This window comes from Megascapheus bottae, chromosome 12, assembly GCF_031878675.1.
Source record: "Megascapheus bottae isolate mThoBot1 chromosome 12, mThoBot2.hap1, whole genome shotgun sequence".
NCBI lineage: Eukaryota > Metazoa > Chordata > Mammalia > Rodentia > Geomyidae > Megascapheus > Megascapheus bottae.
The window spans coordinates 50,277,666-50,349,754 of NC_143520.1; positions in this window are offsets into that span (position 1 = coordinate 50,277,666).

Below are 72,089 nucleotides of genomic sequence, written 5' to 3' on the forward strand. Positions count from 1 at the left end.
GGTCTTTCAAAGAAGCACATCGGATTGAAACCAAAGCCTATTTGGATTAGAATGACCTATCACAGCTAAACCCCACCTAACTGGTTCCCCTGGCTTCCTGAAATGTTGGCAAAGAAAGGGAGAAACTGCAGATAACAGGGATGGGTGTGGGGTGGAGTATAACTGGAGATGATTTTAAAGTGTTTCTAAATGATATCATCTCTTTGAAGTTTATAGTTGCAAAAAGATGTTATTTGAGACAATTGAGTAACTGTGATTATGGGGAAGTTCTACATCTTCCAATGCAAATACAAGTCAATCCATATAGGCAATTTTAAGTTTTGTATTTAGCCATATTGTAAAAAAAAGTAAACAAAAAAGGTTAATGTGTGTGTGTGTGTGTGTGTGTGTGTGTGTGTGTGTGTGTGTGTGTTTGCATGCTGGCACTGACTGAAGCTTGAACTCAGGGCCTCTTGCTCTTATTCACAGTTTTGCTCAAGGCTGGTACTCTGCCATTTGAGCCATATCCCACTCCTAGTTTTTTGTTTTGTTTTCTGCTCAATTAGATAGAAAAGTCTAACAAACTTTTCTGCCTAGGCTGGCTTTGAACCAGGATTCTTTGATCTCATCTTCCTGAGTAGCTGAGACTTCAGGCATGAGCCAAAGTGAATCATACAATTGTATGATACAAATCATACAAATGTATGATAACAATTGTAGATACAAATGTCACTTGAATGTATAATCAATATAAGATATACTGAAGCCCTTTACATGCTTCATCCATGGGTTTCTATGGATCAAGTATGATATTGTTGTCTCCAGGGTAAACTATATCAGGAAAACCCTGATCTTCAGGGCCACCTCTATCCTAGCTGGGCCAGTGATTTTCTTGGTGCCTGGGCAGTTTATTTTCCCTCTCTGGGTGTCAGTTTCTTCATCTATAAAAGGAGTCTTGTACACAATAACCTGAAACTTCAGAACAAGTATGAACTGAACATCAGTAACACTTACTCTGTGGGAGAAGATGACGTTTAAAGGGCTGCATACCTTGAAACAGATCAGACCTCAAGCCACCTTTTCCAGCCCCTGCAGAATGCTCTTTACCTCCCCTGGAATCTCAACTTTGTGGGCCAGAGAACATTTCACTGTTCTGGGGGCACAGAGTTCCAGGATGCAAAATAGCATCTTTCCTCTAGCATCTTTCCTGGTCAGAGCATCCGGGCTCTTCTTTCCTCTGTAGTTCACTGAAAGGCACCTAAATGAGAGGAACAAAATGGGGTGAGGACATTCTCAAATGCCTGCTGCCTTCTTTTGCCAGCAGATAGAATAATGCAATGTCAGAACAACTCTGCCTAAGCACACTTTCCTCTGGTAAACAGGGGACAGGGCTCTGCTGAGGAATTAGTTGCAAGGCCTCTGATTGCTGCCAGCATAATTTCCTCACAGATGCGTCACTGGTGACTTTGTGTCTGCTGCTGGTGGATACGGGGTGAAATATGCCATCTTTCATGAATAGATATCAGGAGATCATGTTATTCACCGTGGATTCCTCTGGTATGTGTCGCAGCCATAGGTAGATAGCCAAAGAAAGAATTAGCTTGAACATTGCTTACTCTGAGTTTCTTTCTTAGCAGAGAGAGCGAAACATGGTAATTTAGGAATTGGCAACCATTTTTCAGCAATAATTGAAATAACAATTCATAATTAAAAGAAGTTCTAATAACAGATTACATTCAAACCTGATGCAAAAACATCTACCCCCTGCCTCTTATTTCTTTTATTCCTCCTGACTCACTTGAAATAGTTCTCATTTCTTTCTCTTTTTTTCCCTTCCTGAAAAAAGGATGAAAAGGGCTATTTTGTTTCTATGTAAAAAGAAGTAACTTCTAGCCGGCTCAACTGCAGTTCATCATTGACTTAGCACAAAAGCCAATTATTAGACAATCACCATTGCTTCCTCCTGATCCTGAGAGCCTTCATTATGGTTGTGAGTTGATATGGACTTGATCCAAGAGGGGCTGGTCTCAGGCTGTGTTGGTCTCCTTGGCAGGAGAAGTAGAATGCCTAGCTAGGGGAAAATCTCCAGAGAAGCAGGTGGCAGGTTCCTTATTAGCAATGTTCAACCCACCTCCCTTTGCTGGAGACTGAGATGTGGCAGCCTCAGCTTTAAAGGTGACTGTAATTAAACTCCAGCACTGCTCTCAGCCCCCATGGCTAGTCTCACTTGGGCTGAAGTTGTGCCTCTTATAGGCAGCACAGCTTTGGGGCATCATGAGAACTCACAGAAGTAGTTAATGCTGCTTTGACATTCATTTCTAAGACAACTTCTTGACACCCAAGGCATACTATTCTGGGAATTTGTTCTCAATGCTAATGGAAATAATTTGCAAAAATCATTTTTGTCTGTCCAAGCTCATAGCCCTTCTGGTTTGTACTGCCTGTGCTCATTTCACTAATCATTTTTTAGTAGGAGCAGCTTAACTTCAAAAGAGAACCAGTTACATACTTTCTCGTATCTCTATGGTACTTGAAAGTTTGGGAGAAGAGCAGGCCTGACGGATGCTTGACCTCTCACTCTCCCTCACACATCACCTTCTTCAAGGGGAAACTGAGGAGGAGAGGGAGGTCTGAACAGAGAGGTCAGAACTGTATCCTTCCAGGACAGAGACCACCTGAGTGTGGGAAAGGAGAGGGAGGGACCTAAGAGGTAGAAGTGAGGTTCCCCATTTAACTCCCCAATAAATAATCAACAATATGGTGTCTCCCAAGGGCACTGATGGAAGGGGTATGAAAAACAAAAGATGATCCATTCTGTCTGCATAATGCCCGCACCCTCTGAAGCCAAGTGATCCAGCTAAAAGATCTCAGATCCAAGACTTAGTTGCAGTGTCTCTATTTTCCAAGTTCTATAGAGACTATCAGTAAGTGATTTTTGAACTCCTGATACCTCTCCAACAGAGGCTAAGGAGTAGTATGTGTGTCTACACCATTGGGTGTCCATGGCAGAATACAGTCTGCCTGGTAGGATCTGAGATTGTAAACAGCATTCCAGCAGAGTCAATAAGCTAGATCAAAACACCAGATCATGAGAATGTGCATTGTACGCATGGATGGGCATGCTGAATTATAAACCCTTTGCACAACTATGTAAAGATAATAAATAATTATATAAAACTAAAACCAATTCAAAAAGAACTAGACAAGAAGATCTAAAGTACATACTGATATGCAGATAGTGAGTGTTAGAAGAAAAATACAGTCAGAGCAGAGATAGTAGGGTGAAATGATACTTTGTCCTGCATGGTCAGGGAAAGAGATTTTGAAAAGCTAGGACTTGAGAAAACTTGAGGAAAGAGAGAGTGAGAGTGAGTGTGAGAGAGTCATAGATAAATGGAGAAGAGCCACCCAAGGCCAGAGGAGCAGAAAAATCAAACAGCTGAAGGGCAGGAACATACTTGACCTGTTTGCATAACAGCAGGAAGGGCAGCGTGGTTGTAAGATCCATTGGCATTAAAAAGATGTTAGACCAAAAAAGAAAGAAACATTCAGCAAGAGCTTTAGAATACAGAAGCTTTTGATGAATATCAGCCTGAAGTTGAACGGAGTGTGATAGGAACTGTGGGAGGTTGGAGGTGGCTCAGCTTTAGGGACATTAACAGCTAAACGAAGTAAGTCTGGGAAGTTGGAGACAGGTTACAGGAAGAGGTCTGATGGAGGGGCCTTTGTGGAATCTAGTTTGATGTTGGCCTGACTGTAGATATTCGGTAGAGGAAAGTATATGGGATTCTCTCTGTGCTGGTGTGAGTTGAGGTAAGTCCTTTTGCCTCCTCTCACTGCTCAGGTAACATTGAGTGTTATGCTGGCAACACAGCATTCTGAAATTTCCTCTTTAGTCATTAACCAGAGGCTAAGTATATCTAATCAAATACTGGCATGACTCTTGGGACATCCCATTACTTTAAAATTTGATACCATCCAATCTGAATCTATTATGATCCTCTTTGTAAACTCCTATGTTGCTTTCTATTTTCAGGAAAAAATCTGTCAAGTGGGTATCTGGTAGTAAATTCAAGTTACCGTCCCACCTGCTCTGCCTCTCCACCCACATCAGATACATCAGGTGTCTGAATTGGCCTGGGCATGCACACTGCCCACCTTCCTCAGGAAGAGATACTCACAGCAGTGAATCTCCTGGCTTCCTTTCCTCCACCCCTGCTCTACTGCAAGCCTTTCTTATGGCCAGCCATCACAGTGACTTTCCTCACCACAGGCCTGACTGAGCCTATCCAGTGGCTGCCTATTGCCTTAGCCCAAATCCAAGTTACTCAATGTGCCTTACAAGGTCATTGTCAATCCTTCTTTTTTCCTTCCCTCTCCATCATTCTTTACTTACTAACCAACAAACCTCTATATTGCATTTTCTCTGGAGGTACATAGATTTCTCTTTCAATTTATCTGAGGGAGTTCAAAGCAGGAAAGGTGGTGGCTTCCCTCGGTCTCCTCACTAGGGCTGTTTGATTTTGGTTTTCCCTAGGACACCTAGTATTTTTTTAAAAATTTACCTGCCTTTACACAAGACATTAGAGCTTGGGTAGCCTCTAGAATGTCATCCCATCTGTAGTCATAAAGTTTAGAACTTTGTTCAGTACATGGAAAAAATGCAACAAAACTCAACACTAGTGGATTCCTTCAATGGAAGAGAGACATGTCTACCTTATATTACCTCATATTAATATATTAATGCATTGGTTCCCATTACTGAAAAGTCTAGATGTGAAATTAAATACATACATCTCTAGTTAAGGCAGGCTTTTATCTTTCCTTGAGGTGGGCAAGATGGCTTCTTTCAGCCATCTCTTATTAGCTTGATTGCCTAACAGGAATCATAAATGACCTTCTTGCTCGTCTTTCTGGCAACCATTCAGGAAGATCTCTAAGGAAGACCCCAAATAGTCAGATACCCAACTCTCTGAGAGTAGGATGTCTTGTTCCCTCCTAGCAAGGAGGAGAGATTCTGGGGGATACTGGCTTGATCTTCCCCCAAAGGCTAGTTTGGAGAGGGAGTCACCCAGACAGTGGATGGGAAACATTGCACAGGATGTTGCCTTGGAGTTCAGAGATGGAGGCTCCCACCTTGATGGAGGAGGAGGAAGGACATTTGTCTTAGGGTGTCTGAAAATGAGGCTGTAGTATTTTAACAGATGACAGCTTACTCTTATCAGTGTATCTGGAATACAGAAGCCACCACCATCTCTTTGGGAACCAATTAAAATTTGGTTCAAGTTGTTGGTGTTTTTCAAATGCATGGTGAAATTCCATAAACTGAAGGTTCATAGTGTACTCAAAAAAAAAAGAACAACAAATTTGCTATAACACACACACACACACACACACACACACACACACACACACAATTTGCAAAACACTCATTAGTCCAAAAGCATCTCTGAGAATTCTCCCTCTAGGCTTCTAATGGGCCATGAAACTTGAATTCAATAAAAAAATGATTTAACTGTCAAGCCGGTGAACTGGGTAGAATTCTGTTGCCTTGCTCTCTCATTATAGAGTTTATTTTTTGGAGGTTGTTTGTGTAAATACCATTTGTTTTTTACTGAAGTCAAGAGATGTTTGCACTGAAAATGGAATCTTGCCTCCATGAAGTTGCTGGTGAGCATTGACCTTGTGTCTCTTCTCTATTGGTTGTTTTGTCCTCTCCCCCGATGGAGTTCTGGCTACCTCAAACTCCAGCACTGTGACTTACTGGAGTTTCTCCCTTCATGAGTCAGCCAGTCTGGGGAATTTTGAGAGCTTGTACATTAGATTTTTGCTTTCCAATCCATTAATTTTGTTGTTCTAGGCCTGTTGGGAGCCCTGTTGCCGCTTGTAAGAATAACAGATCGCTATGCATGTTCTGAGCATCTGGTACCCGGGGCGGCTGTTTTGCAGACATTCTGTCTCCATCGTGCTGCTGGCCTTCTGTGTGTTTGAACACAGTGGCCACAGTTTTAAAATCAACTTAGCAGGACTTAGTGGGCAGCTTCCCCCAGGACAAGGACAACGTGTTTCTTCCCTATCTGAATCTTTTTTTCCCCCGGGAAGACGTGGCTGACCTTCGGAAAAGGAAGAATGTTAAAAAAATATTTCCTAAATATTTTTAAAGGTATTTAAGCTATCTTTTGCTGGACATGGTGGTTCTTCTTTTTGTTTCTACGTCTGTCCAAAACCCAGGAGAAGTGCATGTGAAAACTTGATTCAGACAGCATGTTGTGGGCTTGCAGCTCTTGGGATGCTTGGTAGCAGCTACATGTAGCTGAACAGCCAGGTGAGGGGAAGCTGAATGGTAGCAGACTGGCTGGTGTGTGTATGGAGTGGGTGGTTTGCCATGGTGTAGATGTGGCTGAGAAGAGTGAATGGGCTTTCCCTCTTCCCTTCTTCTCCTGCCAGATCCAGGGGCTTAGTCAATAGTTGGAGGCCCAGTGGTCTGCTAATTCAGCCAGGGTGACTCTCCTCACTTTCCCACCTGATATACCTTTGCTGGGCAATGTCTTCCAGTTAATTTGAGAGTGCAGTTAGAGAGAGACATACAAATAGTACCAAAGAGAAGAAAAGCACTCTACCCCTCTGTTCTGCAGGGGTTAAGGGCCTCTCTCTCCCTTCATTTCTTGTTTCTGTGAACATTGTCCTAGCCTCGCTCCTGTGTCTCCAGTGGGATAGCTCAGCTTCCACCTTTGTCCCTTATTCCTGGAACAAGCTTCAGTGGGCTCTCTTTCAGATGCTGGCTACAGCCCACCAGCTTCTTCGCCTCAGAAGGTGGAGTTTCACTCTGGAGGAACCTTCTTTCTACACTTCTAGTTTCAACTTCTCCAGCCTCTTTCTGCATTTCTCTAGCTCCAGAGGGAGAGATGGAATCCAGGAAAGATGCCTGGCTGCTGGCTTTGAGGAAAGAAGGGCCTGAGCCAAGGACTGTTAAAAGAAGTTGAGAATGGCAAATAAAAAAATATTACCCTTCAGAGCCTTCAAAAGGGAGCATAGCCCTTCTGACACTTTGATTTTAGCTTAGAGAGATCTGTGTTAGGTTTATAACCTATTGAACTATGTAAGTTTAAGCCACCAAGTTAGAACTACTTTGCTAAGGGAGTAATAAAAAACAAATACCTCTACCCAGAACCAGGGTGAGAGCTAGCATGACGGCAATAGCAGGGAAGTCTGACTAAAGTAATTGCAGAATTCCTTACATGAGTAAAGATGTGGAGCTATAGCTTGGTTGAATAAAACTAAGCATTATACATTGTGTTGCCTGTTTAAATGAAGATCCCAGGGCTTTTCTGGTAGGATGTGGGAAGAAAATCTAAAGGATTGGGAGATCAGGATGTTGATGTGAATTTATCGGGTACTATTTGCGATCCATTCCTTCATCTCCTGCTGCAATCCAGGAGAGCATTTCACGAAGAAACGGGAAAGATGTTATTACCATAGAGGTCCTCTTGGTGACTGATCTCACGAGCCTGTTTCAGAGCGGGAGGGGCTGCCATTTGGAACAAGTTCTGATTTCAGTAGAAGCCTGGTCTCTAAATGGCAGGTGGCATGTGACAAGGCAAAACTTCCAGGGGTCAGGTGAGCATAGTACCATGACTGGCAGCAGGAGACAAGCTGGAGACAAAAGCATTTTGGCCTATAGTTATCTTCAGAAGTGAATTTGTCCCGAGGAAAGCAGTGGGTGGCCAGTCTGCTGGAACATTACTTGACCTGTGTCACAGGAAAAACTCTGAAATCATTGAGTAGAAACCCAGCTTAAGTTACCATGGTACCATCTCTTTCCCACCCAATTTTCAGATCTAAATCAGTTCACTTCTATACCCCCTTGTTTGGAGGGGAGGTTGGGTCCTCTTGAGGGAGAAAAAGACCTCTCAACCCTGCCTTAAATACATCCTATAAATCTTCCTCTAAGCTGTACCCAATAGGTCCTGTGTCCATTTTCTAGGGTGACTGTGCACAGGAAATTGAAAAGGCTGTGCTTAGACCCTAGGACATTATGTAGTGCTAGATCTTTATGGATACTAATATTTTGTTGGACCAGACAGGCTCACAGACCCATATTCTGGCTATACCCCCAGATCCTGAATGCTGACTTGAATAGACATTTGTAGCAATTACCATGCTCTCCACATTGGCTTCTGGTTCACTGAGTCTGGGTCAATATAGCAGGAAGAACTGAGTGGAACCTCTGGAATATTCTCTTCCAAAGCAATCTCCTTCCCTTGAAAAGCTGCCACCTTCAGGGACTAGGAGCTGCCCAGAAACTTGCCCAATGTGACCAGAGAAGTGACGCTAGAGGCTTTATAGTTTGAACATAAAGTATCCCTCACAGGCTCGTGTGTTTGAATGTTTGGTGCCCATCTGGTGGTGCCATTTTGGAAAGAGATGGGACTTTTAAGAGGTAGGGCTTAGCCACATGAAGTCAGCCACTGGGGGTAGGACTTTGACGTTATATTTGGCCCTCAATTCCTTTCTCTCTTTCTCAGCATCCTGGATGCCATGATATGAGCTGTTTGGTTTTGCCATGTCCTTGCCACTATGCTGGATGGAATCCTCTGAACTTGTGAGGTAAATTAAATCTTTCTTGATTTAGTTTGCTGTTAATCAGGTAGCTTGTCAGAGCAATAGGAAAGTAACAATGTAGATGACTTTCACATAGAAGGGGTGAAAACATGTTCAGATTCTCAAGGGAAAATTAGAAGTGAACACGTAGATAGTAAGATTGAAGTGGCGCAGCTCTATTTTTGAATTTCAGCTCTATAGCTTACAACTCTGTAGTTCTGGGTATGGTACGAGAGAGAGGAAAGTCTCAGTTTCTTCACGGTAAAAGCAGAGAGGCTGGTAGGTAAGAGATTCCTAGAGCTACATGGTCCAGATTTACAGTTTTCCTTTGCCTAAGGTAGTAGCTATGTAAAGTTGGGCAAGTTATTTAGCAACTCTGTGACTCCATTTCTCACTGCCTTAAAGAGATGTTTTGGTATTTAATGATTTTTTTTGTGTGAGGGTGGACAACAGAATGAACTAGGGTATGTGGTACATCATAACCGTTCAAAAGAAAGGGCTGGGAGTTTTGCCTAGTGGTAGAGTGCTTTCCTAGCATACACAAAGACCCAGGTTCGATTCCTCGGTACCACATACATAGAAAAAAGCCAGAAGTGGTGCTGAGGCTCAAGTGGTAGAGCTCTACCTTTGAGAAAGTCCAAGGACAGTGTCTCAGGCCCTGAACTCAAGGACTGGCAAAACAAAAAAAGCAAAAACAAATGCAGTAAGGTTATAGTGATACTAATTATTAGGAGATAGGAAAGGTGGCAAGTGAAGATGAGCAGATGGAATGGCGGTGAGAGGTGAGGCATTGATGTGAAGGCCTGGCAATGATACTTCATAGATAAAGACCAACCATGAGCAGGTTGGCTACAGATGGGGCCATTCTATCTATGGACATGATTATGCAGTTCCAGTCCTATTTGCTTGGGGAAGGGGGAGTGGGATAGGGTGTCAGAAGTGGCTGGGATGGAAGTTGAAGATGAGATGGTGGCTTATGTCTATGTGTCTGATAGGGACCACAGGCTCTGAGAAAGGCAGTGAAAGGAAAGCCACATGAAAATAGCATAATTTAAATGGCATCCTTTGCAGGACTCACAATCTTATTCCAATGGTTTAGCTGCCTATGTCACTGTCCCCATGTGCAGGCATATTCAGTGTCAACATGTAAGTGTCAACATGAAGGCCAGGTACAAGAGGAAGGCACCCAGCATTAACCCAGTGTGTCTAGCAGGTGTCAAGGACTTTGCCAGGAGCCTTATATAAACCTGGAGTCAGGATATCTGTGTGGAAGTGGAGTTGCTTACTTCAGATTGATAAAGGAACCAAGCCCCAAACATAAGAGTAGCCATATCAAACTCAAGGTCACCAAATGTTGCACCATAAGTCAAATACAGTGCTGAGTATTTTACATGCTCTAGGCTATTTCAGACTTACAGGGATCCTATGAGCATCTGCTATTGACATTGTTTTCATTTCATGGGGTGGGTCTGTGGATGGATCAAGCCCCCACCCTAGCTGGGATTTAAATCGAGGATGAAGTGATCCCCAAATCTGTTTCCTCTCTACCTTAATTTAATTTTATTCAAGGAAAGAGGATTTGAATACATGCTTCTCACATTAAGACTAGGCAGAGAATTAGGAAGCTGGAGAGACAGGCATGAGGAATAAGGCCCACTATTTTTCAAAAGAAGGAAAAGGAATTCACTTGAATTCACTAGAAATCAAGAAGTGAGCAAATACTGTGGGCTGGACCTTGGTCAGTACTGAGATGATGGCTGCTGACCTGATGGGGCCACCACCCTAGCCCTCAGTCCCCATCGCTGCTCTGTCAGGGATGTTTAAAGCCCAGTGACTCTCATGGGCCACTCCACCCCTCAGCTACTAGCTGTCCAGGCATCTGAGAAGCATGGTAGCTGCCTGTATCCTCTCTACCCATCCTGAGATGTTATTATCATTGTCCCCACCTTTGATGAGGATGTTGCAACAGCCGTAAACTGTTTCAGATCTCTTGGTGAATGGGCTTATTACCATGCCTTTTGGATTTTATAGGAAGTTCTTCTGCCATATATGACTGGTTCCTGCATTTGCGGGACCTCTTCTGAAATACTATTTGCCTCTGATGGTCCTATGCTTTGAACTGTACTTTGATCCTGTGTTTGAACTCAGGAGTGTTCTGACTTTGTATGCGTGAGTGCTTCAATGGAAGAACTTGTCTCATTCACCATAGCATTTTGAACCCTGTGCTGGGTACAGAAAGATCTCAGGAGTGTGTAACTGGAATAAATGTTGCCTAACACACAGCTTTTTATCCTGGAAAGTTCAAGATATCCATAGACAGACTTAGGAGGGCAAGAGAAGTGGGACCTAATTGTGCTGTGGAGAATGCAGATTGATGAAAAAATCTGAACAAAGGATGTCCATGATTTGACATTCATTATGGAACAATTCCACGGTGACCTGTACTCTGGCCACATTTAGAGGTGCAGACTGCCTCAGTGCTCCAGGATCCCACACTGTAGCCAGAGGGCTTCCTGTCTTGTCCGTTCACAGGAGAGTCTCATTGCTGGACTCATTGAGGACATCACCTCAGAGAACACAGTGTCCTCACCCTGCCATGCCCAGCTCATCCCATTACCATTTCAATTACAAAGCTCATTTTCCTCTATTGGCCTGAAATAGTCAAATAAATTCTCTGTCTGGGTGCATTTTTTTAAGTGGCCATGGTGTTAGCTTATTTATTCTCTTCCTTAACACACAAATGGCTTCTAAAAAGAGAAGTTTAATTTTGCAGCTCACTGGCCCATCCTGTGTACCAGGGAGTCTGGTGGCTGAGGCGGGCTGTCTCCTGTCGCTGCTGTCAGGGGACCAAGGCTGCCAATGGTTTCTGGGGCTGGGGATGGATTGGTCACTTTAGAAGATTTCCACTGCTGTCACCTTTAAAAGAAATGATCACCATTCACCAGTGGCTGCTGCTTAACACCACGTGGATCTTGCATTCTTTGTCCTCTTCTGATAGCAAAGTTGAATTTGGAGCGGGAGACCTATGGGGGTCTCTGCTGCTGGCCATACTTGTGATACTGGGCCTCAGTTCTCAGTCATAAAATGGGAGAATCTGGATAGGATAAGATCTAAGACTCTTTCCCTTGTCAATGGGCTCAGTGTAATTTTCTACATGCCAAGAACCCTGTGGGGCATGTAGCAAATATCTCCCCTGTGGGGAGATATAAAACACAGCCTATAGATTGAAGGCATAGATAACTATTATATGCATAAATGCGTAATCAGTGTAATAAGGAAGATGTCTTGATGGAGTGATAACTTACGTGTGATGAGGAAGACTATGAAGAAAGGACCCAGAAAACAGATTCCTCCTGGCAAGAGTATAGGAGAAAAAGAGACTGAGAAGGCAGGGAAACAGTAGGCCTGAAGGAGGCATGAGATTAACTGAGCTGGGCAGGTGGATCTGAAGCACCAGAAGAGGGAGGGAGCTAAATATCTCCAGCTGAATATTCATTATTACCTCATCAACACAAATCTTTGTGGATTTGGGGAACTTGAAATGAAGCTTTAATTGGGATACACAGGAAAAGGATGGCTTTTGGCAAAAGCAAATAGACTTTTCCTGGTAGAAAATCACCTCTCTACAATCACACTAGTCATTAAATTTTTTCTTATAAGTCCAGATAGTTAATAGTTTAGATTTTGAAGGTATATGGACTCTGGTCTCTGTTGGAACTACTTAGCTTTGCTGAAGTTGTAAAGAATGTAACCTCTTGGTATATCACTTTTACAACGAAAAGGAAAATAATGAAAAAATTATGTTTAAAGATGCGCAAGTGAATAGACATAGCTGTACTTTGCTGAAATTTTGTTTACAAAAGCTGGAGTCAACCTACAGACTATAGTTCGATAAACCTTGTACTATGCTAATAAGCAGAAATGAAATACAATAGGTAGAAGAGAAATACAATTTTGTTTTCCAGTGCTGAATTTGAACTCCTTTGTGCTGGCTAAGTTATACCTCTAGAAAACCAGATTGTTTTGGATGGGGTCTCTCTTCTTACCTAGGTATGTAGTTAAACTGTGATTCTACTTCTAGAATTCCCATCATTGCTGGAATAACAGACATGTGTCACCGTGTCCAGCTTTCCTTTTGTAGGGAGAAAGAATCTCAGGCTGGCCTGGACTGTGATCCTCCTATTAAAGCCTCTTATAAGTCTTGGATTTCAGACATGCTTCAACACATCTGACTTTTTGGTTCGCTAACTCTTTGCCTGTGCTTCCTCCAGAGTCTGTGCCTGGTTCTTCCATGCACTTTTGATGTGAACTAGGCTGGGGAGAGGTCCGCCTGAGTTTCCAGTGGAGGCCTTGGGGTGGATGTCTGAAGATGGCATTCTTCTTTTTAGTGGCTTTTGTAATCTCTGTGCTCAGTAGGTGCTTCCACAGGTGGCGACCAGGATTACAAACAAGCAGCATCTTCACAGGACCTTAATGAAAGATGACAAATTGAGAGAGCAGGAACTAGTGACCCGTCTAATTGGGTATACTCTCTGAGTGTTTTAAACATTTCAAATCCTTTCCTTGTTTATCTGATTCTAATGGCATTCTCTTTAGCTTCCTGCAGGCTTCTTGCGGTAGGGCTCTTGGCTACACTTCTAGTCACTACTACCTCACGCTCCACAAATACTGCGTCCCAGCCATTTGTAGCCATGGACATAGTGCTGTGTGTCATATCCTCTCTTTTCATGCCATTGCTCAGATTGACTTCCTTCCTTGGACTTCCCTACATACTCAGTAATTCTGCCATCTTTCAGAATGGGGTCTTTTTCTTTTCCACTAATCTTCCCCTTTTTATTCCTCCCACAGCCTCCTTCCTTGTTCACTGGCCTGATTCTTTCACATTGTCCCTCTACCACACTGTGAGTGCCTCAAGGTCTTCAAGAATCTTGTTCCACTCATTGTTTCTCTAGTGCTAAGCACAGTGTGTGAAAGAAAGTGTGTGTTCATCTGGAAACCTAGCTCCTCAAAAGGCTGAGAACTGAAAGTTACTGTTCAAAGCCAACCTAACCATGAAATTCATGGGACTCTTATCTTTAGCCACCAAAATGCCAAAAGTGGGTGGAGGTGTAGAGCACAACCTTGAGCAAAAACTTAAGGGACCATGAGCGCCTAAGCTTGAAATTCAAGCCCCAGTACCAACACACACACACACACACACACACACACACACACACACACACACACACACACACACACGCACACACTACACATGTATATGTACAGAAAATTTTCTAGGACTCTTACATGTGAAATATGTTTTTTACCTTTTGCTTTTGTTTACTTTTGAAATACTTTATTTTTGTTTTCCTTCCCAGCATAAATAAAGTCAATTAAAGTTAAATTATAAAAAAAAGAAAGTGTGTGTTCAATCAATATTTGTTGAGTTACAGAAAGTTTGTGAGATGAGTTTTGGGAGAACAGGATAAGCATAAGCAATTGGTTCATGCCTAAGTCAGCAGAGGTTTCTCTCAGGAGGATGAAATGGATCTGTTTCATCCACACACTGCAGAATACTCTTGTGAGTGACAGCACTTGGGTAAAATGCACCATTGTTCTCCTGGTGGCTGAGGGATGGAGACTTGCATTTCTGTAGTTGCCATTTTAATATTCTGAATTTTGTGTCATGTCTCCTGCATTATCTATTCCAACACCCCAATAAAATAAAACAAGATTAAAACAATCATTACATGGAGAGGAGATGCAGTATAATTGTTAGTGGCATTTGTCTTTTGAGTCTGAGTTGAGTGTTGTAACTTTCTAGATGTATGTGCTTTTGGCAAATTTCTTAGCCTGTTTAAACCTTCTCTATATAGCTATAAATATAATTATGACATCCATTTAATAAGGTTGGAAAGGAGAAAAGGCATCCTTTGTGAGGAAGAGCTGGCCTGATATTCATAGCTGGGCCTTGGTGCCCACATGTGCATCATAAAAAATTGTCAGAAAACATTAATATCAGACAAGGCTACTCTGTGACCATGATTAAGCAAGACCAAAGGAAGCTTGTGCCATGATCATGTCTAAATATGATAAACAAGAGAACAGAATTCAAACCTCAGCAATGACAGAATATTTTCCATGCTTGCCAATGTAACTGGCTACCATTAACTGTGTATATAGTGTTTATTCTCTGTTTTTTTTTCTTCCCATTTGATAGATAAGAATAGTTGCATTCGTTTGAGCATCACTTTGCTTTCTGAGACAGGAGCCATTTCATAGATTCTGTCCCAAACCTCCAACAAGCCTCATGACCAAATTTCTGACATCCTTCTACAGAGATACCCATAGCTTTCCATGGTGTATGTTTGCCCTTGTGGCAGAGTCAGTTAGTCTGATTGTGTTCTACCAGTAGTGTGTTCCTGGTAATTTTGACTGCAGGTATTGGCATGTTGTTGTAAAACACATAGTAAGGCCCATAAAGTATTAATTTTTTTTGTCAGTCCTGGGACTTGAACTCAGGACCTGAGCAATATTCTTGGGCTTTCTCAAGGCTAGAGCTCTAACACTTGAGCCACAGCACCACTTCTGTTTTTTCTTTTTTTAAATTGTATTTATTGTTGAGATGTTGTATGGGGGGGAAGTTACAGTTACATTCATCAGGTAGTAGGTACGTTACTTCTTGAACAATGGTACCCCTTCCCATGTTTTTCTCCGACTTTCCCTCCCCCACCAATATCCCACTTCCGGTTTTTCTATGTATGTGGTACCTAGGAATCGAAACAGGGTCTTCATGCATGTTAGGCAAGCATTCTACCACTAGGCCAAACTCCTGACCCCCAGAAAGCATTTTAAACATTGTTGCACATGTGGTAATCACTCAGTGTGTGCTAGCTAGACTACCATACTATCATTAGTATCATAATCATTAGCTCATTCTTCAGTCTCTCTTTTTTAAATAGATAATTTAGATAATATCAAAGTTAGAATTTGATCATGACTTTGTAGGTTTCGTATCTGAGTCTTTCAATTGCATCATGGGAATTAACTGACACAAATAGAAAAAAAATGTATTAGCCAAGGTTATTTTGAGACACAAAAGCAACTGGCAAATAGATGGACAGATGCAGATATAAAGAGGAGATTCATTCTGGGAGTTGGTTTAGGTTATTATGGAGGCCTAGAGTCCTACAGTACATTGCCTGCAGGCCAGAGAACTGAAGATTTGTTATTGCAATTGAGCCAAAGTCCAGCAGCCTGAGAAGCGAGGCAATCAATGATGTACTTTAGTCTGTGGCTGAAAGCCTAAAAACTTAGTGGTGAGGACCCTAATGTAAGTTTCAGAATCCAAGTGCCTGAAAATGAGGAGTTCCAATGTTTGAAGTCAGAAAGGTGAAAAAGATAGATGTCTCAGCTCAGTGAGGCAAGGGAGGAGAGAGAGAGAGAGATGTGAAAATTTGTCCTTTTACTAATATTTTTGTTCTATGTTAGTGATTGGATGATGTTTACCCACAATTGCTGGGGCATTTTATTTTTAGTAAGTCTACTTATTGAAATGTTCATTTCTCCTTGAAAGTCCCTCACAAACACACCAGAGGTAATAATTTACCAGCTGTCTGGGCATCCCTTAGCATAGACAAGTTGACACAGTTAACTATCACAGAACTGCCAGGTTGAGCAGTCACTATTAATGTGTGATTTTTGCCAAAAACATCCTGGGTTCATTGGAAGTATATTCCAGGGGTGATTATGAGCCTTTGTGAATCTGTGAAGTTGAAGATTTCAAGGAGAAATTTAAAAAAAGACATGAAAGAATCAGCCTAACTGCTTAAAGGATTAGAAACAGCTCAGGAACTTGTGAGAGGATAGCAAAATCAACCAGCTCTACCCCTCAGAATGGTCAAGGTGACCTTCAGGGCATGGATTCATGTCTGTGTAAATGACCTACAACAAGCATCTATTCTGGTGGCAGAGGATGCGGCACAGTGTTAGAAACTTTGATTTGCTTGGCAAATCTAGCATCTTAGAGCTTACCATCTTTCCTTAACTCAAATTTGGGCTTAAAGATAGCAACTATTGCTTATGTTCCAGAATGATTAGAAGCATTTACCAAGCATAAGTGCTAGTGGTATAGAGCAGATGTGGATGCCATGCCAATTGATTAAAGTTAAGTGAAATTATATGGAGCTAAAAGAATGGAAGGGAAAGCCCCAAACCTTTGTCACTCGGTGCTGGTCGATGATTATTCTATTCTAGTTTTTTAAAATTTTCTAAATGGCTTAAGATAAGCATGCATTGTTTGTATGATGCGAAATAACTGATATTGTACAACATTTTATTTATGTGTCCATAGTGTTAAATCTACAGATGGGGATGACTTGTGGGACTGAAGATGGGGTCACGGAGGGTTATGGTAGTACCAGAGGCACCCGGTGGCACAGATAGTGTTGTGCCAGGAGTACAGGAGATTAGAGGTTTCGATCCTCTACCTACTTCTGTCATTTATATATAAACAGCAAATCAAGTTCAATAATAACACTGTTTAGATGGGAGGGGGACTGCAGCTCAGTGGAAATCACAGTCACTAACTTCAGGCCTGAGGCTCAGGGCAGTAGTGCCCTATTCTAATGACATTTCTCTGGTTCACAGCCTCTTGAATTGTGTGTTTGAAGAAGCTTGATTTAGTTAAGCTGTGTGTCTTTGTTGACTTTCCATTTCTATCTTAAAATCTTGAAGCCAGGTACTAATAAAGAAAAGAGGTTTACTTAGGTAAACCTAAGGTTTAAAAACCTAGAGTTGGTTTCTAATCAGTTTTACTAAGGATCTGATAGAAGATGACATTACAATCAGGAGAGAATGCTCAAGAGTATAAGATCACATAGCAGGCAGGAAGCCTGAGGGACTAAGAACTAACCTTGATCTTTTGTAACAAAATCCCCTTTCATGGGAACTACCTGTGGTTTTGTAAGACCTACTATGTTAATCCTTCTTAAGGGCAGTGACCCCATGACCTCTCTACCAGTTGCCACAACTAAGAGGCCTTCTTTTCTCTCATGTTGCCACAGAGGGAACCAAGCTTCCCACATCTGGACCTCTGGGGAGACAAATGACACCAAACTCTTAGCACTGTAGTACGTAAAGCTGGGAGTGATGAAGCATGATGTCATGCAAGGAAATTCAGAATGTATAGAACTATAAATGACATGTCCACGAGGCTGGGTCTATCAGTGCTACTTATACTTGGTTGCCACATTATTGGGGTATGACAGCAGACCAGGCCCCAACATAAAATAGGACATATTCTGTTGAGATTTAATACATTTTTTTCCCCATGGATGGGGAGGCTGAGGGAAAGGAGCGCAATTTAATTGCCAAGTAATTTCCTATCATTATTTTTATATTAACCAAACACAAATGCATTAGAAACTACAATGTGAAATCTGCATGAATTATTGAAAGATAAAACACCAGGGTACACAGAGATGTTTTGCCTGCCACAGGCTGCTGCAGGGCACATCTTCAAACCCACAGAGGTTCCTTCTCCTTGGACAATTTGACATATAGCTGAATCGGTGGAGCAGAGAATGGAAACCTGGCTGGGGCTGTGAATTGGGACCAATCACCTGCTATGATTTTTTTCCCTTCAATTTGAAGAGACTGTGAAAAGACAAGGCTGAGGAAATAATCTGTGGTAACATTTTTAAGCAAATAATGTGCATATAAAACTTTGATAGAGCTGCAATTATAATTGGGGAGTGGTCTTTTATGTTTTTAAATAATTTTAAAGGAACACAGATCAAATCTTATCCACTAGCTGCACAAGTGAAGAGATGGATGTCAGAGTCGCTACATTATCAAGGCCTTCTTCCAGCTAGACCACTCACCATTTTGAGGGAAGTTTCTATTCATGCACTCCATGTAGGATTATCAAGTCTTCACTAAGTAGAATACCTTCTTCTTCCAAGACTGCAGAGAAGAGCAAGAGCTCCTGTCCTGGGCTCAGAGACTCTTGATGCTATAGAAGGGAAGAAAGGAATTAAAATATGTTTGAAATGCCAGGGTAATGTACTTTAGTCTCTGTGCCATATTTTTTATTTTTTCATATATTTTTTATTGTAACTAATATAAGGGTTACATTATATTCACCAGATAGAAGGTGCATTACTTCACATACCTTGATACCCTTTCTCATGTCTTGGTCCCCATTTCCCTTCCCCCACCTCTGCCCCTCATGTTGTTTTCTCCCCTTCCCTATCCTATTTCAAATAACCAAATAAGCATATATTCAATATATCAGATAACAAAGTAAAATACTATAACAATATGACATAACCAAGGGACAGCAAAAGAGATAAGAGATAACACAGTACATTAAGGACAACAATCACTCATTATATGGCTTTTGTTTCTATATTCAATTTTTTAATTTCAATGTATAGAGGGGTTACAGTTATATTCACCAGATAGAGGGTGCATTACTTCTCACACATTGATATCCCTTCTTATGTTTTTTTCCCATTTCCCTCCTTCCAATCCCCCTCATTTTCCCCTCCTACTTCCAATAAACAAGTAAACATCTATATTATATACCATGTAACAAAGTGGGATACTTTAACAATAAATAATATGAGATTAACCAAAGGCTGTACCATATTTTTTGTGCTTCTCATTTTATATGACTACTTGGCAATGGGAAAACTATGTAAGTTTTGCCAAAGGATCTTCCCACCTTCTATGCTTCTATATTAGGTTGTGACAGACTAAGTAATTTATAGAAAAATTTGCAGTTGGGCATGGTGGCTCAACTCAGTAATACTAGCTACTCATGAGGAAAAGGTCAGAGGATGGTGGTTCAGGCTAGTCTACACATGAAAATTCACAAGACTCTAATGGGCTGGGAGTGTGGCTTGGTGGTAGATTGCTTGCCTAGCATGCATAAAATCCTGGATTTGATTCCTCAGTACCACATACACAGAAAAAGTTGGAAAAGAACTGTGGATCAAGTGGTAGAGTGCTTGTCCTGAGCAAAAGACTCTCAGAACAGTGCCCAGGCCCTGAGTTCAAGCCCCAGGGGGAAAACAACTAAAACAATGGAGGATTATATGTGGTAGTGCACCTGCCATCTTCAACAACTGAGGGAGTTCCTAGTAGTAGTACTGTGGCTCAGGCTGAGCATAATAAGCAAGAGCCTATCTAAAAAATAACCAATGCCAAAGGGGGCTGGAGTATAGCTTCAGTAGTGTGGCTTCAGTATTAAAGTGCCTTCCTGGAGGTATGGAGATCAGAGTACAATCCTCAGTAATGCTGAGAGGGAGGGAGGGAGGGAGGGAGGGAGAGAGAGAGAGAGAGAGAGAGAGAGAGAGAGAGAGAGAGAGAGAGAGAGAGAGAGAGAGAGAGAGAGGGGGGGGGAAGGGAGAGAGGGGGGAGGGAGGGAGAGACAGGGAGGGAGGGAGAGAGGGAGGGAGGGAAGGAGAGGAAGGGAGGAGATAATGTTCAGTAGCTCTAGAGATTTTCAAGTTCATTTTCATGGTGCTGGCATGGGGTATGTGTTTTCTTTAGGAATCACGGTTAGAGGTTTTCTATGATGAGACACTAAAAGTGATCAACCTTGTGTCCTAAGTTCTTTTTTAACTGACATGATCCATTCATGAGGGTAAAGCCACGGTGACCTAACCACCTCTCTCTAGGACTGCGTCTCTCAGCACTGCTGCAATGGAGATGGAGGGCCATAACAAAGCCTGCCAGTATCTGTGACCCATGGTCACCTCTTTCTTTATCAACCCTGTTTGTTTCACCATGATGTGGGATTTTACTTATCATATGCAAAAGCTTCATGCAGCTTGTTTTGCTGGGCCAGGGAATAACATAAATAATAAGAATAATAATTTCCAAATGACATTATTATAATCTTTATACTACTATGCCATAATAATCGGGTTCTGCTCAGCTGTGAAGCTAATAAAGTCAAGGTGAGGAGGTACCTTTGAAAGAGGAGCCTGGAGGAGACTTGGAGTAAAGCTTAGCAAGGACATCACATGAGGAATTTGTACTCATTCTTTGTTTTCCCAACTCCCTCTCTCTTTTTCTTTTTTAAAAATATTTTTATTGTAATTAATAAAAGGGTTACATGATATTTGCCAGATAGAAGGTGCATTAGTTCACATATATTGATACCCTTTCACATGTCTTGGTCCCCATTACCCTCCCCTCCACCCCACCCCTGTCTTCGTTTTCCCCCCTTCCCTATCCAATTTCAAATAACCAAATACAAATATATCCAATATATCAGATAACAAAGTGAGATACTGTAACAATATGAGATAACCAAGGGACAGCAAAAGAGATGAGAGACAACATGGTACATTAAGGACAACAATCACTCATTATATGGCTTTTGTTTCTATATCCTAGAGATCCTTTCATTTAGTGTCATACTATATGGCCTTATGTAACAAGGTTTTGCTCTACTGCAAATCTTTGCTAGTAGAGCCCAAAGTTTCTACTGATTATGAAAAATGAGGGAAACCATTGAGCCTAAGTTCCTTTGAGTCTGGCTTACTTCACTTAATATGATTTTTTCTAAGTCTTTCCATTTCCTAACAAATGGGGTGATGATGTTCTTTCTGACAGCAGCATAGAATTCCATTGTGTACAAATACCACATCTTGTTGATCCATTCATCAACTGAGGGACATCTAGGTTGGTTCCATATCTTTGCTATGGTGAATATTGCTGCCATGAACATTGTTGTGCTAGTGGATTTAGTATGCCCTAGTTTCTGAATGGTTGAGTAAATGCCAAGGAGTGGAATTGCTGGGTCATAGGGGAGCTCTATGTTTTTAACCTTTTGAGGCACTGCCATACTGCTTTCCATAGTGGTTGAACGAGTTTGCACTCCTACCAACAGTGTAGTAGTGATCCCTCCTGGCCACATCCCCTCCAGCATCTGTTATTATTCGTTTTCCTGATCCTGGCCATTCTAACTGGAGTGAGGTGGAATCTTAGAGTTGTTTTGATTTGCATTTCTTTTATGACCAGAGATGCTGGCAGAACTGGTTAAGCACCTGCAGAAAGCTAAAGTTGGATCCTTCTTTGTCACCCTGCACTAGAATTAACTCCAAATGGACCAAAGACTTGGAGGTAAAAGCTGACACACTGAAAACTTTACAAGAAGGAATAGGAGATACACTAGGCCTCCTTGGCAAGAATCGCAACAAATCAGAGAAAGGCTGGATAAGTGGGAGTACATTAAACTGCAGAGCTTTTGTATGGCTAAGGACATAGCTAGTAAATTAATTAGGAAGCCTACAGAGTGGGAGAAGATCTTCACCAACCAAACAACAGACAAAGGCCTCATATCTAAAATATATCAACAGCTCAAAAAATTGAATCACTCCAAAACTAATCTCCAAAGTAACAACCATCCCATTAAAAAATGGGCCAAAGACTTAAAGAGAGTCTTCTCTGAAGAAGAAACAAAAATGGCCTATAGACACATGAAGAAATGTATTCATTATTTACCCAACTGGTCTGGGGACACTGTGTCTGCAAGGCACTTAAGTTCCTTCCATTACTGACATAGGACTCTGGGGTGGGGATATATTGGGTGGCATTCTTCCCCATCTCCTCAAGAGTGACTCAGGAGATGTGATTTTGCTTGGTGATTTGGGCAGAAAAACTCAGGTCCCAAATAGATTTAGTTAGCCAGGAGGACAAGGCCATGCTTCTTTTATTTTCTTCTTTTCTTTTTTAATTTTTTATCGTGATTAATAGAAGGGTTACATTATATTCACCAGATAAAGGATGCATAGCTTCACATACATTGATACTTTTTCTCATGATGGCCATGCTTCTTCTATAAGAATGTGTCTTCAAGGACTTGGGTAAAGAAGATGAGGAGGTAGATGGCACCATCCCAGGAGCAATGGGGAGAAAATGGTACTCTAGGCCCGTGGAGTTCTCATGTTCCTCTGCTCTTCACAGCTCACCTAGGGGATATAAAAACAAATGCTTTGCAATATGGCAGTGCCTCAAAAGGCTAAACATAGAGCTCTCCTATGACCCAGCAATTCCACTACTTGGCATTTACCCAACCATCCAGAAACAAGGACATATTAAATCCATTAGCACAACAATGTTCATTGCAGCATTATTCACCATAGCAAAGATATGGAACCAACCCAGATGTCCCTCAGTTGATGAGTGGATCAACAAGATGTGGTATTTGTACACAATGGAATTCTATGCTGCTGTGAGAAAGAATGACATTGCCCCATTTGTTAGGAAATGGAAAGACTTAGAAAAGATCATGTTAAGTGAAGTAAGCCAGACTCAAAGGAACTTAGGCTCAATGGTTTCCCTCATTTGTCATGATCAGTAGAAACCTTGGGCTCTCCTAGCAGAGATTTGCAATAGAGCAAAACCTAGATACATAAGACCATATAGTATGACACTAAATGAAAGGATCTCTAGGATATAGAAACAAAAGCCATATAATGAGTGATTGTTGTCCTTAATGTACTATGTTATCTCTCATCTCCTTTGCTGTCCCTTGGTTATCTCATATTGTTACAGTATCTCACTTTGTTATCTGATATATTGGATATATTTGTATTTGGTTATTTGAAATTGGATAGGGAAGGGGGAAAAACCAAGATGGGGAGGGGGGTGGAAGGGAGGGTAATGGGGACCAAGACATGTGAAAGGGTATCAATATATGTGAATTAATGCACCTTCCATCTGGCAAATATCATGTAACCCTCTTATTAATTACAATAAAAAATAAATAAATAAATTTTTTTAAAGAAATTGGATAGGGAAGAGGGGAAAACCAAGATGGGTGAGTGGGGGGGATGGTCATGGGGACCAAGACATGTGAAAGGGTATCAATGTATGTGAATTAATGCACCTTCTATCTGGCAAATACCACGTAACCATTTTATTAATTACAATAAAAATATCAAAAAAAGAAATCCTTTGTAGGATTCAATGTGTGCCAGCCCTGTGTATGGCTGAGTTAATTTGCATAAACACCAAGGAGTTAGGTACTATTTTAATCACCATCTTACAATTAAGGAAGTCAAAGAGGAAAGGAACACAATCACATAGATAATTTTATGTGGGGGAGGGGGGAATGTGGGACTTTAATATAGAGCCTTTAATATGACAACCATAGGCTGTGGTATCTCTCCTTTTGTTTTAAGAATGTGTCTCACTAAATGAAAGGACCTCCAGGATATAGAAACAAAAGCCATATAAGGAGTGATTGTTGTCCTTAATGTACTATCTTATCTCTTATCACTTTTGGTTATCTCATATTGTTACAGTATTTTACCTTGTTATCTGATATATTGTACATATACTTATTTGGTTAGTTGAAATAGGTTAGGGAAGTGGGAAAAACAAGATGAGGGGTGGAGATGGGGGGAAGGAAATGGGGACCAAGACATGAGAAAGGGTATCAATGTATGTGAAGTAATGCACCTTCTTTTTTTTTTGCATTTTTTTATTGTAATTAGTAAAAGGGTTACATGATATTTGCCAGATAGAAGGTGCATTACTTCACATACATTGATACCCTTTCACATGTCTTGGTACCCATTTCCCTCCCCCCCCCACACCCCCTACCCGTCTTGGTTTTCCCCCTTCCCTATCAAATTTCAAATAACCAAATACAAATAAATTCAATATATCAGATAACAAAGTGAGATAATATAACAATATAAAATAACCAAGGGACAGCAAAGGAGATGAGAGATAACATAGTACATTAAGGACAACAATCATTCGTTATATGGCTTTTGTTTCAATATCCTGGAGGTCCTTTCAATTAGCTTCATATTATATGGCCTTATGTATCAAGATTTTGCTCTATTGCAAGTCTCTGCTAGTAGAGCCCAAGATTTCTACTGATTATGACAAATGAGGGAAACCATTGAGCCTAAGTTCCTTTGAGTCTGGCTTACTTCACTTAATATGATTTTTTCTAAGTCTTTCCATTTCCTAACAAATGGGGCAATGTCATTCTTTCTCACAGCAGCATAGAATTCCATTGTGTACAAATACCACATCTTGTTGATCCACTCATCAATGGAGGGACATCTAGGTTGGTTCCATATCTTTGCTATGGTGAATATTGCTGCCATGAACATTGTTGTGCTAGTGATTTAGTATGCCCTTGTTTCTAGATGGTTGGGTAAATGCCAAGTAGTGGAATTGCTGGATCATAGGGGAGTTTTATGTTTAGCCTTTTGAGGCACTGCCACACTGCTTTCCATAGTGGTTGAACGAGTTTGCACTCCCACCAACAGTGTAGTAGTGATCCCTCCTGACCACACCCCCTCCAGCATCTGTTATTATTCGTTTTCCTGATCCTGGCCATTCTAACTGGAGTGAGGTGGAATCTTGGAGTTGTTTTGATTTGCATTTCTTTTATGACCAGAGATGTTGAGCATTTTTCATGTGTCTATAGGCCATTTTTGTTTCTCCTTCAGAGAAGAGTCTCTTTAAGTCTTTGGCCCATTTTTTAATGGGATGGTTGTTACTTTGGAGATTAGTTTTGGAGTGATTCAATTTTTTGAGTTGTTGATATATTTTAGATATGAGGGCTTTGTCCGTTGTTTGGTTGGTGAAGATCTTCTCCCACTCTGTAGGCTTTCCTAATTAATTTACTAGCTATGTCCTTAGCCATACAAAAGCTCTGCAGTTTAATGCAGTCCCACTTATCCAGCCTTTCTCTGATTTGTTGTGATTCTTGGTCCTTATTAAGAAAGTTTCTACCTGTGCCAAGGAGGCCTAGTGTATCTCCTATTCCTTCCTGTAAAGTTTTCAGTGTGTCAGCTTTTACCTCCAAGTCTTTGATCCATTTGGAGTTAATTCTAGTGAAAGTGACAAAGAAGGATCCAACTTTAGTTTTCTGCAAGTGCTTAACCAGTTCTGCCAGCACAACTTGTTGAAGAGGCTGTCTTTCTTCCATTCTGTTTTTTTGGCTCCCTTGTCAAAGATTAGGTGGCCATAGGTCTGTGGTTTAATATCTGGGTTCTATCTGGTGAATATAATGTAACCCTTCTAATAATTACAATAGAAATATATGAAAAAGAAGTAAAAATATGTCTCCAACAAAGGTGAGCAAATGCAGCAGTGATACTCACTAGACATGTTGAAAATGAACTATACAACTTGTGATGGGGGATGAGGAGGAAAAACTGGAAGAAAATGAGGGAGGTGGTGACATTGTTCAGTAAGAAATGTACTCATTATCTCACTTATATAACGATAGCCCCTCTGTACATCACCTTTACAATAACAATGAAAATTAAAAGATATCAGTATGATTGCTAATAGTGGGGAAAAAAAGACTGTGTCTATGGACCTGGAGCATGGCCTAATGGTAGAGTGGTTGCCTAGCATGTGTGAAGCCCTGGGTTCAATTCCTTGGCTCTGCAGACACAGAAAAAGCTGAAAGTATAGCTCAAGTGATAGAGGTGTAGCCTTGAGAAAGCCCAAGGACAGTGCCAAGGTCCTGAGTTCAAGCCCCAGGACTGGCAAAAAGAAAAAAAATTGTGTCTCCATTCTGCACTGTCAAAAAATTTTCTTTGGGGATTGTGGAGGAGTTAGTTCTAGTGATGAGAGATACCATGTCTGTCTGTCTGTCTGTCTGTCTATCTGTCTGTCTAATTATATATTCAGAGCAATCTGAATGAACAGATTCATGAATGTGGTAAAAAGCTACATCCTTTGGAATCAGATATCTCAATTTAGAGAGTCTGTGAGACTCCCACCTCCAATGAACTAGCAGAAAACTGGAAGTGGCTCTGTGGTTCAAGTGGTAGAGCACTAGACTTGAGCTGAATAGCTCAGGGACAGCACCAGGCCTAGAGTTCAAGACCCACAACTGACCAAAAAAAGGTACTGGAAGCTTCTTATCCTTTTCCTTGTAGATAGGCAGTGAGCACCCATTTGGCTCAACTCAAACCAGAGAGAGATGCTGTCTGGCTGGGTCTTCCCTGTATATAGATGCTGAAGATATAAAGTCAAAGTACAGCCCTGCCCTACCTCTTTACAGAGTAAACCCATAAGAGGTGTGACTAAGGCTTCAGAGACTGGAAAACTCCATCTGGATTACCTCAAGGCTCCAATGCCATTGCAGGGATGACTTTCATCTCTGACTAGGTTTGGAGACATGAACAGCAAAATGAATATTGATTTAAAATAAAAATAATGCCTCTGCCATCCAAGACACTTGACAGCTAATCATAACATAAAAGTCATGGTAAATGGGTGACAGTGGCTCACATCTGTAATCCTAGCTACCCAGGAGACTGAAATCTGAGGACTGAAATCTGGTTTAAAGCCAGCCGAGGCAGCAAAGTTCATGAGACTCTTAAGTAGAGATGTGGTGCAAATGGCAGAGTATCGGCCTTGAGTAAAAAAGCCACGTAAGAGTGAAAGACCCTTATTTTAAATGCTAGCTCGCGTGCGCGCGCGCATACACACACACACACACACACACACACACACACACACACACACACACACACACACACTTGCTCCTGGTAAACCTGAAGTGAGATTTTGTGTGTGTGTGTGTGTGTGTGTGTGTGTGTGTGTGTGTGTGTGTGTATGTTTGTGTGTTCTGAAGCTTGAACTCAGGGCTGGGATGCTTTTTCTGAACTCTTTTGCTCAAGGCTGTGATGGTACCCCTTGAGCCAGAGCTCAGCTTTTCACAGGTTCACCAGAGATAGGAGTCTCATAGACTTTCCTTCCCAGATTGGCTTTGAACCTTGATCCTCAGATCTCAGACAGCTGAGTAATTAAGATTATAGGTGCAAGCCATTAGCACCCTGTTGCATCTTTGTTTTGAAGTATTCCTTCTCTGGGGCCCAAAATGCATAGTGTTGTGGTGGGAGAAGATTGGAAGTAATATCCCTTAACTCACTAGCTGCTTGGGTTTGTAGTTACCCTTTCCCAGTCTCAGGAAACTGTCACCAGTAAAATGGAAACTATGAAAACCCTGTTCTTGTAGGGTTATCCTGAGAATCAAATTAGTAACAATAGGGAGGGAGGCACACACAAAACTGGTTAAACATCAGGTGTAATTTGTCTTCACATTTCCTCAGAATTTGGGTCTTCTGTTTGTGCCACCCTGTGCTCTCTTTCTCTTGTCCTCAGAATCTGAGATTTAGATCTCAAAATGTTCTTCCTCTAATCCCTTCCCTCCCTCTGGTTTCTTTCAGGAGCAGTAACACCCAATGCCTTATATAGATTTTACCTAATAACTCACTTCTTCTATTCTCCCCCAAATCTTGTTAGTATATTTCTGTCCTTGCTATCAGATCTTCACAAGCTACTTTGGCTGCCTCTTCTGCCATGTAAGGGGACTGACTATGCAGTCATGTTTCCCAGGCAGGGCAGGAGAGAATATGCAATAAATGACCATCACTTCCTCCAGGGCAAGTCACCTGGAAGTGGAAACCAGAAAAGAGGCAAGAGAGGGGGCTGAAAAAAAATCTCCACCGGTCAGTAATTTTATTCTGGAGCATGTTTGCTATTTTGGAAAACAGATTCCTGTAGAAGTGCAGAAGCCCAAGCAGCTACTCAATCTGTGAGAAGGAGATAACAGCCTGTTTATCCCAAGACCCTTTCCTCGTGTGCTTACTACCACTTTCTCTAGCTCATTGGAAAAGCAGCCTTGCTGCCAGCACTTTCCGTGTCCTGTCAACTTGAGCTGAGAGTAGCTTGGTGGAAGTAAAATTTTCCTGTGTTGAGGTTCTTAGGTAATTTGTCAGCCTCCAAGTTAGAAAGTGATTGGGATAGAAAGGATATTGGCCAATTCATTTGGTTGGAAGCTCGCCTCTGCCCACAAGCTGTTTCTTGGGCATATGCCATAATGCCACAGTGGAGATTGTGTGATTCATCTATTCAGCAGCATTAGGTTGATGTCAATAGGGAACTTTTTTTGTTTACTCACATGCCAGGTACCACCTTGAGGGCTTTATTCTACTTTCCTCATTTGCTAATTATTCTTTTCCTGAAGAACACTTCTGTGTTACAAGAGGTCAGCTTTTTGGACATGTGATGCTCAAGACATGTCCCTGCCACCCCATTTCACCACCAGTGAGTGCAATATCTCAAGCTTCTGCAGCCTTGTTCAGCTATATATCTTCAGGGGAGGTCACTGTGCCTGGCACTGAGATGTCAAGGCAGACTTCCTGAAGGGGTTCGAGGGGGGTGATAAGTGGATTGAGACCTGAGTAGTTAATTGAACCAAAGCCCTATCTTGCTGTCCTTTCAGAATGTGGCTCTGTCTAGCCGTCTGGGTTGCTTCAGTGAATAATTGGTTCAACCACAAAATTAGGAACAAAGAGCTCCTGAGGGTCTCACAAGCCTGGTCCCAGTGCATGGATGGACATTTCTAGAATTGGGCCTCTGAGCACAATAGAAAGAAATCATTATGTTACTCAAATTACAGGGAGTCTTCAAAGGGCCACACAGCTAGCTCAGTGTGGCAATGGTGGGAAGGAAAGGAGAGAGAAGCCATGAGAGTAGAAGGGTCACAAAATTCTTCATACACTTAAAGGACTAGACTATATTATCCAGGCAGCAAAACTCCAGAGGAATTTTCAGCAGTGTAGAAATACTGGATTTATGGTTCTGTGACACAATTCTGGCTGCAGTCAAGAAAGTTGATTAGAGTAAGCAGAGTTGGGAGACTGAATTAGGAGCAATTCCCTTACATGGGCAAATGAAAGACAAGGGGGTCTAGAATATAGCTGGACAGGAGAGATGCTAAGAAAATGTGACTCTTGGAGGCATAAAGAAGGAGATCTGGCACCCAGGGACTGGGGATGGAATGACTCAGGGAGGCAGCTTTTGATGCTGGTTAAATGGAATTAAGAGTTAATAGATTTTCCAGCCAGGATGGCTTAAAACTTTGATCCTCAGATCTCAGCCTCCTGAGTAGCTAGGTTCGAGGCATGAACTACCAGTTGACTCTAGTCTGTGGGATGGAGATTTGGACAGGTCTCAGGTTTTGGTGGTCTCAGGTGGTGCCATGTCTTCAGTCACGTTGATTCAAAAAATACAGCCTTAGTTAACAAGTTCAACATATTGATGAACGTTCTAATCTGCATTATGTGTGAGATGCCACCTTCACCAGCTGGGGTAGCTTAGGTGGGGTGTTGCCACTAGGGAAGGAACCAGAGACAGTTTCTTTATTCTGAATTTTCAATCTCTTTGTATCTCTCTCTCTCTCTCTCTCTCTCTCTCTCTCTCTCTCTCTCTCTCTCTCTCTCTCTCTCTCTCTCTCTCTCTCTCTCTCTCTCTCTCTTTTTCTGATAAGTCTGACCCCATTGTGTAGAGGTCAGAGTGGAGGAGATAGATACTAAGGATTGTTTCACCAATCTTAGTCTTAGTGAGATGGCTATTCCTTCTCAGCCTGGCAGATCTCTCCAGAGACTTTCTTAGCTCCTTTCCTGGCAACCTCCTTTCGTGGAAATGTACCTCATCTAAGAGGATGCTCAAAGTCTGCCACACTTCTGCCTCTGAATCTTGCTAGGTCTCTGTGGTAAAGCCTCTCAGCAAGATCAATGTTAGAATAGCCCTGGACTAATGTCTCTTTCAAGATTCAGCTGCAGCCAGCAACTTCACTGGCCTTTCATCTGCTGTAGGCCTCTCAGACCCAAGACTGAGCTGTGCTGCTGTTGGACTTGGCAGACCATGCCAGGCTGGAGTTGCTTTTATGCCCCTGTATGGAGTGTAAACTAAGCCTCTCACCTGTGGGTCAGTGGTGGGTTCCTTTCTGTCCTTATCTTGTATGGCTGAGATGAGACTCTCACTGCCCTTCCCCCACACGTGGTCAGTGACTACCTGTAAAAGAATTGGTTTTTAAAAGCAAATAGCTAATTCATTTATTTAGTATGTATTTATTATGTACATTATGATTTGTAATAGGATATGTTGCTGAATCAACTTAGTTGATTCAGTTATTTATTTTGGAGGAGAGCTTACCACTCGTTTTCTTGGCATGTTTCAAGACCGCAACTTGTTATCAACTGTTGTCATCATGTTGTGCAATAGATATATGGAACTTGTCCCTTCTTTTAAGACTGAATAGTGTATTCTTTGACTATCACTTCCTCACAGTCCTCTCCAAGCTCCTGGTAAATACTGTTCTACTCTATAATTCTAGGAGTTCAACTTTGTAGCTTCTACTTTTAAGTACATGGATTTCTTTTTTATTATCTTATATGGTTTTTTAAATTGCAATTAATAGAAGGGTTACATTATGTTTGCCAGGTAGAAGGTGCATTTCTTCACAAACATTGATACCCCTTCTCATGTTTTTGTTCCAGTTTTTCTCCCCTCACCCTCTCCTCTCATCTTGTTTTCCTCCCTTCCCTATCCCATTTCAAATAAACAAATAAACATATATACAAGATACCAGATAACAAGGTAAGATACTGTAACAATATGATATAGCCAAGGGAAAACAAAAGAGATGAGAAATAACATAGTACATTAAGAACAACAATCACACATTATATGGCTCTTGTTTCCATATCCTGGGGGTCCTTTCATTTAAAAGTACACGAATTTCTGTGCCTGGTTTATTTAACTTGATATCTTTTAGGTTCATCTATGTTGTCAAAAATAACAATTTTGTCTTTTTCATGCTTGAATTGTATTCAGTGGTATATGAGGAACATATTATCGTTATCAATTCTTCACTTGATGAGCACTTAGGATGGTTCAATTTCGTGACTATTGTGAAGTATGATACAATGAGCACAGGAATGCAGGTGTCTCTTTGGCATGCTGACTTTATTTTTCTCAGATACAAACTCATCATATTCTCAAAAATTCCCATAATATGAACTCTCTTGTTTCCGTTCTTATTCTCTAGTTCAAAGTTTCCACATTGAAGACTGCATTGGGCCTCCATTTTGGAATCTGATGGCCACTGCACACTGAAACTCTAAGTCTTTAGTTGAACACTTGCTTCGGATTTTTCAATCTCTTTCCCATATCTCTTCCGTTTGAGCACATGGACATCTGAAGTAAAGAAGTAGCGCTCCTGTATTTTAGCCATGGAGTTGGAAAAATAAGAGAGTCAGTGATTGAACATAGCCCGGAGTTACTCAGGAAGTGTGTGTTGATGGAGTTTGGAGAATGAGCCCCAGTAGTTTGGCTGCTTCTGAATAGTAAACCTGTAGAGAAGGGAAGTGCTCCAGTTAGTCAGGATGAGGAAGAGCCTGGGTGACAGACTTGAGAAAAGAACTCAGGTGAGGCTCTGGCCTACACCTTTGGCTGGGAAGAGGCACTGAAACAGAGCAGAGTTAAAGTAAACTGTATCAGACTCTTCTGCTCTGGGAAAGTCTCTTTGCTTTGGAGCCTCAGTTTCTCTATCTGTTAAGGTGTTTTCAACACTCCATGGTGTGTCACAATGATGACACACAATAGTATCTGTTAAGCCAGAACACACAATGTGGCACAGAGTTGATGTCAAATAGTAGACACTGTTCTCAGGCTGAGATAATGGCCACTAAGATGTCCCTATGACCTTCTGTGAAGGAGAAGTCAGGGGAATGGAATGCATGGGACCGTCGTCATGACTAGATGCCGCAGGCACAAGTCTCAAGTTCTAATCTCTAGGTTGGCAATTCATGAATATTTTCTCTTGGCCTGTTTGGGGGAGTAGCCAGAGAGCTAGAATCTGGGGAGACGCTCAGGCTGACATCTGCATCGTTGATCAGAGATTAATCCATAAAACAAAATGGAAAGGCTGATCTCTGATCAGTTATACTCTGTGAGAATATCAAAGGGTATTCCTAGAAGGCAGGTATCCAACCCCTACCATCTACCTGGGATACCTTGTGGTACCTTCCTCAGTGGGGCTTGAGTTATCTTATGGCACTTGCAAAATATGTCAAGGCATCATTTCCAGACCAGTAGGCCTGGTAAGATGGACCAGCTGATGGAAGATGTCTTTGGTCTCAGTATCACTGAGAGGACTTGAATAAACCCAAGGGACCCTGTACCAAGTTTTGGATTCAGGAAGTTGCTTCACAGTGATGCCGATGCCACTGTCTGAGAACTGCTGGGCCTGTCAACCTTTGTAATGAGGCCCAATGTCATCTCTTTAGACAACATAATATGTACCATAAGAGGTGTAGAGTATTACATAGTCAAAATTCAGACGAGGGGCTAGGAGTTTGGCCTAGTGGTAGAGTGCTTGCCTAGCATGCATGAAGACCCGGGTTTGATTGCTTGGTACCACATATATAGAAAAATAAGCCAGAAATGGTGCTGTGGCTCAAGTGGCACAGTGCTAGCCTTGAGGAAAAGGTCAAGGACAATTCTGAGGCCATGAATTCAAGCCCCAGGACCAGCAAAAATATGCAGATGAAACCAATAACCTGGGAAAGTTTCAGAAACCCCAATCATAGCCCTGGTAAGTTCCTTATTGGAGAACACAGACCAGGTTTAGTCAAGTGTGGCTTCTGTATTTAGCATTCAGCTCTGGTGAACTCGTGATTGATGGAGGCAGGATTAGGATCTGGGCAGAAGCTGGGTTTAACCTCAGGCTGTGGTGTTCCATAGTGTGGGTTAATCTGTATTTCTAGAGCTCAGGCTCTCAGAGCTATGCCTTATCTTAATAGGTAGAACTAAGAATCCAGGGGCAGATTTCTCCTTTTATGTCTCCTCATTCGTGTCCTGAGTAGCTCTTCTTGTACTTCCTGGCATTGACTATACACATACCTGGGATGTACTTCTAGTCACACATGTATAGCACACAGCTGAAGCTTCTGCTAGAAGAGGTATTGGTGCTACTCCTTCCTCCCATGGCTTTTTCCTTGACTGACCATGGCTAGTAAGATAAACTTTTGGGTGAATCTGTGGAACAAACATCACTGCATGTCTCTCCTTCTTTCTTGGCTCAGCTACTGAGTTATCCTCATCTGTCAGCTATATGATGGGTCTCTGCCTTGATTTCTTCATCTGAAATGAGGATTTCTTGAAATGGGAATGAAAACAATGTCATCTGCCTAGAATTGTGGTGGGAACTGAATCCGTGAATATGGGCGAAGCAGTTAGAAGAATATCCAGGTGTAGTCATGACCTAAAGAATCCTCTCAGAAATAAAGGGGGAGAAGACATTTATGCATGGTCTTAGGGAATTTAGCCCATAGTCATTTGGTTCCATGTTTCCAAGCCTGGGGTGGGGTATATCATAGTGGTGAGAGTAGAGGCCAAGACTGTTCAAGTCACACTGGACCAGAAGCAGAGACAGGAATGGGAAGGCTCCAGGACATTATTATCCTGGAAAATCTCCCAGTGACCTCACTTCCTCCAGCTGGGCCTTCCTCATAGGTCTGAGGGCCTCTCAAAGTAGCATTACTATCCAGGGACCAAGCTCCCCCTGCATATGATTTATTTCAGCTGTGGGGATACTTCATACCGAAACCATATGGACACTGAAAAGTACATTCTGGAAACTGTTTTTAACATTTTAATTTAATGTTTATTTATTTAATATTTATTTACTATTTTAATATTATCCTTCCAATGAAGAACATCAGAACATGAGCAAGGGGTGACAGTCCATGGGAGTGAAAAGAGCTGCTTGATGAAATCAGATGCTTTAGGCACCCGGCTGGAAAGCCATGGAGGGCAGAGAAGTTCTTCTCCTTCCTCCAGAGACAGATGATGTTAATTATCAGCTCTAAATCACATTTTTACCTGCATCCAAAAGAATGTCTTATAAGTATCCTCAAGTAGATGATGTGTGGGATGAATGACATACTCAAAATGTTGTCACATATGCTTTTGTGGTGGAGCGTCGCATCAACCCTGGCCAATCTGTTGGGCAGGCTTACACGACTGTTCTTTTGTGAGATGGTTAATGGCCTCAAACAAAGGATGGGGAGCCTGCTGCGGCTGGCCTGCTGCATAGGATGGTTTTAATTCTCACGTCACCACCATTTGGTGGGTGCTACTGTTGTCAAGATGGAGAGAATGAAATGCTACTTCAGAGAGGTGAAATGACAGGCATATAGTCACACAGCTGATGAGTGATGGGATCAGGATTAACACTGGCCCCAGACCCCAAAGAGCTGCTTCCCTTATAGGGTGTTGGCCTCGAGGATAGTCACCACTCACCAGGTCTACAAGTAACCTGGTAATTTACTTTTGACATAAGTGTGCCACCTTCTCAGGTGATCTCTTTGTGGGGGATTGACTCTCATTTTGATTCACAGCTTCTGGTTGGGGGAGTCTCAAAAAGCCTTGCAAGTGAGTTAATCGGACAGGTGTTAGAATGATGGTGCAGGACGTATAGTAAATATCTGACTTGTTTAAAAATCACTTCTCTACCAGGAGCCAGTGGCCAATGCCTGTAATGCTAACTACTCAGGAGGCTGGGATTTGGAGGGATGGTTCAAACCTAACATGGATAGAAAAACTTCTTGATATTTTTAATCTCCCAAAATAAAACCAAAATGCCAGACTGGAGATGTGGCTCAAATGGTAGAGCACCAGCTGAGCAAGAAAGCAAAGTGAGAGTCCCTGAATTTAAACAGCAGTACTGCCCTCCCCCAATATTTACCAGCCTACCTATTAGCAGGTGAGGACTGGCTCTCACCTTTTCCAGCCCTGGGCTACCACAGTAGGGCCACAATATTGCATGGAGATGGTCAAGTTTCCAGTACTTTCCCCTCCTGTATTTCCTAGAAGCACTTGGTTGCAGAGGTAATATTTTCACACCGTCTCTGCTAAAGGTCAAACTAGGGAGGCTGATCTAGCCATTTGTGGCCTCTCCTGTGAGTTATTTATGTTTTCATTAGCGTGTCTATGTACACAGCACACACACCATTTACACACACGAAATGACATCTATGCATTTGAATAGTGTTTATAGCTGTAGCCTCTCTATTATTTTGAAAAAAAAAACACCCTAGGAAATATGGTGTTTTTCTCAGAATGCCAATATAAAAGTTGATATAAAGATTGGTGATGTGTAAGCTTTGACATTACATAAATATATATAGGCACTGTAAAAGTTAACAACCATTTTATTTATAATTATATTGCAGATTGATATTTTTATGTCTGCATTGTCAATGGTAACCTTCCTCTGTTCACTTTGGTCTTGGCAGGAAGTGTTTATATTAGACTTTTATGTAGTGTGTCCTGCTGTAACATTGGGGTACACACTGCTTTTCTGTAGCCATTGGAGTGTGACTCATCTGTCCCTCTAGGAAAAAAAATTGCCTCTCTGGACTAATCATTCCTGGCATTCTGGGATACAATGAAGAGGGGGAATAATACCAAAATACAATGGAACAAGGAAGCTCATGGAAAGTGTTGAATAATAGGCAGATAAGGAGGACATGGAAAGGAAAATACGATTAATCTGACCAAATTATGATATGTGTATGCATGGAATAGCATGGTAAACCTCGGTTTTTGGTGCTGGTCCTGGGGCTTGAACTCTGGGTCTGGGTGCTTTCCATGAACTTCTCTACTTAAGGCTAACATTCCACCATTTAGCCACAGCTCTACTTCTGCCTTTTTAATGGTTAATTTGGAAATAAAGAGACTCGGGCACTTTTGCTGCTCATGCTGGATTTGAACCATGATCCTCAGATCTCAGAATATTGGAGGAGTGAGGATTAGAGGTATAAGCCACTGGGACTTAGAAGTAAACTCTGGTTGTACAATTATAACACACTGAAGAATATACATGACAAGAATATATAAAGGATTCTGTTTGGGGGTGGGTACCAGTGGAAGAGGAAGGGGAAATGGAGAGGAGTAAGTTGGGTGAAAATGGTTGAATGAATGTGTGAAAACAAAACAATGAAACCTGTTAGAATTGTTTGATGAAGTAGGAGTGGGGCACTGAGTTATACAGAACTTTGCAGAAAGTTGCGAGTTAGGCAACTTTGGCAAAATGGTTGCATATTTGCAAGATGCAGTGTATTCATAAACTGATGTGTTGAATTGAAACCCCTTTGTACAAGTACTATTTTATTTCCGCCAGTCCTGGGGCTTAAACTCAGGGCCTGAGCACTGTTCTTGGGCTTTCTCAAGGCTAGAGCTCTACCACTTGAGCCACAGCACTACTTCCAGCTTTTTTTGTGTAAGTGGTACCTGAGAATAGAACACAGGGCTTCGTGCATGTTAGGCAAGCACTTTACCACTAGACCATACTCCCAGCCCTGTACAACTACTTAAACATAATAATACTGATATACAAGATATTTGTCTATTTATGGCGTTTGAGTAAGCAACCATTAGAACCATAGCATTTCAGGAACTTGAAAATGATAGAGGAGTAAACTTGATCAGGACATATCATATACAGATATAAAACTGTCATAATAAAACCAGCTTGTACTACCAATATATGCTAATAAAGATACATCCCATAGAATAAGAAGAGGTCAGAAAGTGAGTGAGCTATTTGTTCGCCATGTGAGAACACATCAATAAGTCAGCCACTTGAAATCCAGAACCCACTCATGCTGGCATTATGATCTCAGACTGTGAACTTCCAGAAATGGGGAAGTAAATCAGTTATTTAAGCTGCCATGTCTGTGGCAACTTACTACCTCAGCCCAAACTAAGATATCACAGACTCAGCTCACCAACCCATCTCTACATTGTCTCTCCTATAGAGTGTAAACACTCCTCAACACCAGGGCACCAATAGCATAGTGCCACCTGTCTCTGAAGCCTCCTGTTCATCTGGATCTTTAGATGTGAATGTCTCAAGTATAGGGTCTATAGGTTTACTTTATGTCGCCATAGCACCTGCTATCAAGTCTGGCACAGAATAGATGCTCAGAAAATGTCAGTTGAATGGAAAATAAGTAAATGGGCAGTTACTGAACTGATCAAGGAAGCACTGTTAGGATGTTGCAAACCTTCCACAGTGACCTTAAGGCAGGCACAAGTCAATTTCTCTGTTGTTGTCCAGATGCAGAGTGTGGCCAGGCTGGGATGGCCCTTGGCAAGCAAAGATCAAAAGCACTGAGGATGACATTCAAATATTGTTTCCACAAGGACATACTGAATCCACTATCACAATGATGTTCCTTGCAGCACTCCAGATGCCCCTCAGTTGATGAGTGGATCAACAAGATGTGGTGTTTATACACAATGGAATTCTATGCTGTTGTCAAAAGAATGACATTGCCCCATTTGTAAGGAAATGGAAAGACTTAGAAAAAAATCATATTAAGTGAAGTAAGCCAGACTCAAAGGAACATAGGCTCAATGGTTTCCCTCATTTGTCATAATTAGTAGAAACCTTGGACTCTCCTAGCAGAGATTTACAATAGAACAAAACCTAGATACATAAGGCCATATACAATGATGTTAAATGAAAGGACCTCCAGGATATGGAAACAAGAGCCATACAATGTGTGATTGTTGTTCTTAATGTACTTTGTTATTTTTCATCTCTTTTGTTGTCCCTTGGTTATTTCATATTGTTATAGTATCTTACCTTGTTATCTGATACATTAAATATATATTTATTTGTTTATTTGAAATAGAATAGGGAAGGGGGAAAGCAAGATGAGGGGAAGAGGTGGGGGAAGGAAATGGGGACAAAAACATGAGAAAGGGTAGCAATGATAGTTAAGTAATGCCCCTTCCATCTGGCAAATATAATGTAACTCTTCTATTAATTACAATAAAAAAGATATTGTTTTCACTTCCGAGATTTCCCTCCATTTAATGCAGTTTGTGCCCTTCCCTTCCACTTAAAAAGTAATTTAGAAATGACTTAACTTTGGCAAGATAGTTGCCTATTTGGTTTGTGTGAGAGAAAGTAACCAGAGGAAATTAGCATTGCATGCATTTGACAGTTACTTTATTAATTAGACTGCTTTATTTAGTAGATATTTTTCATGTCATCTTTCCTCTTGCATATGCAGAGCAGGCAACTACTTATGGGCTGTGATGAGGAGTGCAGGGATGGGCCCCACATCAAATAATAGTTCCATTACTAGCTGGCATCATATCTAACATCTTTCGGCAGGTAAGCTCTTGGGTTTAGGCCAGTAGGAAATATCAAACTGAACCTAGCCGGGGAGAAAGGAACCATGCAGGTTGTAAGCCAGATATAATGGCGCTTACTTATAATCTTTGCTACTCAAGAGGCTTAGATCAAGAGAATGGATGGTTGAAGTTCTAGGCTAGATAGGAAAAATAGTTTGGGAGGTCCCAAACTCAGTCAGTAAAGGCTAGGCATTGTGGCGAGTGCCCATTATCCCGGTTATGTGGGAAATGTAAATAAGAGGATCACCGTCTAAGCTAACTGGAGCAAAAAGTGAGATCCTACTTGAGAAATAGTGAAAGAAAAATGAGCTGAAGGCATGGCTCAAGTAGTAGAGTGCCTGCCTAGCAAGGCCAAGTAAGTCCCCTTGAGTCCAAAACCCAGTACTACCAAAAAATATTTTCTTGTCCAAACTCCCAGCTTTTGAAGCATTTTCTATATCTAGCCATCTAGCTGCTTCATGGTTGTTTTGAGTAGGCAGGGAATTCCTCTTTCATGATCAATTGGCTCTACTGGCTAAACAAACCTTTCTTCTTTCTTCTATAGAGCCTCTGGGCTTCCATGTCAACAGTTTTCCCACAACAATGAGGATAAATGGAGGCCAGTAGGCAACAGCACCCCTTTCTGTCCTTCGGGGAAGACGTAGAGATGGAAGCAGGACTGTCTTTTCACTGTAGAGCCGATGCTTACTCTCCATTGTGAGAACTTACATTAATCATTACCACCATCCTCTGCAGCAAATTCAAGTGTTCCCTCTCTGGGGATTCTCTTTTAACTTAAATGTTCTGTTCACTCTTGAAGCTCTTTCAATTTATCTTTAAAATGAGACAAACAAACAAAAGCACTGAAAAAAACTACCCCCCCCAAAAAAAACCCTTATTTGATCTGCTTGTTCAGATTTTCCTTTGGATGTAAAATTTCATGAATATACGGTATTTTGGTTCATCTTTCGTCTATTACACATATATAATGCCAATTACATGCTATTTGTCTGTCTGTCTATCTATCTGACTATCTATCTATCTATCTATCTATCTATCTATCTATCTATCTATCTATGTATCCATCCGTCAGATGAGGAATACTTGTGCTTTAGGCAACTAGGGAGCTGATGACAAAGTGTTATATGTGTCCCAAACTGAACCCCTCTTAAGTATCACTTAAAGTCCTGATCTTGGCAGAGTCGTAAGGGAGCTGTAGTTGAAGGACATTTGAAAAATATATATTTCAGACATGTTAAAATTAGAATTCCTTTGTACAACTACTAGAAGAAAGCAGTAACTAAGACAAAAAAGGATAAATGAGAAGGTTAAATATCAAAGTATAGGGGAATAGGAGGCTTAAAATTGCTTAAAACATAACAGCAAATAGCAATAGAGAAATTTACATAGATATTATGCTACAGTTTATCCTACAGCTAAGGCCATTCTTGGTGTATTTAAAAAGGAATCATCCATTCCAAGTTATTTTTTGCAGTAAACTGATGCTCTGAACGGACTGAAGTTCTTTATCTGACGTAACGTTGACTTCACTTTGGGAGAGTTTATATCTAACTCTGATGGGTTGCCAGTATCTAGTAACTCTTTTTTTTTTAGTACCAGGGAGTGAACCCAGGCCCCTCATGTACTAGGCAAGATCACTTGTGACTATTCCTTGTGACTTGCTCCCAGCTCTTTTGTTTCGTTTTCTTTTTCGTTTCTGTCCTGAGGACAGAACTTACAATTCTGTTTCTCAGCTTTTGTGCTCAAGGCTAGTGCTCTACCACTTGAGCCATACCTCTACTTCTGGCTATTGGAGATGAGTCTCAGGAACAGCAAGAGCTGGCTTTTAACTGCAATCTTCATATCTCATCCTCTTGCGCAGCAAGGATTATAAGTGTGAACAACCACTACCCTGCTTGATTTTCTTTTCTTTCTTTTTTTGCCTTTGAGCATGGAATTATTAGACAGTTCCTCAGGGAACATTCTGAATTCTTAGAATACTGCTGTCTGCCCTTGGTACTTAATATCAACTCTCTTTCTCCTCGATAACCATGGAATAGGATTAAAGTTGATGCAGAAACCACCATTTTTGTCTTTTGCTTTGCTGAATGCTGGATAGCCATCTCAGCTTTGAGTGCAGTGGAATGATTGCTCCATCCTTCAGTGAAAGTATTACTGCCTCAGGAATAGTCTTCAAAACCAGCAGACTTCAAAGTTAGAGAGACAGGAAGAGACATTTTGCAAATTGCTTACAGGAGTAATGGTAGGCTGACCTCTCTTGCTTTCATTGCTCGGACCTCCCATCTTTATAGTCTAATTTCGGAAAAACAGAGTCCTTTATCGGCTGCTGCTCCACAGAATTTTAAAAGATTGCTTCCCGAGTCTGCACAGTGGTGTCCGTGAGCTAGTGCCATCACTGAGTTTTTTATTAGGCCACTGCAGTATTCTAGAAGGTTGTTGCTTTCTGAATGATGAGGAAAATGGTAAAAGCAGGAGATGGCACAGGCACAAATCCATTGCCTTAGTCCTCCTGTGGAAATGGATTTCTTTGCAAGAAGCAATGTTGTGTGGAAGTCATGGTTTGGAAATAAAGTCATTCAGAAGGCTCAGGGGTGATGGTCTATCAAAGTCATCAGGAACAGGGAAGGCAAATCCAAATACAGAAAAAGACTGTTCCAGTGAGAACAAATGGCTGATGCTTCTGCTAAAAGGGCCTAATATAATCTAACTGCCACCAGGTGTCTGGCTGCTTCTCTAGGGGATAATGCCATGTTCTGGCCTCATTTCCCTTTCTGATTTTGGCTGCTGAGGTGCTTGGTAATAGTGAGAGCTAGCAGAGGTTTGTGTGGCCGATGGCCTCACTTCATTTAGGTCTCAGCCATACTGCTCAGGATCCCTCTGAACAAGCATTGGGGTAGAGGAATTAAGAGGCTGACCTAAACAGTGGGTTATCTTGTCTACTAGATTAGGGTGCCAATATTTGCAGTGTTTCCCCCTGGTAGAGTTGTGTGGGCCCAGTTCTCTGCTTGCTTGATGATTCTTCTGCTGGGTTCATCTCTCACTCTCTACTTCTAACTCTACTACATGATTTTCCTGATCATACACCTCTCTCTCAGGCCTGTGTCTTCTCTCATGCTGCCAATAATTGGTTAATGGCTGGCAGAGAATCAGTGAGGGAGCTACATCTCTGGCCATCCCTCCTGATTCTTCAGTTAGTACTATGATAAATCAGGTGGACTTCACATCAGGACCACATGATTTATGTAGCTGTTAGAAGCACAGATTTAGCTCGGAGCTGGTGGCTCACACATGTAATCCTAACTCAGGTGGTTGAGATCTGAGGATCATGGTTCAAAGCCAGCCTGGGCAGGAAGATCTCCAATAACATAACAATCAAAAAAGCCCGAAAAGATGTTGCGTCTCAAGTGATATAGTGCTAGCCTTGGGCAAAAGAAGCTCAAGGACAGAGCCCAGGCTCTGAGTTCAAACTGCAGGACTAGAATACAAAAAAAAATGAACAAGAAACCAAGAAGCACAGATTCAGAGAGAGGTGTGTGGGAGTTGAGTTGGAGATGTGTGATTGTGTAATGGATTCCACTTGGACTAATGTTTTAAAAAAAAAAACACTTTGTGTGGAGCCATCTTGGTCAGCAGAGGTTGTTTGTCTTCTCTTCATATAGTCTCAATATCATCTTGTATAGTCTCTGAGATGTCCCTGCAGAAACATTTCCCTTCAGGGGCCGAGGATGTCCTCAGGTTCCATCTTGGCTATCTTGTATTGCCTTCAGACTCAGAATTATAGGCAGGAATCAACAGACCCCAGAAACATGTATAAGAAACAGCTATCAATAATCTCAACTATCAATAATTTAGAGGTGTGCTTCTAGCAACCACTACAGTGCTTCATTGTTTGCTTATTGTTGGAATTCCGTTTCTTCCCCCTTCCAAATTGTCTATAGTTGCTTCTTAGTGGAAGATTCAAATAAGAAAAGTCTAAGAAACGTGATTTAAGGCCTTGGCCTCTGTGACATAGGAGACAGTTCAGGATAGCAGAATACCAGTAGCCAACACCCAGCAATGAGGCCTTGGCAAAAGAGAGATCTTACAGGCTGTGAGTAGATGGGACATAAGAAGAGAGGGAAAGAGGAGGACTTCTGTTAACTAGGTACTTGGGATTTTAAAAGTACCACCAAGAAAATACCTTCAACCAGAATTCAGTGGCTTATACAATCCTAGCTATTCAGGAGACTGATATCTGAAGTGGATGGTTCAAAGCCAGCCTACGCAAGCATATCTGCAAAGCCCTTTTTCACTTAGCTAGCAAAAAGCTAGATCTAGAAGTGCGACTCAAGTGGTAGAGTGTCAGCCATGAGTAAAAAAACTGAGTGGAGGCTGGGAGTTTGGCCTAGTGATAGAGTGCTTGCCTAGCATGCATGAAAATCTGGGTTTGATTCCCCGGTACCACATACATAGAAAAAGCCAAAAGTGGCGCAGTGGCTAAGTAGTAGAGCGCTAACCTTGAGAAAACCAAAGGACAGTACTCAGGCCTTGAGTTCAAGCCCTAAGATTGGCAAAAAAAACCTTTTTTAAATCTGAGCAGGAACTCAAGGTCCTGAATTCAAGCCCTAGTATCCTTCCTCCTCCATATCTTTAATTGTATCGTTGGAAATAGTTTCGTAATTGTTCTTGCTTGAAAAGATAATTTACAATGACAGAAAAATAATAACATGGGAAGTTAGTCCTGGTAGAAACTGGTTTCTAAAAATTAATAAAATCCTAAAGGCTCTGGGAAAGCTGTTAAGAGATTGAACTCTCCTGTGCAGGGAAAGAATTCTCCATGGGATTTGCCAGAGTTGTTTTTGTGCATAGAAGTGCTGATGTCTTTCACTGAAATGTTTTCTCCTGGGAATGTGGTGCATTCTAGCAGAAGTCTGAAGAGTGATGGGGCCACGGGGTGAGCAAGACATGTGAGTGTGTTGAGAGGTTTCCACGGTGTTTGGATGGGGCATCTGCTATTCACAGAGGGAGTTCAATTGTGCTTTTTATTTCTCTTAGCCCTAGCAGAGAAACAAGCTCAAATACTCCCTTTGGTATGACGACTGAAATTCATGTGTGCTGGAAAAGAGTCGGGGTTAACATTTAAAAAAATGGGGATTTCTTGGCGCCAGTGGGCAGAATATCTGAATCCTGCACAATGCATACATATATGATTATATTCAATTACTACTATAACACTCAACATTACACCACAAAGGAGAATGTTTATGAATTCTGCATTATAGGACACAATTCTGATGTAGTGAACAGAAAGAAATTCAACTCTTATCTGCAAGAAGCCCAATGTCCTGGAAAAACCTGGATTATTATATCTAGAAACTAGACTCGAACATAAGCTAATGAACTGATTTCAAGGACCTTTGGAAGGAACTACAATAGATTCAGTTTAATGGGAACGTTTTGTTATTACTGATATTTAAATTCAGCGCTTCATGCTTGCTAGGCAGGTACGAGGCCACTGGAGCCAGTCTTTCAGTCCATTGTACTTTAGTTATTTTTTGCACATTGTCTTGAGGTTTGCTCAGGGCTGACCTGAGCTATAATCTTCCTATTTATATCTCCCGTGTATCTTGCTTTTATTGATTGAGATGACATTCTTTTTTTTTTTTGCCAGTCCTGGGCTTGAGCTCAGGGCCTGAGCACTGTCCTTGGACTTTCTCAAGGCTAGAGCTCTACCACTTGAGCCTCAACACCACCTCTGGCTTTTCTCTATGTATGTGGTACCGAGGAATCGAACCAGGGTCTTGGTGCATGCTAGGCAAGCACTCAACCACTAGGCCAAATTCTCGGCCCCAAGATGACATTATTTTTAATTTTTGTGAAACCTGATCTGGAACTGGGATCCTTCTGACCTCTAACTCCTGAGTAGCTGGAATTATAGGCATGAGTCACTTCACCTACCCATAAGTGGTTGCTGCTTTTAACTAAAGAAGCAGGTCCCAAACTCTGCAGTAGCAGCTTTGGAGAGGAAGTTGATAGACAGTGGGGGAACCTCCATTATGGACAGAAAGGTATCGCTGAAGGTTGGAGTTGAGTTGAAACAAAAGTTGCCAGGCAGGGCAGACCCAGGAACTTCCGGGGAGAATCAAGTGTGGTTCTAGTAATAAGCTTGGGTGAGAAATACACAGTGGAGTTGGTAAATCACAATATCTGGTGTCAACCTTGCTAATTCTCATGTTTTCCTGTGCCCAGGATTTGCATCACTGGTGGCTCTGAGGTACTACTGATGAATAATTTCCTTCATAGACTCCTCTTCTTTGTGATAAGCCTTTTGAAAACGCTTTCTTTGAGGGCTTTGTAGGTGGACTGAGCTTGCTGTATATGGACATGGGTGTTCTCTAGTGGCTCATCTCATACAGGTTAGGCCCTGGTGGGTCTATATTTTCTTACTCCTCCCGTGGTTAATCCAACCAAGTTGAAGTGCATGGACCTACTGGAATTGCTTCAAAACAACAGAGGGAAATCCCACTTTAGCTGGCCTCAGCTGCCTTCTAAAATGAATTTTATTGCCTCATGCGATTGAAAATGACAAAGAGAGATCTGCCTTCAAAGGAGAACCCAGTGAACTCACCAGAGCTCAAATGCCTCTTGAATTGTGATGTTATCTTCGCACCAATAAAGGACAATTTGCTCATTGGATCCAGGCTTACAATTTTTAAGCCAGGTCTAGCAGTTCCCTGTTTCCTGATTGTTCTACTTTAAGTCTTCAGACTGTCTTTTTGGATCAGTTTTAAAGCCAGGAGAATCACCCTTGGTCTTATCTGTCTGGCTTGGATGAGTCAATGTGTGGACCGGCCTAAGCCTATGTGTCCACTCTGTCTCAGAGTGCATTTAAAGCACTTCAACTGGAAATGCGAAAAGTTAAGTTTGCCTGAAGTAAATTAGTGTCTGGAACCAAGAGAAAGGGCAGGAAATAAAATAAGAGATACATACAAGTCAATGATTAAAGCTAGATGATAAAGTATGTAGCATAGAGGAAACAAATATTAAATTAAGACTTAAAAGATTCTGAGGCTGACATTTTGCATCCAGGAGCATAATAGTAATCCACAATCAATGTCCATCACACAAGCACAAGGAAAGGTTAGTGTTATAAATGCCATGGGTTCACCAACAGTGAAAGAGAAGAGTTATTATTTGACCATACAGATCGCAGTTCATCTTTAAAATGATACAAATCTTTTTGCTCCCTTTAAGAGAGTTTACATGAGTAGGAAAATGTGTTTTTCCTCCTACTGAAGGTGAGCAATGTACTCCTTGCTTTGATGAAAGTTCTCCATCTTCTTTCTATGGAAAGCAAGGTAACGCCCAGAGCTTGGCAAGTATCCTCAAGATGTGGGGAAGAAGCACATACGCTGTCTGGGGAGTACTTGAATGCTTTTGCTTCTGGCACAATTACATTGTGAATGAGCCAATTGTGTGGAAGATGTAAAATGTTTTTGAGTGGATTTCTCATCTTGACAAACTCTTGTGCTAGCCACCAGGGAACATGGAGCTCTTAAGCGGTTGAGGGGAACAGGCGTTAGGAATGAGATGCTGGGATGCAAACAGCCCCAGCTCTTTACCCTCTGCCTGGCAGTTGGTTGAATCTCCAGGGCCTGGCAGCTGTTCCATCCAAGCGAATCCTGGCTTTATTATACACACTCCTGTACTCACTGTTCCTTGCTTCATGTTTCCTCTTCTACTTATCTAACATTTCCTAATGAAGGCATTTACCTATAATATAATCTGGTCTCCACGGATGTCTAAGCTTTCAACCATCACTTGCACATACCCACTAGGAATGGGGCTCAAAGAAATGCTTGTAGGATATCTTCCTCTGCATCATTTAGAAACACCTCTTAGCATCCAAATGTGGCATGAAGACACAAACATTTCTGTGGCATGAAGACACAAACATTTCCAGTCTGTGTCCTCAAGACCATTCTAAAGCATTGGCAAGGACAGACCCCATCAGTAAGTCATTATATGGATCCCTGAGTTCAAAAGTAGATGGAATGGGTCTGAAGAGGCTGTCTAGGAAATACAAGGCCAAGTAGTTTGTTTCCCAATGCTTACAGTCATCCTACAAAATGGGCAGGACTTTTACTTTGTAATCATGTCTCCCAATTTATAGGCAGAGACCAAAGTTCAGATTGCTCATTCCCTCACTTATTCATTTAACCTTTTCTAGTCCCAACTATGTGTCAATAATACTGCTAAGTGCTGGAAGACAGAAATGAAATGGCTGGCCTTACTGTCTCTGGTCTTTCAGTGCTAACACTTAGGTCTGGACATACAGGACCACTCAGTGATTATATCTGAATAGTCCTCTTCTAGATAGTCTCTTCTCCAAACTCTTCCTTCTGTATTTCATGGAAGAATAGAGCTTTCCTGAACACACACACACACACACACACACACACACACACACACACACACAGACACACACACAGGTTCAAGCCCCACAGGGCTTGAACTCAGCCTGGGCACTGTCCCTGAGCTCTTCAGCTCAAGGCTACCACCCTACCCTTGAGCCAAGCTCCACTTCCCATTTTCTAGAGGTTATAAAAGTCTCAGGTCTGTTTGTGCCTGGGCTGGCTTTGAACCTAGATTCTCAGATCTCAGCCTCCTGAGTAGCTAGGATTATAGGCATGAGCCCTCACGCCCAGCCAGATATATATTTTTCCATATATTTTTATTGTAATTAATAGAAGGGTTACATTATATTCACCAGATAGAAGGTTCATTACTTCACATACATTGATACCCTTTCTCATGTCTTGGTCCCCATTTCTCTCCCCCCACCCCTGTCCCTCATCTTGTTTTCCCCCTTCCCATTCCAATTTCAAATACGCACATATACAATATATCAGATAATAAGGTGAAATACTGTAACAATATGAAATAAGCAAGGGACAGCAAAAGAGATGAGAGATAACATAGTACATTAAAGACAACAGTCACTCATTATATGGCTTTTGTTTCTATATCCTGGAGGTCCTTTCATTTAGCTTCATACTGTATGGCTTTATGTATCTAGGTTTTGTTCTATTGTAAATCTCTGATAGGAGAGCCCAAGGTTTCCACTGATTATGACAAATAAGGGAAACCATTGAGCCTATGTTCCTTTGAGTCTGGCTTACCTCACTTAATATGATTTTTTCTAAGTCTTTTCATCTCCTTCCAAATGGGGTGATGTCATTCTTTCTGACAGCAGCATAGAATTCCATTGTGTATAAATACCACATCTTATTGATCCACTCATCAACTGAGGGGCATCTGGGTTGGTTCCATATCTTTGCTATGGTAAATAGTCCAGCCAGATATATTTTTAAAAGACGGAGTAGAAGAGTGTGCTCTGTCCCTGTCTCACTCAATTTCTCTTGGTGCCAGGGTTGGAACTCAGGGTTTCATAATTGCTAGGCAGACAAATTGGACTGTGATCCTCCTTGTTTTCCCTGCCTGTGTCAGTAAGCATGGCAAGTATGTTTCACCCATCCAGACATTGTACTTCCCTGCAGTTTGAGACAACATGTGTGCACCATCAGTTCTAGCCAGTGGTAAAGAAAGAATTGGAGATTTTTCCTCCCTGGGATGACTTTGAACTGTTTGATCATCTGATTTCTTTTTACCAGGTAGCTAGGATTACAGGCTTGAGCCACAATGCCCAATAAAGTATCTATCTAACAGTTCTCTGAGGCTTTACCCTCAGTAAAGACAGGAAGCAGGCTATATTGGTGCCAAGGAAGCCAACTGTTGGGATGTTATCTTCTGAACAAAGATCGTTGACTCACTATAATCTCTCCTTAAAAAGCTGTTGACATATATTTGGGGAATTTTTATAGAATGGTCTATAACATGACTGCACTGTACTTGTGTTTACAGGGCCATTTATTATGTTTACAAAGGTCTTAGGAAAGATTTCCTAAATCTTCTGGCTCTCTACAAACCTGATGGTGATGGCTAAGACACAGCACAGTGTGCTTGACCTTGCACCCCAGTGAGCCAGGGCACTCGTGACTGCTGCCTTACCATCACTGAAGGCCCTTCTCTGTTCTTCCAGTCCTAGAGAGGGATTAGAAATGATACTCAGGGCCGGGAGTTTGGCCTAGTGGTTAAAGTGCTTGCCTAGCATGCATGAAGACCCGGGTTCGATTCCTCAGTACCACGTATAGAAAAAAAGCCGGAAGTGGTGCTGAGGCTCAAGTGGTAGAGCTCTAGCCTTGAGAAAGTCCAAGGACAGTGCTCAGGCCCTGAGCTCAAGCCCAGGACTGGCAAAAAAAAAAGAAAAAAAGAAAAAAAGAAATGATACTCAGGTTCATTTTCTACTCTCATCTAACAAAGGTTAAGACTTTTACTTATTCAGAGTTGGTTTTTACCACAGCCCCTAAAAGTTGTTGATAAGGACATTGAAAGGGGAATGTTTTTATTATGCTTCATTTTGCTTATTATTTAGATCATCCTAGCTAGAGCCAAGAAAGAGATCATTTATGAGGGCTATGGACCCTGCCTACTCTACAAAACAACGCCACAAAGACCCAGAGGCTCTGTGTGGAACAGTGAGATCTTGCTGACCTGGTGAAGTGGAAAGTCCTCTAGGCTCTAGCACATGGCTTGGAGGAGTTTGAGAAGTGGTACCAAGAGCATGGTAGGGAGAGAGTTGGGGTGTGGTTGTGGGACCCACTGACCTGTGTGATGTTCATATCCAGTACATCAATTTGGGGAATCAAGGAGAATGAAGAACCTTTTCCAAAGGGCTGAATGACATCACTTCTCATTTCTGAGAAGAATTAGGAGCCAGCTATGTCAAGTCCAGTTATATTGTTTTATTTGTCCTACTGGATTTAAACTTAGAGCCTCATGCAAGCCAGGAAAGCACATTGCCCCTGAACTACATTTCTAGTCCCATATAGATTAAATAAAATTAAACTTCTCTACTGACCTGACTAAAAATAGGGAATAAAGATAGGGATTCATCCCACAGCTTTAAACTAATAGGAGGTCTGATCCAATTCTGGACATGGGATTGCTACTGTCTGGACTGTGTTCATGTTTGCATAGTCTCCCATTGGGCACTCTTCAAAGGAAGCTTCTTGGTTGTAGCATCTTCTGCATCAAGGCCATATATAACAGTGAACCAGTGAGGACCAGTGAACCTTCTGCACTCTAGCAGACTCATGTATTTTTCAGTAATCTATTGGCTTATACTAACTGTACAAAGGAATGGGTTGCATTATGGTATTTCCATTCATGCATATAATAGACTTCGATCAGAATCATTTCCTCTAAATTACTTTTCCTTATCTCCTCCCACAACTTCCATTTATTTATTTATTTTTCTTTATTTATACAAATTTTAGCGGGTTTCATTATGGCTTTCATGTGTGTGCATACCATGCACACACCATCTTCTTGCCCTCCTATTCTCCTTCTTGCTGTATCCCGCCTCAAATAATCCTCTTCCTGTGCCTTTTTTCTTGTTGGCTTCTTTTTGATGTAGATTCTATATATGAGAAAAAATTGTGGTATTTGTCTTTCTGAGGCAGACTCAGTCTTATAGAAAAGGCCTCTGCAAGGTTCTCTTCTTGTCATAAAGTCAACCATACAAGGACTCAGACATGCTTGCTGCCATGATGTCCTTTAAACTTATCCTGGGCTATGGCACTGTCTAGAGACAGATTTCTGATGCTGCTGTCCTTGGGAATGAATGTGGCCAGTCCTGATTTTTGAAGGGCTGACTTTTATCCCCTGATGAACCCACAGTTAGTGGCTTAGTTGGTTTTGTTCTGGCTCCAGTTGCTATTGTGTGATGCTAACAGACTCTGGGCTCTGACTTGTCAGCAGGCACTGTCACATAGAGTAGGCCACCACTCTGTAACATTCCAAGCAAAGGACATTTCCTTGGAAGCTACTTTGTAGATTCTGTGTCTTAGTTGGCCACTTCTGGGACCTATAAGCCTGACTCAGCCACTTTTAGTTCATTGTACATGAAGAATATGGTTAGAAACTGTTTCTGACATTCCTAGCCTTGACGGAAGAGACACCATGTTAGACATGGTGATTTTTCTGAGGGCTGAAAGATTCAAACTGACCATGGAAGCATAAGATAAGCTTTAGTTTTTATGAACCTACAAAATTTCACCTAGCATTCTGCTTCAAATTAGTCTCTTAAGTTAGCAGAATATGGAAGAGAACACAGCTTGGCGAGGAACTTCAGTTCCTCCTGGTGGAATCTGTAATCAAATGCACTGCATTCTCCTCCTCTTGCCTTTCTCAGGGGGATATTTATCTTCTCTTTATTAGGGTAAGGATATCAGAATTGTCTTCTCCTATACATACACAAAATCCCAGTGTATCCAAAACACCAGAGAATATTAATATGTATAATTGTCACTACAGTAAATTTAAGATTCAAAGAGTGGCATTTTTGTTTTCTTCCTCAAATAGGGAGAGCCAGGGAAAGAGGACAGTTCTTCAAGAACACAGACAAGGGACCACATCCACAAAGAGCCCACAGCATCTAGGTCCTATCAGCTTTGGAAGACAAAGGAATTTGGCATAAAAAGATTTGTTAGGTCCCCTTAATCCTAGCTTCCTAAATGATTCTGAGAATTGGAGTTCTAAATCCAAAAGATTCATCTCTAAGGAAGCAGGAAAACAATGAAACAGAAGGTGTCGCTAAGTGACAGACCAATGGTCATGAGCCAAAAAAATGAACTATGGCTCAAGGCCCAAGGTTCAAGCTCCTATACACACACACACACATACACACACACACACACACACACACACACACACACACACACACACACACACACACACATCCTTTCAGGATCTAGGTCCCCTTGGACCTAGATTGCACTGAGTCATTAAGAGGTGTTCTAAGAGGTAACTGAAAATGCCAGTATTTAGTGGCACACTCAGTTTTTTTCTCTTAGCAGGGAAGATGGTCTCAACAGGCCTCCAGGTTTCCCCTGGGGCCTATTACTATTGCCTAGCCATTACTATTTTTTCCCCAGACCCTTATATAAAACATTCACCTCTCTGTCCAGTGCTCTGAACACTGGACATCCCTGTGTTCGGATGAATCCCTTCTAGGGATGGTGCGGGTCTGAACAAACTGAAAAGAGGGTGAGAGAGATAACGAGGCTCTTGTGTGCCTGTTGGGGATGCTGTACAAGATGTCAACTTCGTTGAGTATCAGTGTTCTCCAGCAAAACATTGGAGGGAGTTGCGAAGTGAGAATTCTATCACGATGAACTGCAATGGAAGGCCAAGTGCAAGATCCATTAGACTATGAATACTGCTTCCTGACGAACTGAACTCACAGTGGTTTTCCATTTTGTAACCATTTGCTTGATGTCATCTTTACAGAAGCTCTACTTTTGATAAAGGATGCTTTCTCATCTGGCCATTTGTCTTGTGATTCCTTCCTTATTATTTCCTCCACCTGCTATTTAGCACTGCTTTCTCCAGGTGCAGCTGTGGCTCACAGTCATCCATCAGAGTGATTTCCTTGGAATGTGTCTCCAACAGGAGCTCCCTGGATGTACTTCTTTGTTATAATATGACAAGATGACTTTTGTAGCCAAATCCCCACTGTTAACCCATGTGGAGAGACAGAACCTTCTGATGGATTTCTTTTGCCTATCTGATACTACTGATTTGATACCCTCTGATTCTACACACGCCACAAAATGTGAAAAGATCACACTGTCCCTTTATTGGAGAGTTAAACAAGAACTTTCCAATTTGTGATGCTGCTTTTCTTCGGCAAAAATTACCTGGAGGGTGGTTACTTCACTTCTCTCAAGGTATAAAGTGCGAGAGAAGATACAATTGTGCTATTGAGCACTGTTCTGATACTCAGCTTTCAGTCAGCCATGGAAGGAGCAGGGAACCTTGCTTTGGGACCTTACAACAGAAAAAAGATCAAGCACCTTCTGAGCACCTTGGAGGAGTCTCTGCAGTGACCTGGGGTGCTTTCTGTACTTGGATACTTTGTAAGTTGTCTCTTTGTAGAAGTTTAGAAGTTCCTGAACTGTCTTCTTATTTTCTTTCCCACTTATTCCTTCTGCCCTGTCCCTGGAGCCACAGTACCATGTCTGGTTTTTTAGTGGTTAATTGGAGATAAGAGTCTCACAGTTTTTTGTGCTCGATCCTCAGATCTCAGCCTCCTGAGTATCTAGGATTACAGGTGTGAGCCACTGTACCCAGCTTACCCCTTATTCCTTTACAGTGAAGAAATCATCAATGGTAGTATAATATTGGTTTTGGTTACAGTAACAAATAAATTGGTAACAACTACCATCACTGGCACAGAGTACATGTACTATTATATTCAATAGAGCAAGGCAGACATTATAATCTCCAGAGAATATGTAACAAAAACAAGGCTCAGAGCAATTAAGCAACTTTTCTGAGAATAATGAGTTAGCAAAAAAAATGGAAGAATGATAATCAGACTTCAAACCTTTGCCCTTTCCTGCATCTTAATTCTATTACAATTCTATTCTATTCCAGTTTTTTCTTTCATTCAGTATCTCTTGCCATTGTTGATGCTAGTTTTTTTATTTCCATAAAAGTCTTATTAAAAGCAATAATTCAGATTCAAAAAGCATCACCCAGGGCATCAATGGAAGAACACTAGATAATCTCAAATCTGGTCACATGTCAGAAGAGCTTGGAAAGCATGGAAATTACTCATACTTGCACCATGCTTGTTATTTACTTATTTTGATCCAAAAAGGAGTACTTGATTTCATTTTTATTGGGAAAGCTTCAATACTGTAGAGTACATAGGAAAATGTCACCCAAAGCCTTAGGTAGATAAGAAGATTCTGATTGGTGGACCTGGGATGAAGCCCTCGGGTGGTTCTATATTACAGGCAAGCTCTAAGTTACCTTTCATTCCAAGAAGTAAAGAATGAAAGGGAAGGGGGGAAAACAAGATGTTTGGGAGGGGGTAGGACAAAAACATGAGAGGGGGTATCAGTGTGTGAGAAGTAATGCACATACTGCCTGACGAATGTAACTGTAACCCCTCTCATACATTATCCCAACAATATAAAAAATAAAAGAATGGTGGCTTCCTTTAAACTAAGTCTTGTCATAGTGGTGTGTCCAGAATATGTCCAGCCAAGTCCAGTCTCCATATGGGTCTCTTCTAACTCTCTTTCTAAGGCACTAATGGGACTGTCAGTAATGTGGGAACAGAAGCATTAGAATAGAAACTGAGTGTGGAAGAGCCTGAGTGCTTTATATATCCATTCTGTCCCTGATGATCTATTTTGCATAAAAAAGATTTGGTATGGCTCAGTTTCATAGACATTTGTAGTATCTTCTTCCTGGGGAACAAGATGATAGAGAAGAATGAATGGGCCTTCCTGAGTCAGACACACTTGTCTGGCTATTGAGCTCCTGCCTGATATCCCAGCCATGAAAGAAACTCAAGAGAAGAACCCATCTTACTATCTTACCTACTATCAGACTTCCACAACTGTTTCCAGTCCTTCCATCCATCTAGGAGAGGTATTTAATCTCTCTTGGCCTCAGAGTTCTCACTTATAAAATACAAATGATAGTGATTAGTTATTGTGTGCTTTGTGGAAGAGTTAAATGAAATGATCCTGGACAAATGTTACCTTAAACTTCATGTTGAGAAAGTTGTCTAACTACTCGTAGAAGTGAACCCTTTTGTAAAAATTGCATAAAGAAACACCTATCAAATGTGCCTGGCTTATCACAGGCATGCATAAAATTAAAGATTGCTTGGATTTTTTTTCCTTTCTGTGATTATACAAGATCACAAGTAAGAGTTTGAAGGCCAGGCCAAGATCTTGCAGTGGAAATGAGAGAAAGGGCATTGCTTGTGATTTGTAAGCTGTGCTCACAGATCTGCCACTTCAAGGTGATCAGATGCTCAGTGTTCTGTCTGATCCCAAAGAGGCAGGAAGACTTTAAAGGCAAATAAACACCAAGATAAAAGCATTGCTTTTGTCAAGTGGACATGTCAGAGTCTCCATTTTAAAGAGAAGAATCTGTTCTATGGCTGTTAGAAGGAGACCCTTGTGCAATTCTAAATGGTCAAACTATAGATGTAATACCTGGATCTGTTCAGTTATTTGATTGCCCCCTTGGGAAGATACCTTGTCTGACTGAAGTGTAATAGAGACAGGTAGAAGAGTGTCTGAGGAAGTTCCTTGATCTTGTCTGTATATCTTTTTATGCACATATAAAAGCAAGGAATTAAGAAAAAGCCCTCCAGCAACTTGGAGTTACTGACAGTTCCCTTTCTCAGAGAGAGAAATATGTGAAATGGAGCTTTGGAAAGATTTCTTCCAGCTTCTTCTCAGTCTATAATGTCAGGTGACAAGAACCTTCGCAGGTGAGTTCATCCATCCTGTGGCCTCTTATCAAGCATGGTACCCTGCAAAATATCTCAGATAGATAGGTCATTGCTTTCCTTTTCAGAGATTTGCTAAGAAATAAACCATGTGCCTGCTCAGTAACCCACAGCAGGGCTGTGTTGAGTACCTGTTAAGGAAAGCTTGAAAGTCAGGCGTAAGCTCCATGTTGAGTGACAAGGATTCTGCAGCTTGGAAAAAAGATGGTATGGAAGTCAAACATGTGTCAGAAAAAAAAAAAACTAAAACAAAACCACAACTCAACCCCTCACCCTGTGGCCTATTATTCTTGACAATGCTGACTCTTATTGTTATGGACAAAGCACCTCCACTTCCGGCATCTGCTTTCCAATGTGAACAAACACTGTTAACACATTTGTTCAAGGTGTTAGTCAATTATACAATTAGGACCTTATTTTAGAATGTGAGAAAATGAGTCTCCTAATGTTGAGCTGACTCTTGGTGGATAGTTTGCCAGTTATCTCCTCCACATGACTTAGGTATTCCAAAGTTCCTAGAAGTTGGGAGTTTTACAGCTCATAGCTGGCTGGTACCTGGGAGAGATGACGGTGATGGAGTATAACAGTAGAATAATGTATGGGAGGATGAGAGAATAGTGATGAATGGTGTCTTTCCCTGGAAGAATTAGAGCTGTGCTGGTCCCTGTGAAGCAAGCCTCTTCTAGATGGGGAGTTGGATTCTACTCTCAGCCTCACTGGTCTGCCACTGTCTGCTGGAGTTAACTGGTTATTCTTTGAGAGACAGGACCATTCTTTCCAGGTCCTATTGTTTAGTTCCTCTTTCTCATCCTGTGCAGTTAGTGCCTCCCTAGCAACATCCAGGCAAGTCAATTACCAGTTTCTAGTTGGGTCTGAAACCTGCAATTACTCAGGAAGGATTATTGAACCATGCACATTTTAACCTTAAATGTGATAATTATGCCAAAACTTAAATGACAACCATTTGTCCTTTAGATAGCGTTGTGAGAGATCTTTTGTATTTTCTTTTAAAACACTGTTAAATCACTAGCTCTTTGCTGTATCTCAATTCTGAGCTAACTGTGCTTATAAAGCCATCCTAACAATTCTAGCATGAACAGGATGTTCTTAGTGCAGCTCCACTAGAGAGTGGAAGGAAGGTGCTAAGGGGCTCCTAGAAGGGTGATGACCTAAGAACTGCGCCAAAACGTGATCCCACCTCTGCCTTTGTGCCCAGGGTTTCATAGCCCTATGGCTGTTACAGTAAGCAAATAGTAGGGAAACCCCTTCAAAAAGTTTCTACCCTGCTGGCCAGGAGTTTGGCCTAGTGGTAGCATGCATAAAGACCTGGGTTTGATTCCTCGGTACCACATACATAGAAAAAAGCCGGAAGTGGAGCTGAGGCTCAAATGGTAGATCTCTAGCCTTGAGAAAGTCCAAGAATAGTGCTCAGACCCTGAGCTCAAGCCCAGGACTGGCAAAAAAAAAGAAAAAAAAAGGTTTCTGCCCTGCCTTGCTAATCTCCAAATGCTATGATCCTCACAATAGGCCTATATTATTGTTTTTCCTATGACTTGACAGGTGGCAAAGCTAGGGCTCAGTGAGCTAAAGAGCCACCCCCTTCTCCCTCCCTGAAGAGGGAAAAAGAGAAATTTGCTCTTTCTCTAGAAGTGGCTTATGTTTGGGCCCTTGGAAGTGGTTCTTATATCTGGGTTTGAGATGTCAAGAGCATCCAAATGCTGCCATGGACTTGATTCTAATCTGGGCCTATGGTCACCGAATCACCTGCTAGACCCAAAGTCCTTTCAGTTCGGCAGGTGTTCTCAGTCCTACTACAAACTGGACCAGAAAATGTCTAAACTAAAAGTGACAAAATTGGAAAACGTTCACATGGAAGTCTCAACTTCCTGCTGTTGAAGAGTCCAAGGGTTGGCAGTAATGAGTACTATCAGAGAGCATGACTAGTGACACCCATGTCTTCATTGTCGTGGTCTGGTCCCATCAGTCTTTGTCATCTGCCTGGTACCAAGTATTCATTCAGAACCAAAGTCTCTGACTTGCGCCCAGAGTGGAAAATTTCTGAGAATGAATGGCTGTTTTTCCATAACTAGGGCTTTTGTTTATTTGCTAGAAGTTTCCCTCATTGACTCCTCTCACTTCTATGTTAGAGGCTTTGTCAGGGGTAAGAGAAGGGGAAGTGGGGGGTTAACCAATCTTCTTCACTAGTTGAGTCAATTAGACTTGTGGTCACCATAAGAAACCGATAGGCATTGTGGACACAAAAGCAATTACACAGAGAGGAGGAAGTCTTTATCCAGCAGCAGAAAGAGATGACTGTCAGAGGCTACTTTAAGGAAATGGCAAGAACAAGAGCAGCACCTACAGTAACAAACAGAGCGAGGAGCATGTGAGCACCCTTTCATAGCATGGGGTCTGGTGTGATGGTGTCATTGGGCAGTGGTCTCAGTCTGTTGTTTGAAGTTCTTAGCATCTCGAATAAATAATTGAGCAAAATACATGAGATTAATGATAGTTCATAGGTTTACAGAAGGGAATGCAAAGTAAAAACTTAAAGTGAGTGTACAGTAAGGATACAACCTGGAGAGAGAATGTCAAGGCTGGAGGAATGGTTGAAGGCTGATTTGGGCTGAGGGGAAGATCAGGTCTCTGGTTTCTTGCCTAAGGGGGATCTTTATCATGGATGATTTTAGTGTTCGGTGATGGTTATGTAACATTTCAGCTATGTTTGTCCATTCCTGCAATGCATTCTGTAATAGAGGCTATGCAGAGCATATGTATGAAGACTTAATTAGGAATTTCTCCCGAAGTTCACTTAAGGATAATGAAGTGCAGTACTGTGCGTGTGCCATTAAGAGAAATTTTATTTTATTAAATGAACATCTGTGTTATTGGAATGCAGCACCCACTTGTCTGGCCCACAGAAAATGTATCAGTACTTTCTGATGGTTGGTATGGGCTTGTCTTATGTGTGGTTACCATACCACATAGATTTGTTTTATTTGCCTGCCTTGATAGTTCAATCATTGTCCCCAAAGACACTACAAGATAGAGTGTGGAGGAAGATAAGGCTCTGATACTGCTCTTAGCTGGAAAATGGCATATGTTTTCATGAAGTTAAGACTTCATGGAGAGATTTTATACATTAAAGTGTATCTTTCCTGAGCTGATATTACCATTCCCACATTGCCACAACTTACCCATGACATAAATAATACGTTCTGAAGAGTGAAATCTCCCTGAAATGCTTAAAGGATAAAAAATGAGTTTCAAGATCTCTCACAGAACTAAATGAAAAGGCACATATAATGATTTCTTCTCACACCAGATTTTGGAGCAGAAGAGGTTGGGTTTCTACATCTCAGTCTTGCCATGGTGGGATTTCCTTTTTTTCTTTCCTCCTTCTTTACCTTATTTTTTTTGCCTTCCTTCCCTTTTCCCTCTTTCCTTACATTTATTTTCCTCCTTCCCTTACTCTTTTGCTCTCATTCTTCTTTTTCTCTCCTTACATTAAATTAGCACTTACTTGGGTGCTTGAAGAGTGCTATCAAAAGAATTTGAGAGCTGGATGCCACTGGCTTATGCCCATAATCCTAGCTTCAGGAGACTGAGATTAAGAGGCTAACAATTCAAGGACAACCCTGGTGGAAAAGTCCACTAGATTGTATATGCCAAATAACCAGAACACAGTAGGAAAGGAGGTACAAATCAAATGATGGATCATGTGATCTATCAAGTGATCAATAACTACCTAGCAAGTGTTAGGGCCTGAGTTTAAAGGGGCTTGAATCCAGTACTATAAATAAATTAAATACATTGACAAGAATTTGAGATGCAAAAGACAACAAATGATTAAGAACCATGTATTCAATGTAGCAATCTGCTCTTTCAACTCTGCATCAACCCTGTGAAGGCAGAAAAACTTTGGTTATTGTCTTCATTGTAGAAAAAGAAGCTATTTATATGACTCTCTTAGATTCCTTGTATGATTTGATGAAAAGCTGAGTGAAGACTTGTATTGTTAACTTCCTCCTTTTCTGTGAATGCCTGCCTAGCTCTGACAACATTGTAACTCCATTTGGGCGAGGTATGACCTGTGGTCACCCAACAGTGGCCAGGAGGAGAGCCTGAGGGCACATCACAGCAGCAGCCTTCTGGGTCACCTCTTCAGTTTGCTCCTGACTAGCTGGGTAGATATGGAGTGTTGGCAGAAAACTCATGTACTGATGGTGAAATAAAAGAAAAACAGATTGAGTTAGGTTTTTTCCAGGGCTTTCCCACTTGGATGAGAATGAAACACATATGTACACGGAGAGCAAATTATATCTGAAGAGGCCAATCCTCTTATATTTGCATTTAACTACTGGCCTTGCACAGTGGGAAAAGAAGTGGTACTATTCATGTTAATCACTTAAAATTTGGACTTCACTTAGGGCACTTTAAATGTGTGGGGACTTATGAATGTGTAGATGAATGTGATGAGAAGATATTTGTACTTGTAAGCATGAAGTGGGCTTTGTGAATGTGTGTGGCTGAGCTCTGTGTGTTTCTATGTATGTGCACGCACCTACACACATATGTATATGTATATACATACGTACACATATATACATGTGTACATGTATATACACAAGCGTGCATTGTGAATACACAAGTGTGTATTGTGTGTGCATGTGTGCATAAGAGAGCACAAACAAGCTCTTTATGAAGTTAGCTTGCTTTCGGCACTCCCTGCTGAGAAGAGCCACGGATGATATTCCAAATGCATCTCCATCCTCTAAATACTTAGCTCATCTGCTCTCCTAATGGGCTCTCGGAGCTGAGGAGAAGTGATTGCTCCCATTAGTCATGAACAGCATATCAAATATCCTTGATCTTCAGAGCACTTCATCCCAGAGAAGACTTCTGAAAAATCAAAGCAAATTGCCTTCCGCTTAGGAAGCAGTGGGATTGTTTACTAAATACCTAACATCATGTTTTGAAGAACAGTTGTGAAGGCCCTGCCCTAGAACTGCTTGGGATGTCACCTCATTAAAAATGTGGTTTCTAGGCTTTTCTCCCACCATGCAGAGTCAGAAAAACCTGGAGGTGAGACCAGGGAAGCTTTTAGCAAAGTTACCAGCAGGTACTTATGCTTTTCACATTTGAGATTTGGTGACAAGTGTCTTCTGATAGTCCTGGATAAAGGATCCAGGTTCTGGCGAGAGGATTCCTTTCTATTTGGTTCTCTTCAGGTGTATGTGTTCAATTTTAGCAGTTGAAAAATGAAGCAAAGCAAAATTCACCATTTATAAAGACCCTTCTTCCTCCCTCCTCCATCCTGCCTGTGTCAGTGTGGCCAGAGCCATTGAATAGAAGGAACAGGCCTGAGACTTTGTACATCTATAAGAGAAGAGCAATTTTCTTGTTGACCTTAGCACAGCTCTTTTTTTTAAATGTTTCCTAGACTTGTTTGCTTATTCTTTCATACATTCAGCAATGTATTCTCACACTAATTAGTCCTATGATGGAACTTGGGATGACCAGAAGGGACACAAGAATGAATGACACAGAACTTTTGTTCTTTAAGTGTAGGAGCAGATGGCCAGAAGGACAATGTATCAGAACCTGCTTCTATACCTGACAAGTGTCATTCAAAGCAGTGCAGGGGAAACCACACTATGAGTGAATTCTGCAGGGTGAGGAGGGGCTGGTTAAGTGCCAGACAGGAGCAAATGGAGAAAGGCATCGGGGGCTGAGAGTGACATGTGCTGGTACAGTGGAGTATGGGAAACTGCAGATCCCATTGCTTGCTTGGGAAAATGGTAGGAGGGGAAGCTTGGTTGTTTGGGCTGGGCATGTCCTCAAAGTGTTATGCCCAAGTCCAAAGAGGCTGAGCCTCACCTTTAAAGCCATGGGGAGATTCTCATTAGTTTTTTAGGAGTTAAAAATCATATCAGTGAGGCATAGAGATACCTAAGATGTGTGTTCTCAGTTGTAATGGTGTGGTGTTCCTCGAATAGTGGAGAAATGAAAAACATGACAGAGATTAATGTACAGGACCATGAATATCATTAATGGGCCATCAAGCAGGTGAAAGGGTTCAAGGAGACCCCTGAGTTTATGTTTAGAGATGACTCAGTGGGTGTCTTTACATAAGAAAACAAGAATGAGAAAAATAAGAGTACTGAAGAGGAAGGCTTATGGAGGTTGCTTTTGACTTGAGTGTTGGTGCCTCTGGAATACTGGGGAAAAGATACTAAGTGGCAATGGGATCACAGGTTGGTTTGGAAGAAAGATCTGGACTAGAGATTAAAAACAAGTGAAGCAACAGTGGCTGAAAGCCTTCCGAGGAGAATGTGATCCAGACATGGAACAATGAGGTCAGAAAATTTGGGATGGAACCTGGGAAAGTGGGGCCTAAGAATCCAGGAAGGTTTCCAATGACTGGAAAGAGAGGGTGTTGGGAGAAATTATTCAATGATGTTTGCTAAAGCACAATAAGAAAGGCTTTTCTCGCGTTCATCATGATATGTGTCGGCACCCTGCAATGGGGTCTTGCAGTAGGGGATGGAGATGGTGTCCAGCTGTAAGCATTGCAGTGTGAGATGTCCTTGATGGTCAAGGTTAGGGTAGGATTGTTGTAGAAAATGACTAAGTAGAAATACTTGAAAATGAATAGGTTTCTGACTAAACCAAACTAAGGATTCTTGTGAAGGATAGCTAAGAAACTAGACATTTCCTGGAAGTAGGAAGAGCATGAAGACTCCTTCATTATCTGTTGAGGATCAGATAATGATGCTGACTGGATACCAGGGTCCTTCCTAATCTAAGTAGTGTCTTTACAAGCAGCTGAACTTACAAGGAGCTACACAGATGAGCCTAGGAGAGAGTTCAGAAGCCTTACTAAACTAGGTTGGAAGAAAGTATTTGTCAAGGGACATTTAGAGGCTCTGAAATAGGCTTATCCTGCTGATCACTTCTTTGCCATATATTGTGCAATGATTGCCCTTGATAGCATCTGTTTTCACAGGAGTTACCTTCCCTCCTTCCTCCCCCATTGTAAGAGCTACAGGCAGATATCCTCAGCAATGAGCTTGAGGACTTGAGTAAAGTCTGTATCCCCTCATCCACTTGGCACTAGCAGCCATGAGAGGGCAGTGCAAGAAAGAGGTGATTATTCACCAGAGTCAGCACTGGGCAGATAGGAGGCAGCAAGTTCAGCAGCCAGAACCCAGTGTCAGGGGCTGCTCTGAGACTTGCAAAGGTTTACTTAACTATAACCTTCCCTGGAAATCCTGAACATAGTAAGGGGAGGCAGATGAGATAACAGACAAGTAGCCTGGCTTTGGGTTTTGGCAAGAGCTTTATCTCCAGAGTTCTCCTCTTTAAAAATGAGAAAAAGCATGCTTCCAAAAGTTGTTCTGAAGATTGAGACAAGTCTGTCTTTGAGACTTGTCCAGCCCAGTGCTTTCTCCCCGTCTCCCCCACTTGCTGGACTCTGGAGAGTGATTTAGCGCATGCCTGTAGGGAGAGCGTGAACTGTGACTTGAACCCTTGTGTTCATGAAAGGCACAAGCAAGAAAGGATGCAGAAGGTTATGATTTAGAAAATAGAAATTCAAAGGCCAAGAAGGTGAGGATCTGTAGAGAGTGGGGCCAATCTGGGGAAAGCCTACAAAGGCAAGTGATATAATGATATTCTAGAAGGGAGAGAGAGCTGAGACAGAGAATGCACATTAGGGTTAGTTTAAAGGCTTTGCCAAGGAGCCTTCTTGTCTTGTAGGTATCTGGGAAGTCATAATGGGTTGGAAGATGGTGGTGATACTTCTATGTAAGTGACTGAGTCTCCTTAGTCTAATCTTTTTCAACAAGGAGCTATGCTGTGAGTCTATAGGGACAAGCTAGGGGGGAATTTAGACTTGGAACATCCAGGATCCTACCAATATGAAGTACCAAGGTACTTTGTGGTCTCTACTCTTGGAAATACACAGCACCCATTACTGTCTGAACACAGTGATATCACAATTTTAAAGTCAGTTGGGGGCTGGTGATATATTTCTGTGGTAGAGCACTTGATTAGCATGGGCAAGGCCTTGGGTTCGATCTCCAGCACTGTGAGTAGCAAACAAAAATAAAGAAGACTGGATAATTGCCACCTCATCACATTCTATGTTTTTCTCAGTATCACATCTTGTGAGTCTGGAAGAAAGATAATTTTTGTGTGCAAGGTTCCAGGCTACATCCCTCACATCCACACTTAGGGCTGATATGGACTCCACCTTTCACCTGGAATGCTGGGTCTCAGAGGGATGAGAGAATTTGTCCCTGTTCACCCAAGCTGTAGATAGTAAAGTCAGAATTCAAGTTACAGCTTTCTGATTGCATAGGACTAATTCTGTTTCCATTTCTACTCTGTCCTCCACTCTGTTGCACCTAGATACCCTAGCAGAGCAACCTATACATAGGAAAGTGCCTGCCACATGGGCAGTATGGAGAATGAAAGACAAAGCATATACTGCCTGGGACTACCACAGCCTTAATTTTCCCTGAAGGGCTTGCTTTTGGTAAATTGATCTATTTTTCAGAAATTTGTGAACTGTTGGTGCTTTACTAAAACTCTAATCAGAATTGTGCTGGAAGGGAACTTCTGTAGACCAGGTGGTCCACAAAACCCAGGTCTGGGCCATTAATGCTCATCTCACACTCATACAGGTCACCTCTGTCTGTGTGACTCTGAGTAACTTTTGGTCAATTTTTCTCATCTAAAGAGAACTGAGGGGGGATGGGAAGTAACACCCACTCAGCTTTGGTAGGATATAGAGAAAACAATGAGTGCAGTGTATGTGCACTTGTGAGTGGTCATCGTTTCTGCCAGGCAGGGTTTCTGCATGCCATTTAAATGTGAAACCTATAGGAACACCTGGGTGCCGAGTTACACAGGTGTGTGATGTGGTGAAACAAGTGTTGGGCTGAGGGAGGAACAGTGGAGCAGTTATTCTGAACCAGGTTCCCACTGTATGTGGTGTCCCTCTCAACTTCAGTTTCTTCATCTGCCATGTGGGAGTTGAATAGCCCAAGTTCATCTACCTTCTGCCTAGGGCTAGCTTGAGAACCAGTGAGCTGATAACTATAGGAACTGCAAATATAGAAATTGTTTAGATCATGAAGAATTGGAGCACAGCTCTGTCCCCATCCCAGAGGGATGTGTAGCTGGATGGGTAACTCCTGATCAGTGGGTTAGTATTATGTGATGGCTTTGATTGTCTTCAGCCCACAATTGAATTTCCATCCTTTCCCCCCCGACTCCTCTCCACCTCTTGGTATGGGGCTAACTTGTGCCGGTTGGTCCTTGTTACAGATGGAGGACATCAGTTAAATCTTAAGGAGATTTTTGTTTTCAGGAAACACATGTACTTCCCATATTTGAGTATCTGTTATGTTTCAGGGCCAGCTGGATCTGGCTGAAATCTTGGCTGTCACTTGAGCATATTTCTTTGCACGTGGAGATCATTGCAAAGAGCCTTCCCACTCCTTGCCTTTGCCAACTCTTCCCAACATTTCCACTACGGAAGGGAGATGTGGAATTCACACTGTTTAGCCCTGGGTGGGAGGTGTGGGGAGAGGCTGCTCACATATGTTGTTCTATTTCATCTCTGCAGCACTGGAATCTGGTGGGGTTTATTGTCAGTTAACTGGCAAGGATACTGAGGCTCAGAAAGGCTGAATAACTCATTCAAGGGTATAAACACAAAGCTTGTAAGTGGCATTGGCAGTATTTGCAAGAGTTGCTCCTGTGCTCAGCTCTATTTTTTCTTCACAGAACACTTTTGTCATCCCGGGGCACGGGAAGATCTGGAGCTGTGAGCACACATAGCTACACTTAACTTTGCTTGCGCCTCTGCATTACTCACCCCCAGAAATACTTTCTTTTGTGTAAGAAAGTGGCATAGGCATGGTGTTTATGAGAGTAGATAGCTCAAATTTGTGAACAGATAAGATCCTTGGGGTTAGGATTTACATAGTTATTCCACAAATAGGAATGTGTGTGTGATGTCCCCCTAAACACAAGGAACCTAATGGTGGACATCACTGATGTTGCTCCTCTCCGGGGCAGCAACACAGGAACGGGGAGGGACACACAGGGCCCCCCGGGAGCCGAGCGAGATGGTAAGTGTCGAAGACCCAGCCCTCCCCCAATCACCGGGGAAGAAAGAACCACGCTGAGTCAGAAGCAGTGTTAACCATGAAAGCGCATCAGATCTCTCTGCTGATCTCTGCTGATCTCTCGTTCTCTCTGATGCTCTTCCCTCTTTATTGCGTCAGACAATTAGTTATATACTGTTAGGGTAGGAGAAGGTGGGCACTGGGAAGCTAGCCAATAGGAAGAGGGCCCCTGTGCTACCACTAAGGGTCTGGGTGGGGCTTTCAGGTACTGGGCAGGACAGGTACAGGAAAGCGCGCGAGACTTGAGCTGCTGCGAGACCCGCGAAACTGCGGGGGGTTCAATCGAGTCACGTACACAGCGATGCCTTAGGAGAGGTATGCAAAAGACCAAATGCCTAGACAAAGCCCTTTAATTGCAGCTGAGCCAGAATCAGGCTTCAGAGATGGAGGCTAGGCCCCAACAATTCCCCCTTTTTTGTTTATTAGAACAGGGGGGACAAGCGCGCAAAACCCCTGTCTTAGGTCGTCCCCTTCAGGGGATCTTACCCGTCATTGAGTGCTCTGCGGCCTTCTGTCCCACAGTACAGATCACCCCCGGGCCTGTCTTAGGTTGTCCCCGCTCCAGAGATCTTACCCATCATTGGCTCTCGGGGAGACATCTAAGGGGAGTTAAGGGATCCCTCCTCGTCATTGGGCTCTCCTTGGTCATAGCAGTCGTTGGCATTGGTAGCAAGCCTCTGGTAATGCACCTGTACGTTCATCAACTGAATGGATTCGTTCATCAACTGAATGGATTCTATCCTGCTTTGAATGAATTGTAACCTTATTGATAACACAGGGCCCAAAAGTTAAGAGTAAGAACAAGAGGAGTATAGGACCAAGAAATAGAAGGACATAGGGTAGCCATCTGTGCAGTCCGGTCCAGAGGAAGTTGATGATGGGTATCTTGACTCCAAGAAGAAACAGGATCAGCACTGTAAGGTCCATTATTTATTCTGAAAAAGAAGAGAGAGAGAGATATCCTCAGGAGGCAGAGAGCCTTCTGGGTGTTCATCAGTATTATTGGGGTCCCTCCATATTTGGGGACAATATTTAAGATCCCTTGTAGGGACCCAAATTGGCTTTGTTTCATCAGTGGGGAAAACACAACCAAATCCTCTTCCAGCTGTAATGAGGGGGTCAGGGCCCCTCCACTCCCCATTAAGGGGGTCCTTCCACCGGACATAGACAGTTCGATAGGGAATAGAAGTTGTCCAATGTTTCTGGAAGGGTGAGAGATGTTCCCCTTTGGCAAAATTTAAAATATTGAGAGTAAACAAAGCCATCTTTAGCTGATCATGGGGGGGGAGTGTATTCCCCCTTTTTTGTTTTATTAGTTGAGATTTAAGGACATGGTTATATCTTTCTACTATTGCCTGTCCTCTGGGATTATGAGGGATGCCAGTAGTATGGGTAATTTGCCATTGTTTAAAGAAGTCATCAAGAGACTTGCTTACAAAACATGGACCATTATCGGTTTTTATTTGGTCTGGCAATCCGAGAGTAGCAAAACATTGAAGAAAATGACTGATAGCATGTTTAGCTCTCTCCCCGGAATGGGCTGTAGCCCAACAGGCATGGGAAAAGGTGTCTATTGTTAAAAAAATGTATTTAAGTTTTCCAAAAAAGGGAAAATGTGTCACATCCGTTTGCCACAGATGATTAGGCCTAAGACCTCGAGGGTTAACACCGCCCATTTGGAGCGGTGGAACCTGTAAGAAAGGGTGACATGACTTGCAGGTTCTAATAATCTTTTTTAGGTCTTTAATAGCGACTTGGGGAAATCGGTGGTGTAGTCCCCTCCAGTTGGCATGCGTGAGCCGATGGAAAGAGATAGCCTCCTGTAAAGTGTAACATTCAGGATTAGAGGCTAACTGGTCAGCGAGGGCATTGCCTTTGGTCAAAATACTTGGAAGGCTTTGATGTCCCCTCAGATGTTGAATAAACATAGGCGCAATCCTTTGTTTGAGCAAATTTCTAGCTTGAAGCATCAAAGGAGTGATGGGGTTACTATCAAGTTTAATATGAGCTTCTATGAGGTTAGGTAACAAATTGACCACATACAGGCTATCTGAGAATAGGTTAAGAGGACCAGTAACCTCAGATAAAGCTAAGACCACCGCATAAAGTTCCTTAAACTGCGCTGAGCCCTGTATTTCATGAGACAGGGTCACTGCAGGAGAAGAATTGCCTTTACCTGGGGGGAAAATAACAACAGAAGCCCCCTTCTTGCCTCCATCCGTGAATACGGTGGGGAAGGAGGGATCAGCTTCACCTAGAAAAAGTTTTGGAGGTCGCCACTCCAGCTGGCTAAAGGAGCTCATCCATTTATGGGGACCATAATGACAATCCACTTTACCTGGAAAGCCTTCCATGGCTATGGCAAGTCTAGCATTATTTCTTTGTAGCCAAGAGAAATCATTAATCCTAAAAGGGACAATAAGAGAGTGGGGTTCACTCCCAAAAAGACGAGTGGATAAGTCTCGTCCTTTGACAATGCAATCTGCCATCTGGTCAGTCATGGAGTAAACTCTAGGTGTTCCTCCGACTGACAGGTGAATCCAGTGAAGAGGTTCCCCTTCCTGGCCTAAAAGGGCAGTAAAGAGGGTCTGTCCTGATAGGACATAGAGTGTTAGGGGCATAGCAGGATCATACCTCTTTAAGGCTGCTTCATTGATAGCTAATTGAATTTTATTTAGAACCTCTTTATGATCAGCTGACAACGTTACTATGGAGGTCAGATCAAGACCCTTTAAGAGATCAAAAAGAGGTGTGAGAGTTGCAGTGGTTATGGGGATCCATGGTCTCATCCAATTAATTTCACCAAGAAGTTTTTGAAGTTGGGGCAGGGTATAAGTATCTTGGATAGATAATTGGGGTTTTAAAGGAGACACAACATCCAGTGTTAGGACAGATCCCAGGATTTTAAAGGGGGGTATCTTTTGGATTTTTTCTGGGGCAATTTGGAAGCCATTATCTTTTAACAGTTGGAGACATTTATTGAAAAGACAATCTAAATGCTGAGTGTCTGGGCTTCCTATAATGATATCATCCATATATACATAGAAAAGTGAGCCTGTCTCCTCGTTAAGAGGGGATAAGACTCTAGACATATAGTCCTGACATATAGGAGGACTATTGGCCATACCTTGAGGTAGAACTGTCCATTCAAAACGCAAATCAGGCCCCTTATAATTTAATGAAGGAAGGGAGAAGGCAAACTTCTCAGTATCTTCCGGGTGGAGAGGAATAGAGAAAAAACAGTCTTTGATGTCTATGACTATGAGATATTGGTCATTAGGAATGGCAGGTATCCAGGGCATCCCCCTTTGGGGGGTCCCAAAAAGTTCCATCCTCTCATTTATTTTTCTCAAATCTTGGAGTAATCTCCACTTGCCATTAGGCTTTTTAATCACAAATACTGGGGAGTTCCAAGGGCTTAAAGACTTCCTTTTTATGCTTTTCTCAACGCTATCAACAAAAGTAGACAGGTCCTCTCTTGGTCTTTGGTTAATTCCTGCTATAGGAGACTCAGAGGGACCCTCCTCCAGTTTTCTCCAGGCCGCTAGGCCCAAAGCTGTAATCTGATCCTGATAGGGAGGGGGGATGGCGGCCTGCTGGACCCCCGTAGAGTACTGATCAGAGGTCCCTGCAAGCATCCCCAAAGTAATGGGGATTACAGGTTGCGAGTGTTGGTTCCTCTCTGCCTGTTGGCGGCATTCTTCTTTATACAGGGCACACCACTTAATGAAAAGCAGGCCTGGAAGAACTGCTTTGGCTAGAGCCATCCAATCGGCTGCAGTACATGGTTGATGAGCAAGGCCTTGGAGGATGGCTTCCGTCCAAGGAGCATTAGGGCCAACTTCTAAGACAGCTTTTTTGAGTTCCTTAAGGTCGCCAGGCTCCCAGGGATACCCAGTTGCAGGGCGGTTACCACCCGGGTCAATATTAACAGGGAAAAGCTGGCAGTACTCAGGGCCAGGTTCAAATGGTGCCTCACTAGTGACACTGTCTGTTGGGGTCACGCTCTCCGGCCTTTCTGACACACTTCCACTCAAAGGCTGCAATATCTTGTGGACCTCAGAAGCACTATGCCTGTCTGGTGAATGGAGCCCTGGCAGGCCCAGACCCTCCTGTGAGACTACTGAGGGTGGATGGAACCCTGGCGCTGTGGGGGTTGGGAAGCTAACAGGGCACACTAGGCCCGGACCCTCCTGTGAGACTACTGAGGGCTCATGGCCTGGGTTTGATGGGGGAGGGGTAAAGGGTGGCTCCTTCTCATCTCCCTGAGGGGAACTTGGCCTTTCAGTAGACAATGAGAGATTAGCATCTCCGCAGGGAGTAAGGGAGGCATCTGGCCTCTCTTTGTTAACTGTGTCCCCTGGGGACTCAGCCCTCTCCTTGGAAAGTTGAGGAGAAAAACTAGACTTTAAGACTGAATAAACTCCTCCTGGAGGAATCTCCCCTAGATTTATCTGGGCTTTTCTGATTAGATGCTCAATTTTGTCCCAAGTATTCCAGTCTACCAAGTTGCTAGTTGGCAGCCACAGGGCGATTTTAACTAAAGTATCCCAAACTTTACATGTCTGTGCAACTAAAATCTCTAACCCTCGACTTTTAAGGAAGAGCTTAAGAGAGTCGAGGGAAGGGTCATTCTTAGAAAGGTTCTTTCCCATATTTGATGGGAGTACACTTACCCGCAGTCCGATTAGCTCGTCGGCGGTGAGTTTCTCGAGCACGTGGAGCCCTCACACGGGGCGGCAGTTTCCTCACACGGGGCACCAGCTGTTGCTCCTCTCCGGGGCAGCAACACAGGAACGGGGAGGGACACACAGGGCCAGCCTGTAGTCCCCCGGGGAGCCGAGCGAGATGGTAAGTGTCGAAGACCCAGCCCTCCCCCAATCACCGGGGAAGAAAGAACCACGCTGAGTCAGAAGCAGTGTTAACCATGGAAGCGCATCAGATCTCTCTGCTGATCTCTGCTGATCTCTCGTTCTCTCTGATGCTCTTCCCTCTTTATTGCGTCAGACAATTAGTTATATACTGTTAGGGTAGGAGAAGGTGGGCACTGGGAAGCTAGCCAATAGGAAGAGGGCCCCTGTGCTACCACTAAGGGTCTGGGTGGGGCTTTCAGGTACTGGGCAGGACAGGTACAGGAAAGCGCGCGAGACTTGAGCTGCTGCGAGACCCGCGAAACTGCGGGGGGTTCAATCGAGTCACGTACACAGCGATGCCTTAGGAGAGGTATGCAAAAGACCAAATGCCTAGACAAAGCCCTTTAATTGCAGCTGAGCCAGAATCAGGCTTCAGAGATGGAGGCTAGGCCCCAACACACTGATATTGTTATAGTTGGATTTTTATGTCCCCCAAAGAGCCATGTGTAAAGGTCTGAGGCTCTATTGGGAGTTGGTGGGATCTTCAGAAGGTGAAGCTTTGCAGGAGGTAGTTAGGTCACTGTGCCTATGGATGCGGGGGAGTACCCTTGATGGGATGGTAGGACTGTAACCTGTTCTTCTTTCTTTGCTTCCTGGCCACCATGAGGTGAGCAGCTTTGTTGCTTCCCATGATGCTCTTCCCTGTCATAAGCCAATGTGAGAGGACCACAGGACTGAAATGTCCAAGACTGTGAGTCAAAATCAGTCTTTTAAGTTGATACATTGTCTCAGTGATGGAAAGCTAATATTAACATGAGTGATTTCTTGGGATTACAATTAGTGAAGGGCAGATAGAGAAATGAACAAACCTGCAAACTACCAGCTAGCTAACACAGTTTTCTAACACAGTGCTGTGGAGATGAATAAAGTGAGAAAGGAGTGGGTTTAGTCACTGGGGGAAGAGTTTATCATTTTAAAAGCAACTTTCAGATGGATTAGAAGGAGATAAGAGAGAACAGAGGAAAGAAGAGCATGGAATCATTGTGTAAGTGAAATAAGAGCTATAGAATGGCAAATACTGCATTATCTCACTTTAAAGATAGAGATTGAAGATATAGAAATCTTGCCTATAAACATCCGCAAATCACCTAATACAATTCAACACATCAGCAGGAGCAAGGATAAGAATCACATGATTGTATCAGTAGATGCAGAAAAGGCATTTGACAAGATCCAACACCCCTTATGCTAAAAGCTCTGGATAAACTAGGAATCCATGGAACATTCCTCAATATAATAAAGGCTGTGTATGACAAACCCACAGCTAGCATTATACTTCATGGCGAAAAGCTAAAGCCATTTCCTCTAAAATCAGGAATGAGGCAAGGATGCCCACTCTCTTCACTCCTCTTTAACATAGTATTAAAATTCCTAGCCAGAGCAATAAGGCTAGAAGCAAGCATAAAGGGGATCCAAATAGGGAAAGGAAGTGAAACTTTCTCTCTTTGCAGATGACATGATTCTGTATTTAAGGAACCCTATAGGTACCACTCCCAAGCTGCTTGAGCTGATTCAAAACTTTGGCAAGGTAGCAGGGTATAAAATTAATTCTCAAAAATCAACCACCTTCCTCTATGCCAACAATGAGAGGAATGAGGCAACAATCAGGAAAGCAACTGCTTTTGTAATAGCCTCAAAGAAAATAAAGTACCTAGGAATTAACTTAACTAAGAATGCAAAGACCTTTTTGATGAAAACTTTAAAACCCTGAAAAAGGAAATTAAAGCAGAACTGAGGAAATGGAGAAACCTCCCAGGCTCCTGGATTGGAAGAATTAACATCATGAAAATGGCAATCTTACCAAGGGCTATCTACAAATTCAGTGCAATACCCATCAATATCCCAATGTCATTCTTTAAAGAAATAGAAGAGGCAATTCAAAATTTCATATGGAATAACAAAAGACCCCATATAGCAAAAAAA